This window comes from Triticum urartu, chromosome 3 (genome assembly GCF_003073215.2).
Source record: "Triticum urartu cultivar G1812 chromosome 3, Tu2.1, whole genome shotgun sequence".
Taxonomy (NCBI): domain Eukaryota; kingdom Viridiplantae; phylum Streptophyta; class Magnoliopsida; order Poales; family Poaceae; genus Triticum; species Triticum urartu.
In genome coordinates, this window is record NC_053024.1 from 510,110,991 (window position 1) to 510,183,079 (window position 72,089).

At 47.1% G+C, this 72,089-nt stretch overlaps 1 pseudogene; it reads right to left on the bottom strand.

Annotated features, from left to right (window-relative positions):
- Positions 1-35,174: 35,174 nt before the first annotated feature.
- LOC125546912 lies at positions 35,175-36,056 on the bottom strand (annotated as a pseudogene).
- Positions 36,057-72,089: the final 36,033 nt, after the last annotated feature.

Consider the following 72,089-nt stretch of genomic DNA (forward strand, 5'->3'; position numbering starts at 1 on the left):
GGTCGGTATGGCACGCCGCTCTCCGAATGGAACGCGCGTCATATTGCGTTTGCACACACATGTGGGACCGCAATTGAGAACCGACCATAGGCACACTCCCCGGCCCCGCAAGTCGAGTGACTTAATAGAAGAGAGAGACGGGCGATAGTACTACTAGAGAAGTGTTGTAGGAGTACATACGTTGGTACCTGGACGATCCCTGCAAGACACGGAAGATCAGTTCATCCATGCATGTGACCAGACTCTAGTAGACACGCCTGGATTGGCTATCGTCTACATATCATGCAGGCTGTGTTGTACAGGGCTGTAGTTCTGGTGAGAAATCTAAAAAAAAGGTTTCTTGTCATCTTGCAAAATTAGGTGTCATGTGCTTCGGATCACTGTGAGGGTTAAACAACGACAACTGAGTTGGGCTAGTCATTGCGGGCACATGCACGAAGACTACTCAGCTGCCATCTAGGTCAAGCTGGCTATGTTAATTAGGACATCTATCAACGGACCCCTTTTCTACGAGTTTATCTTTAATTTGAGCTTTGATCCTCGTCTAGTTTGTCCGTCGGGATTCATCTTGTCTCCTTTGGGCAGTGAGGTTATGATTTCTTGTCATGTGGCATTTTTTTCGTGTTATATGTTATAATCCGGTGCTTCGGATCAAAATGATCACAAGTACGCCTCCGGGGCACGTGCATGAAGACTTCTCGACAGTCATTGCCGAGGTCAAGCCGGCTCTGGCCGGTAGACAAAAGAAAACTAGTACTCCACTATATAGGCAGGAGCCTCCATGCTTGCTTGCTAGTGTTGCACTCTTCACACTATCTCGTCCTCTCTAGATCTAAACACGACAGCGGTGGCCATACTCTCTCTCTCTCTACTCACCGCTGGCAACAGATCCAGTCGGATCCTCTCCGCCGGGGAAGGTGAGAAGGTGCTACGTTCACGCGGTCGTCCTTGGCGACGGCTCTTACCCACTGCTGGCGCGTCCCAATCAGCGTGCCTTGTCGTTCTCTCCCAAGCATCGCTGGCGAGGGAGGGCCTCCCACACCTACTTCCTCGTTGTCGTAGTGTGGGCAGATCTAGCCTCCCGTCGCCCACCTAGCGACATCCCGGCGACACTCAGGTATAACTTCCTTCAAAACCGGCCTTGCTCTACTTCCCGAGCTCCTGACGTCGCTGCATTTGTATCTTTTACTATTTCTCAGGCCCCCTCGTAGATAGGATCGATCGGCTGTTCGAAAACCACCTATTTTTTTACTATTAAGAGGTAAAACTAGTTCATGCACTTGAATCTAGTACTACTTGGTTCAAACAAGGAAGAAAGGGGGTGGGGTGGGGGAAGATTTGTTACCTGAATCTAGGACTTGGTCGAAAGAGGAAATAATGGGGGTGAAAAGTAGGAGAGACTGGCTATCCAACTGGTCTCTAGGTCTAATAGGGAAATAAAGGGAACACAGTACAAACTCAATTTAAACCCGATCTATTGGTTGAAAAAGGAAAGAAAGTGGGGGACTGGGGGACAAGTCAACAGAGTAAGTCCAGCACTAGATTTGCTAGCCTCACAAAATATAAGGTGGCTATATACCGAACAAAAATGGGACCAACCCAGATATCCTCTTCTAATGTTTGTTGCCCCGAGCCGCTCTTATGTAATGCCACTTGTAAAATGTAGCAGTCGCACTGTTAAAAGTAAGGACATGTTAAACCAATGTTGTTTTCAATGTAATGCCTCCAGTAATATGAATCAATGGCACTTTTTCATGTCCTGCTAAATTTCCCATTAAGATAAGTTGCTTCTTTTCATTAGAGATGCAACTGTCCTGGTCCGCCTACTCTCCCATGCCCAAATACCGACTCTGGAGAAACTATTAATGTAATGTTGCTGGTAAAATGAATCAATGGCATCATTAAAGTAATGTCGTATTTAATGGATGTGATAGTTAATCCTAATGCCCACACTAATATCTAGCAATGCTGCTAGAAATTGCTACTGTCCTTGTACGATTGCCATTCAGATAAGGAACATACTTTTTTCATTTGATGCATGTTTCATCACTTGTTAGTCACCCTCCATTCCACCTTTTTGTGCAAACAGAGATATACATTTCACGCTTGATCTTAGTTGAACTGCACAAATGATATCCAAATTATAGTTGAACATTCCAGGAGCTTCACAACCAACCTTGATGTTGCTCAATTTTATTGCAACTAATGAAGAAGAAGCTCTGTGGTTTTTGTTTTCTGATGGAAATTGAACCGGGGCTGGAGCCCTTTTCTTAAATAAAGAAGAAGAAGCTGCTAGCTCATGGGACATTGCTTCATTTTAGGTGAACTGCACCAAAAGGTCCCATGAATTGATTCATCCATGTTGGTGACTGGCGTCATCCCTTCTACGATGACGTTGACTGCATATATGGTTCCCATCACGAGGTATGTTCCTTTTTGGTCTGACTGTTTGCCAAAGATCATGCATGTTGATCCTGCTCTTGTGCTACTATTTTGGCACTGCCATGATAAAGCAGTAATGTTATTATTTTGCACCTTAATCTAGTGGCACTATTAATTTGAGGCAATGTTTTGGCACCACTAGTGCCACTGTTTTTTTATATATCGAAATAGGGGGTTCCCTCTGATTTCATTAAAGAAACCCAACCATAGAGAACCATTATCCGACAACATCTCAGTGTAAATGGGCAGTTATGCAACTACTACTAGAACAGACTGAGTACTAGCAGGAGACAAGTTCGCTACATAAGCTAGGCAGGTAGGGGGACGCAGCACCAGCTCGACCAAGTTTGGATTACAACCCAAATGCTACCACAGAAACTTCAGGGGAAGATAGAGACTGAAAGAGCCAGCTTCAGCATCCCAGTCTAAGCACCCCCGGCCTTCATCCTTGCGACGCACGGTACACCTCGTTTGCCACCTGCTCGACCCTAGTGTCACTGATAAAATGAAGTAATAATATAGTTAAAATAGAGCGAGTGTCCTCTCTATCATTTCATTTCGAATGTAGATAAAGAAAGTGCTTCTCTTTGTTAATGTATGTTTCATCAACTAGTCCCATTGTTAATGTTTAAGCGTTTCTGCAAACTGGGGTGCTTAATTTTAGTTGATCTTCACAAAAATAGAGATTTGAATGTCTCAAAGCCCCTCCTTGTACTACCGATGTGCACTGATGTTCATCACTGGTAGAAGGTGTATCGAGGAGACTTGGGATGATTTCCAGTATGAGGCGTGGTGTACCGTATGAGGCGTCGCAGGGCCCATCTCGTCCTCGCGGCATGGCATACTATGATACTATCGCAATATTTTGTGTGTTTCATCAACTAGTGCCACTATAATGTAATCACGCTTTTTCATTATCTGTGCAAACAGGGTTATTCAGCTGCATTTTGGTGGAACTGCACAAATGTACGGATGGAACCGGCATATATGCAGAGTGCGAGGTGTGCCAAGTAAAAATTACCGACACCAACCATGCTCCATGCACGCATTGGCATCCACCACCACCAGTGGGATGTGTGGCGCTCTCTGTGGACGGATCTTTCTCGGCAGCAAATCCTCTAACCAAATACTAGTAGCTTATATTGGCAGTTTTCTAGGGAGTACTCTTTTCTGAAAGAAGCACCAATCTATTATTCTTTATTTATACCCAGCGTCACAACTTTGACCCAAAGGTCCAGAGCTATTTAAGGGTGATTGGTGTACTACTCGGAGACTGATTGTAAGCATGATTATCATTAGCTGTCACACTAATTGTAAGCATGAGCAGGTGGAAGATTAGGTTAGTGCGAAGCTTACCTTAAACACTACCGCCGCCGTTGAAACGAGGCGAGCGTCAAGGGAACCATGGAGAACGGCGGGGAAGTGACATCGTGCCATCCGGCCTCCTCTTGCGGTGGGAGAACGAATACTCCTGTGGCTCCGGCTGGCTCTGCGCCCTCACGAACGGCACACCGTACTCGATCGATTCGTTATCCTCTGGGTGCTCGACCTTCGACCTATACGCCCACCACCTCCGCCTGACTTTCACCTCGGGCGAATCTGTCTGCTCCATCGCCCAAAGGAGATACTCGATGAAGTCGAAGGACTGCGGCGTGACTGCCGCCGAGGAGTACATGTACATCGCCGTCCTCATCGTCGTCGTCTCGCTCTTTTGCATACATTGCCACATGGCCCTCACCATCCTCGAAATATCCCACTCATTTTCAAACCAAGTAAGTATCTCCTTCAACCTGGCTAACTTTGCATGGTCGCCGCCGGCGATCTGCCTGATTCGCTGCTGCATCCTCTCCATAAATGTCCTTCTGAGTGGTCCGGTGCTAGCTTTGGAAGATGGGAGGAGAGACGGTGGTCTTGCAATAGAGAAGAGGGATAGGCGAGATGGTGGTTTTGGAATAGAAATGATGGAGAGGAGAGGAGGTGGTTTTTCAATGGAGAAGAGGGAGAGGCGACACGGTGGTTTTGGAATGGAGATGATGGAGAGGAGAGGAGGTGGTTTTGCAATGGAGAAGAGGGAGAGGCGAGATGGTGGTTTTTGAATGGAGATGATGGAGAGGAGAGGAGGTGGTTATGCAATGGAGAAGAGGGAGAGGAGCGTGCGGCAGCGATTTAGGATTGGACGAGAGGGCCGGCGCGCTGTGACTGGATCAATCAAATTCAATTTACCCTTCAATTAAGAAAGTGACCCCACATTAACTAGTCTCCCTTTTATTCTGGGTCATAATTGACCATGATTTTCGCAAATAAAATATATGTTATATGTTGCAAAAATAATATAATTTGAAAGTACATTCAGATACGAACCAAACGATACATTTTTTGGTGACATGCATTCACATTTTGCTTGTCAAATACAGTATGTGGTCAAACTTTGACCCAAAATACGCAAAACAAAGAAATACTTCCAAGAATAGCGCCGCTCTTCTCCTCTTAAACCACCGCCGCTCCTCTCCTGTTCCAATCTAAATCCAGCGCCGCTCCTCTCCTCTACCATTTCAAAACCACCACCCCTCCTCTGTTGTTCCAATCCAAAACCAGCGTCGCTCCTCTCCCATTCGAATCCAAGACCAGCACTGCTCCTCTCATCTTCCATTCAAAATCCACTGCCGGCGAGTGAAGGTGTTGTGGAGAAGTATATCGATGGAGGAGTACAACCGATACGTGAGGATCGCAGACGGCGACCCTGTGAAGCTAGCTAGGATGTTGGAGATACAGTCTTGGTTTGACAACAAGGACCAACTAGCGGCGACGGCGACATCCATGGCCAAATATCTGCAGCAGAGCGAAAAGGCGATGATACTCCCAAAGGGAGTCGCGCGGGAGTACATAGAGCTGCTCCTCTGGGCCATGGAGCAAACAGATTCACCGAATCCGATCGTGAGGGGGCGGTGGTGGGAGTATCGATCCCAGATGGAGCATCCACCAAAGATTGAAGGATCGAGCATCTACAGGGTGCCATTTGTGAGGGTGTCGTGCCAGAGCGAGCTGGTGGAGTCTTCGTCGACCGAACCCAACTGCAAGAGGAGAAAAACAGTTGGCCCGACGACGCCTCGCCGTTCACATCGTCTCACGGGGCGGTTGTCTGCCGCCGAGGAATAGGAGGGACTGCCCCCCCGCCAGCCCAATAGTCTGGCAGGTTGTGAATTGCCAGTAGGAGCTTAGGGTTGTCAGTATTTGCAGGTTGTGAATTGTGTTTTGTCTTGTGTATTTTGAGAGTACTTTCAGATATGAATGTTTTTTGAATTTCAGATTTGCAGTACTGAGCATATGAAGTATTTTACGAATTCTAGAGATCTTTTTTAGCACTTAAAAAATGTAGTTTCATAGAAGTATAAAAGTGCACACAATGTGATTCTCAGAGAAGAAACTGCAAGTTTCAGTTTCAGTCTTCAGATAAGAAACTCCAAGTTCAGTTTCAGATAAGAAACTGCAACTTTCAGAGGCAGAGCATTTATATTAACATGGCCTTTTCAAATAGTGGTAACATCATGCTGGAAGTTTTATTCATGGTCGAAACTGGAACTACCAGCCAGTTAACATCATGTTGATCAACATTCATGCATAGCACATCTTCATATGATGCACAGTCAAAAAGATATGCTATTTTCAAAATGCCCACACAATGTCGAGTGTGCGAAAAACAGAGAAAACGAGGGATGATGTTTTGGCAAGTGTTGGACGTGGTGTGCGTAGATGACAATTGGGACCCACATGTCAATAAAGGCAGAGGCAAAAAATTTGGAGATATTTTCTCTGCAAAGGTGGAATCGAACCCGAGCGGAACAGTTGTTCGGTAGTGTCACTTGGCCACTAGGCTAGTTTAGTTGTTTAGTTACTAATAAGGCACTTCCTCGGGTGGTCAGATCTCCTCCTGCGCCTTTGTGCGCTCGCCGCGACGCTGTTGTCTGCCGTTGTGAACATGCTGAAAAAAAAGAGGAATCTAGAGAGGATTGTACGTGGAGAGACGGACAGTCGGGACCCACCAGGTCTATGGCCATACGCAAGTAAGTGCCTCATCCAAAAAAATACTTCCTCCTAATGCTATATAGACATTGGGGCCCACAGGTTTGTCAACATAGTTACATTTTTTTAGGTGCTTCAACTTAGTTACTATAGGAGATAAATTCACAACGAAGCTGGGGAGCTGGCATGTATCATTTATTATTACTGGGGCAGCAAGTATCAGCTGGGTTTTGGGCTGCCCCGTCTAGGCTTTCTTTTTTAACATGCGTAGCCCACGACCTCGGATGGGAGGTCCATAGGCCTGTTTGTATTTTCTTGAGGGCCTTCATGTATCGACCGACCTATGGACCTCCCATCCGAGGTTTTGTTTTTCCTGAAACATCAGCAGCCCAATTTATGTATTTTTTGAAGAAAACGCAAAGGTCTGTTCTATTTTTCTATATAAGAATAGGAACGCCTGGTCCAACTTATGTTTCCCTTCTAACTATATTATATATATTTAAATTATTTTATATGTTATTATATATTATTGTTATTGTCATCATATATTTAACAGATACTTACATATGTAAGAAAACAATATCCCACATCTTATTAACTTCTAAAAATAATTTCTTAACAATAAAATCCTGGATTTTTTTGGCAATGAAAATCCTGGTGATTGTGTACAAAAGCTTGGTAAGATTTAAGGACCAATGTAATAATAAATCACTTATTATTTAAATATATATATAACAAAATGCGCAGCCCCTGTTTATTTTTTGATAACATTGCTACGCCCACCCCAACATTATAATTAGAATCAGCCCAGCAAAATCGTGTATTTCAAGAAAGTCCAAATGACCTGTAATTTTTTAGGAAAAACATAAATGGGTCGCATGGACGCTACATTATTTGTTCACCCAGCCCAGCTAATGGACTGTAATTCAAAAAAAAGATCAAATTGACTGTAAATTCTACCCCACAAAAAAACTATAAATTCTGGAAAAAAATGGGTTGAATACGTGCCACATTTTTGGAGGCTGAAATGTTGGCCAATAGGTCGAAGCCAATGCAAGTCGTTGTTAACTTAGTCAACAAATGATTCTGACATCGTTAGCCGTTGGATTTACATCCAACGACCGACGTCCATCTTCAATCTCTCGTCTTCTTCCTACAGCGCCGCCGGGACCACCTGCTCCCGCCTCCTGCTGCTAGCAGCTCTGCTTAGCACGCTTCGCTGTGAAGCGCTACAACACCGTTGGCCAGGCCATCCCTCCACCCCTCCACACCTCCTGTTCTTCTCCACCGATTGCCGAACCACACCGCACCAGAACCAGTTAACCCTCGTACACCTCTCCGTCTGCGACTCTACTCCCGCATCTTCCCATCTCCGGCTCATTACTGTCCGGGGCCTCGCCTCGTCCACCACCTTGGATGCGCTCGGCGCGGATTGGTCAACGTGGTCAGCGTACGACACCATCGGAAGTAGACTGTGCGTGGAGAGGCTGACAGCTGGGTCCATGGCCACACGCGAGGAAATGCCTCCTTATTATGCGCAAAATAATGATTCCTCCACCTGACTTGTGGGCCAACTAAGTTGACGGGGATGGAGGGCTTTGTCAACTTAGTCAATATGAACGATTCTAGCTCCAGTGACCGTTCGATGTCCATCCAACGGCCGTAGTGCTTCTTCAACCTCTGGTCTTCTTACTCCAGCCGCCCAAACCAGTGTCGGTCGTGCCTCGTGCTCCTGGCTCCCATGGCCGTCTGCGATGCCCCGGAGGCCTCACCGCCCCCTACTACTCCCACCGCTGACCAGGCCATCCCTCTACTCACCCACACCCCCTATTATTCTGTGGCGACGTCAGCCTCACACCGCAGCGAACCAGTGAACCCTCATACTCCTCTACGTGTGGGCATCCACTGCCGCGTCTTCCCCGGCTCTGCGTCGTCCCCTTCCTAGGCCTCGCCGTCGTCCACCACCCTGGTGCTCTCGGCGCGGCGTGGTAAACATGGTCAAGGAACGGCTTCCATCAAATGTGGAATGTACGTGGAGAGGCTGACAGCTGGGTCCACGGCCGCAGCAAGGAAGTGCCTTCTTATTACGCTGAAAATAATGATTCCTCCACCTCACAGCAGGGACCAACAGGACGGGCAACTGTATTTTGTGAAAAAAAATATTTCCCCCTGACTGCTGGGACCTACCAGCGATATCTTCGCACGCAAGAAAGTGCGTCCGGGCAAAAAAACGATTCGCCCCCCTGACTATTGGGACCCACCAGCTACATCTTCGCACATAAGGAACTGACTGACAGTCGGGACCCACCAGGTCGAAGCGTACATAGCATTGTCACTTTGGTCGCGAACGTGTACGTACATACTGGTCGATGTAGAGGCGCGCACGTGTCGTAGTAGAGGCGCGCACGTATCATGTACACGTACGTACAGCAGCCAGTGTGCAAGAAAGAAAATACGGCCACGTACGTACATATGGGCGGGGTCTCGAAGGCCTACTCGCACATACATACGGCCATGGCTTTGATACGTCTCCAACGTATCTATAATTCTTGATTGCTCCATGCTATATTATCTACTGTTTTGGACATTATTGGGCTTTATTATCCACTTTAATATTATTTTTGGGACTAACCTATTAACCGGAGGCCCAGCCCAGAATTGATGTTTTTTGCCTGTTTTAGGGTTTCGAAGAAAAGGAATATCAAACGGAGTCCAAACGGAATGAAACCTTCGGAAACGTGATTTTCTCATCGAATACAACTCAAGAGACCTGGACCCTATGTCAAGACACGTAACAGGAGGCCACAAGGTAGGGGGCGCCTACCCCCCCCCCCCCGGCGCGCCCTCCACCCTCGTGGGCCCCCTGTTGCTCCACCGACGTACTTCTTCCTCCTATATATACCCACGTACCCCCAAACGATCAGATACGGAGCCAAAACCCTAATTCCACCGTCGTAACTTTCTGTATCCATGAGATCCCATCTTGGGGCCTGTTCCGGAGCTCCACCGGAAGGGGCATCGATCACGGAGGGCTTCTTCATCAACACAATAGCCCCTCCGATGAAGTGTGAGTAGTTTACCTAAGACCTACGGGTCCATAGTTAGTAGCTAGATGGCTTCTTCTCTCTTTTTGGATCTCAATACAATGTTCTCCCCCTCTCTTGTGGAGATCTATTCGATGTAATCTTCTTTTTGCGGCGTGTTTGTTGAGACCAATGAATTGTGGGTTTATGATCAAGTCTATCTATGAATAATATTTGAATCTTCTCTGAATTCTTTTATGTATGATTGGTTATCTTTGCAAGTCTCTTTGAATTATCAGTTTGGTTTGGCCTACTAGATTGATCTTTCTTGCAATGGGAGGAGTGCTTAGCTTTGGGTTCAATCTTGCGGTGTCCTTTCCCGGTGACAGTAAGGGCAGCAAGGCACGTATTGTATTGTTGCCATCGAGGATAACAAGATGGGGTTTTCTTCATATTGCATGAGTCTATCCCTCTACATCATGTCATCTTGCTTAAGGCGTTACTCTGTTTTTAACTTAATACTCTAGATGCATCCTGGACAGCGGTCGATGAGTGGAGTAATAGTAGTAGATGCAGGCAGGAGTCAGTCTACTTGTCTCGGACGTGATGCCTATATACATGATCATACCTAGATATTCTCATAACTATGCTCAATTTTGTCAATTGCTCAACAATAATTAGTTCACCCACCGTAGAATACTTATGCTCTCGAGAGGAGCCACTAGTGAAACCTATGGCCCCCGGGTCTATCTTCATCATATTAATCTCCTACTACTTAGTTATTTACTTTGCCATTTACTTTGCCTTTATTTTACTTTGCATCTTTATCATAAAAATACCAAAAATATTATCTTATCATATCTATCAGATCTCACTCTCGTAAGTGGCCCTATAGGGATTGACAACCCCTATTTGCGTTGGTTGCGAGGATTTATTTGTTTTGTGCAGGTGCGAGGGACTCGCGCGTAGCCTCCTACTGGATTGATACCTTGGTTCTCAAAAACTGAGGGAAATACTTACGCTACTTTGCTGCATCATCCCTTCCTCTTCGGGGAAAACCAACGCAGTGCTAAAAGAGGTAGCAGGCTCATGTACATGGCTGGGTCGGAACGGAGAAATAGCATCGTCGTCGCCCGCAAAAAAAACAACAGCATCGTCGTCGTGTTCATGGGGAGGCAACGGAATGCGTCGTGTTCATCAAAAGGCAACGAAATGCGTTGGAGCCAACCGGCTTGGACGAAATAGCTGACAGAAACGAGGCTTGGCGTACCGTAGAATGGAGGAAGCGGCCTTGTTTTCGACCGGCCATGTTCAAAACGGGATCCTGTTCATCGGGAGGGGTCTGGCATACCGCAAAACGGAGGAAATGGACCTCCTATAGTTGAAACGGGGTCATGTTGATTGGGAGGGGTGTGGCGTACCGCAAAATGAAGGAAACGGACTTGTGTTGGAGCGCTACGGTCGAAACGAGGGTCCTGTTCATCGGGAGGGATGTGGCGTACCGCAAAACGGTACTCCACGGGATACTGTTCATCTCCACCGTCGACCCCCTCCAGCCTCCACGGGCTACTGTTCATCCACCGTCGACCTCCTCCAGCCTCCACCTACGACTGTTCATCCACGGGCTCCTGTTCATCCAGCCTCCACCGCATGCTACTCCACCGGCTACTGTTCAACCAGCCCTCTCCACGGGCTCCTGTTCAACCACCCCTCCACGGGCTACTGTTCATCCAGCCCTCCACCATATACTATTCATCCATCCCTCCACGGGGTCGTCCTGTTCATCCAGCCCTCCACAGGGTCTTGTTCATCCAGCCCCAACCGGATCGATCGATCGGGGTCCTATTCATCCAGAGGCAACACCACGGTGTCCTGTTCATCCACCCCCACCGGGAACAGTTCATCCAACCCCCCCCCCCCCCCCCCCCCCCCCAGCAACGCTCACTGTTCATCCAGAGGCAACATCGATCGGCTTTAGTTAGCAGCAGTAGCGAAGGAATCGCTCGATCGGGTTCAGTTAACAGCCATTGATCGATCGCTCGGTTTCAGTAACGCGTGGGCTGCAGTGCAATCGCTCGGGTTCAGTAGACAAATGCCTCGCTTGGGTTCAGTTAGAGCCCAACGCCTCGCACCCACACGCGTGCGTGCACGAGAGAAACGCGCAAACCTCCATGCATCGCTCCATCCCGAACACCCACTGTAACCGGGAACACCTCGATATTTTCCTCGCCCTCGCTTCTACCATCGTTTTTTCCGTCATGGATGGCCCAAAGAATGTCATGCAGCTACATCTCCGGCCCGCCTAGGATGAAAAGTCCATTTTTTGTCATGATTTTTTGTCATAGAAGTAGGAGCCCACTACATCTATGATTATACCGGGTTTTGTCACAATTATCCTCATAGAAGTGTCATAAGTATGACAAAAAAATTCGTTCGGCCCAAAATGTCATGGATCTGTGTTTTTTGTAGTGTATTTACTGATGATTACCTTGCAAACTACATGACCGGAGTGGAGGCAACTGAGCTAAAAGTATATAATTCATGCTACCATGATAATGCTCTAGAAGTCTTCCTGAAGGCGGTGAAGGATGGGCAGGCGATCGTCACAAGGGGTTGGACAAAAGTGGTTCATGCCTATGGCATGCAGGAAGGCACATTATGGGCATTCCGCTTCTTCAACACTGTCGGGAGTCAAAATGATTTACACTTGTCTCTTCACCTTTACCATCTTTAGATATTGTGGTTCATCATAGTTAATTGCTGCCTAATCCTGTAATTACTAAACATATTGTACTGGCAACTTTATTTATGGATTCGTTGTTGAACCATTGTGCTGAGAATTTGAATTGCATGTTTCGTATTTCAAAATTTCCAATTAGAATAATAAATTACAAGCAAAAATTAAAAGAGAACAGACGGTCATGGAACTTTGCAAACTGTTCTGGCAGTAAAAGCACTTGTGATGGATAACCCAATGCCACACAATTTTCTACATCAAATCATGTGTGATGTAGTTAATGAAAGCAAACAGTTAACCAAGGCAGACCGTGTGTGATAGTTACACCTTTCACACACGAGTGTATACATAAAACCGTGTGGGATGTACATCCGAACGGAAATGTTTTCCCTGGATTGACTGTGTGGGATGTACATAAGAACGAAAACGTATTCCTTGGATTTATTGTGTGTGATATACATACGAACGGAAATGATTTTCTGGGATTCACTGTGTGGGATGTACATACCTACGGAAATGATTTTCTCGGATTACCGTGTGGGATGTACATACCTACGGAAATGATTGGGTTTCAATGCCTCTCCCGATAGCACACGGCCCCGGCCTGGGTCCTAGGAGGGCCTATCCCCGACGATTTCTGGGTCGTGTGGGAAGGACACCCTATCGCACACAATCACTTGGCGACGGTTCCAAATGTCATCGCAAAAAGGGGTTAAAACCCATTTGTTTAGGACCAACGCGCACCAGTGCAATATGAGCATCTAGGTTCCGCTATTGGTTATTGACCGGAGATGTGTCTCAGTCATGTCTACATAGTTCTCGAATCCGTAGGGTCTGCATACTTAACGTTCGATGACAATTTGTATTATGAGTTTATGTGATTTGATGACCGAATGTTGCTCAGAGTCCCGAATGAGATCACATATGTGATGAGGAGTCTCGAAATGGTCAATACATAAAGATTCATATATTGGAAGGTTACATTCGGACTCCGGAAGTGTTCCGGGTAGTTTCGGATAAAACCAAAGTGCCGGAGGGGTTACCGGAACCCCTCGAGGAAGTAATGGGCTTTAGTGGGCCTTAGGGGAGAGAGAGGGAAGCAGCCAGGAGGTGGCGCCCCCCCAAGGGGCATCCGAATAGGACTAGGGAAGGGGGCGCAACCCCTCTTTCCCTCTCCCTCTCCTTCCTTCTTCTCCTACTTGGACTTGGAAAGGGGGGACTGATTCCTACTTGGGGTAGGATTCCCCCCCCCCCCGTTGGGCGCGCCCCTTAGGGCCGACCGGCCTCCTCCTTCCCTCCTTTATATACGGTGGAGGGGGAACCCCATAGAGACACAAGTTGATCTTTAGCCATGTGCGGTGCCCCCTCCACAGTTTTCCACCTCGGTCATATTGTCGTGGTGCTTAGGCAAAGCCCTGCATCGGTAACTTCATCATCACCGTCACCACGCCGTTGTGCTGATGAAACTCTCCCTCGGCCTCAACTGGATCAAGAGTTCGAGGGACATCACCGAGCTGAACATGTGCAGATGGCGGAGGTGTCGTGCATTCGGTACTTGGATAGGTTGGATCGCGAAGACGTTTGACTACATCAACCACGTTACTAAACGCTTCCTCTTTCGGTCTACGAGGGTATGCGGACACACTCTCCCCGCTCGTTGCTATGCTTCTCCTAGATAGGTCTTGCGTGATCGTAGGCAATTTTTTTTTGAAATACTACGTTTCCCAACAGATTATTGACTCTAGTGCAAGTCGGAGACTGAAGGAAATATGCCCTAGAGGCAATAATAAAGTTGTTATTTATATTTCCTTATATCGTGATAAATATTTATTATTCGTGCTATAATTATATTAACCGGAAACTTGATAGATGTGTGGATACATAGACAAAACACTGTGTCCCTAGTAAGCCTGTACTAGACTAGCTCGTTGATCAAAGATGGTTAAGTTTCCTAACCATAGACATGTGTTGTCATTTGATGAACGGGATCACATCATTAGGAGAATGATGTGATGGACAAGACACATCCGTTAGCTTAGCATATTGATCGCTCAGTTTTATTGCTATTGCTTTCTTCATGTCATATACATATTCCTTTGACTATGAGATTATGCAACTCCCGGATACCGGAGGAATATCTTGTGTGCTATCAAAGTCACAATGTAACTGGGTGATTATAAAGATCCTCTACAGGTATCTCCGAAGGTGTTTGTTGGGTTGGCATAGATCAAGATTAGAATTTGTCACTCCGAGTATCGGAGAGGTATCTCTGGGCCCTCTCGGTAATACACATCATAAGCTTGCAAGCAAACGACTAAGGAGTTAGTCACGAGGTGATGTATTACGGAACAAGTAAAGAGACTTGCCGGTGATGATATTGAACTAGGTATGAAGATACCTACGATCGAATCTCGGGCAAGTAACATACCAATGAACAAAGGGAATTACGTATGTTGTCATAAGGTTCAACTGATAAAGATCTTCGTAGAATATGTAGGAGCCAATATGGGCATCCAGGTTCCGCTATTGGTTATTGACCGGAGAGGTGTCTCGGTCATGTCTATATAGTTCTCGAATCCGTAGGGTCCGCACGCTTAACGTTCGTTGACGATATAGTACTGTATGAGTTATGTATGTTGGTGACCGAATGTTGTTCGGAGTCCTGTATGAGATCACGGATAGGACGAGGAGCTCCGGAATGGTCCGAAGGTAAATATTGATATATATAGGATGATATGGTTCGGCCAAGGGGTGAAGCCCACGAGGCTTTAGGTCGGTGCAAAAGGAGTTTTGCGGAGGCCGGGGGGCCAAACGCCGGAGACCTTGGTGTCTGGCCCTGGGCTAGACGCCGAGGCCCACGGCATCTGGGCCAGACGCCAAGGACTGTGGCGTCTGGTCCTGGAAGTCCAAGAAGTACTCTTCCTTGCGGGCAAAACCGACTTTGAGGAGGCTTTTACTCCAAGTTTCGACCCCAGGGCTCAACATATAAATAGAGGGGTAGGGCTAGCACCTGGAAGACATCAAGAAACACCAAGCCGTGCGCTGGCAACCCCGTCCCTCTAGTTTATCCTCCGTCATAGTTTTTGTTGTGCTTGGCGAAGCCCTGCGGAGATTATTCTTCACCAATACCACCACCACGCCGTCGTGCTGTCGGAACTCATCTACTACTTCGCCCCTCTTGCTGGATCAAGAAGGCGAGGACGTCATCGAGCTGAATGTGTGCTGAACGTGGGGGTGCCGTACTTTCGATACTTGATCGGGACGGATTGTGAATGTGTACGACTATATCAACCGCGTTGATAAACGCTTCCGCTTTGCGATCTTCAAGGGTATGAAGATGCTCTCCCACTCTTGTTGCTATGCATCTCCTAGATAGATCTTGCATGAGCGTAGGAATTTTTTTGAAATTGCATGCTACGTTTCCCAACATTGGCCCCTTCAGCCACTACCTGCTCCAAAACAATGCCCACAAGAGGGAGAATGACACCGAAGTCCCCATCATCGTCTGATCCGGCAAACCCGGATCAAGGGTTTCCCCTGGTGCAGATGATGTTGGTGTCAAAACCAGCGGATCTCGGGTAGGGGGTCCCGAACTGTGCGTCCAAGGTTGATGGTAACAGGAGGCGGGGGACACAATGTTTACCCAGGTTCGGGCCCTCTCGTTCGAGGTAATACCCTACTTCCTGCTTGATTGATCTTGATGATATGAGTATTACAAGAGTTGATCTACCACGAGATCATAGAGGCTAAACCCTAGAAGCTAGGCTATGATTATGATTGTTATTGTCCTACGGACTAAACCCTCCAGTTTATATAGACACCGGAGGAGGCTAGGGTTATACAGAGTCGGTTACAAGGGAGGAGATCTACATATCCGAATTGCCAAGCTTGCCTTCCACGCAAAAGAGAGTCCCACCTGGACACGGGACGAAGTTTTCAATCTTGTATCTTCATAGTCCAACAGTCCGGCCAAAGTATATAATCCGGTTATCCGAGGACCCCCTAATCCAGGACTCCCTCAGATGCCACTGAAGGTAGAAGGGCACACCATCTGCAGCTACCAATGAGCCCACACGGTGCCCACCACCACAATGCTATCACAGTGTTGCCTTCAAGAAGGACACGATGCCCAGAGCACCATCATCGCCCACCGTAGTTAAGATTTTCACCCGAGTAGCAGTGAGGTGGGAAGAGGTAGGGCAGACCGACCGACCAACGTCTCTAAGAAGAAAACCAGTGCCCTCAGGCGTCGTTACCGCTGCGCCCGGCCATAGCCGACCATGGAGTTATCCCGATCTAAACCCCCACCACCTACTCCACCCATAGCCCTGTGACCGGTTAAGATAGGACCGGGGTGGAGCACACCACGTACGGACAAGATGCAGCTGCCAGATCTGGTGTCGTCGGTCGCTCGGGCAACAAAGCTCCGGCCCCAACCTGCAGGTTAGCCGTTGGTCGGCCGATTCGGTGACCTGCAACCCACCAGCCCCTCCTCTCCATAGGAGAGGGTGGCCTCATCAGAGGGCCGCTGCCACCCAATCTGAGCTCTTTGCCCTAGATCGGGAGGAGCAACGCAAGCCCAGCCGCCACAGTCCCTGGCTGCATCGCAGGCTTGGCCAACGTCAGCCTCATGTGGTGGTGAGAAGGGAGGGAGGAGATCCGGAATACCGGCTGGCGACACGCTAGGTTCCCCCGAGTAGCTCGCCTAAGCGACGCTGGGGTCGAGCGTTTACTTACTCCAACAATGAAGCCTCATGAATGGCTTGTCCTCGTTCTTGTTGTACAAAGCCTCCAAGGCCGAGTTAGCAAAGCGATAAAATCATAGATCAAAATGGTGCAACATAGAGCATAAAAATCACATTATCAACAGATAGAGCAACATGAAGCAAAACTTACGAGCTCACGGAATCCTACACCACTTGGCCACCGGTTTTTTTGTTTGTGTATATGTCCTGCAAAACTTGTTGACAGTCTCTTGAATGATAAATACCATATATGACTTAGTATTCACTCATTTTGATCATTGATTTTTTCTTTGTTATATGGATCATGGTGCAAAGCGAAGACCAACTCGCTGCACCCATCACCGCCACCGCGCAGATCTGGGTGCAAACCTTAAATCCTAAACCCTGGACCAGGCCAAGAAACTGTCGCACCCCCTTGCAACTTGTTTTCTCATGTATCTTCACATTACCTCCACCCGAAATAGCTTGTTGCACTAGTAGAAAAAGGGTCAAACGTGAAGCACATTAGTGCTGGTTTGAATTTGAGCCGGCACTAATGTGTGCATTAGTACCGGTTCCAACGGCTAGCCGGCCGCTCTCATTAGTACCGGTTCGTGGCGAACCTTTAGCACCGGTTCGTGCCACGAACCGGTACTAAAGTGAGTGGTAGCAGGATGTTGTCAGTCCGGGGCCCCTCCAGCACCTTTAGTACCGGGTCGTATCACGAACCGGTACTAAAGGTTGTCCCACATAGACCCTTCGTCCACCCGAGCTCGCTCTGTTCTTTCCCTTGCCCCTCTCCTCTCTGCTCTTTTCCCTCTTCCTCTCAAGCTCATCACACGTTTTGCCCAAAATTTGTCAAGATTTGAAGGCCCCCATCCATTCAAATGATCACAAAGGTTAGCAACTTTGTCTTTTCATCTCTCATTGCTAGATTAGCTTGTGTAATGCTTTATATAGTGATTGATTTTTGAGTTTAGTAATTTGGGAGGAATTATATATATGTGCTAGTATTTGATTTATATGCTATTTGAGGTCAAAAATAACACTTAGTTTGCATATGTAGGTGTGGTTTACTTAGTACCTTCTAAATCTCCATCGTAACCACCGTCGATCGCTCGCAACGTCCCATCGCCGGCACCACCTTGTGGTGAGCCTCTTGTTCATGAAGTTTTATATAAAAAATTGTTGTTTGTGTGATTTGGATATATAGTTACTCGTATAATTATCTTACCCATACGTTGTTTGTTATACATAGTGCCATGGTTTTGATATCCGTCCCCGTCGGCCCTCGTCCGGGTTATGATTCGGATGTGGTATATTCTCTTTTAAAACTATTCATTGCATTCCGTGTTTATGACAAATTATGCCCATCAAGTTGACATAGATATTTGTATGTAGGAGGTAGTTGAACCGGAAATTCCAACCGACCCTATTGTCGAGAGGTTAAATTTAGTTGAAAGAGAAAACGAGGATTTGAAGGAAAAATTGAAAAGAATTGAGGGGGAGAAGATGGAATTGGAGTTGCATGTTGCCGATGTCGTCGATGGTCACAAGATTAAGATGGAGAAAATGCGCTTGAAGATTAGAAAGATTAGAAAATATGCCATTCATAGTGAGGCTTGGTATCATTATGCTGTTGGATCAATTGTTACCTTAGTTGCAATCTTGATCGCATTTGTTGTTGCATTTAAATTCTTTAGCTAGAGAGTTATTTGTTTGTTGCATTTAAGTGTTGTATGATCTTTATGTATGAACTTTATGTATTGTATTAATTTGGTGTTTTCGGTGCTGTCTATTGAAGATGAGCCGGCAATGGATGTACGATGACCGATGCTCTCCCGAGTTCATTAATGGCGTGCGTACTTTTCTACTTGCGGCTGAGGCAAACAAGTGGGCGGATGGTTTTATGCCTTGTCCATGTGCTGGCTGTAAGAATGGTCACAATTACTCTACGTCAAGAACCATTCACATCCACCTGTTTGAGTCCGGTTTCATGCCCCACTATAATGTTTGTACCAAGCATGGAGAAAGAGGGGTTATGATGGAAGACAATGAAGAAGAAGAGGACGACGACAGCTATCCTGGCCATGGGTTCCCTGAATACGATGATAGAACAATGAGGGAAGAAGCTGAGCCGGTAATGCGGGAAGAAGCTGAGCCGGCAATGCGGGAAGAAGCTGAAGAAGAGGCATCGGATGAGCCCGTTGATGATCTAGGTCGGGCCATTGCCGATGCAAAGAGAAACTGCGCAAGTGATTTGGAGAAGAAGAAGTTGCAGCGCATGTTAGAGGATCACAAAAAATTGTTGTACCCGAATTGCGTAGGTGACAAGAAAAAGCTGGGCACCACACTGGAATTGCTACAATGGAAGGCAGAGAATGGTGTATCTGACAAGGGATTTGGAAAGTTGCTGGTAATGATAAAGAATATGCTTCCAAAGGACAACGAATTGCCCGAGAGTACATACGAAGCAAAGAAGGTTTTCTGCCCTCTAGGGTTAGAGGTGTAGAAGATACATGCATGCCCTAATGATTGCATCCTCTACCGCGGTGAGTACGAGGATTTGAACGCTTGCCCAGTATGCGGTGCATTGCGCTATAAGATCAGCCGCGATGACCCTGGTGATGTCGAGGGCGAGCGCCCTAGGAAGAAGATTCCTGCCAAGGTGATGTGGTATGCTCCTATAATACCACGGTTGAAACGTTTGTTCCAAAACAAAGAGCATGCCAAGGCGTGGCACAGAGAAGACCGTAAGAAAGACGGAAAGTTGAGAGTACCCACTGACGGGTCGCACTGGAGAAAAATCGAAAGAAAGTACGGGAAGGAGTTTGCAGATGACGCAAGGAACGTATGGTTTGGTCTAAGCGCAGATGGCATTAATCCTTTTGGGGAGCAGAGCAGCAACCATAGCACCTGGCCTGTGACTCTATGTTTGTATAACCTTCCTCCTTGGTTGTGCATGAAGCGGAAGTTCATTATGATGCCAGTGCTCATCCAAGGCCCTAAGCAACCCGGCAACGACATTGATGTGTACCTAAGGCCATTAGTTGAAGAACTCTTACAACTGTGGAATGGAACATGTGTACGTGCGTGGGATGAGCACATGGTGGAAGAATTTGACCTAAAGGCGTTGTTGTTCGTGACCATCAATGATTGGCCTGCTCTCAGTAACCTTTCAGGACAGACAAACAAGGGATACCGCGCATGCACGCACTGTTTTGGACGATACCGACAGTATATATTTGGCTAATTGTAAGAAGAATGTGTACCTGGGACATCGTCGATTTCTTCCGAGCAGGCATCCCGTAAGAAAGAAAGGCAAGCATTTCAAAGGTGAGGCGGATCATCGGACGAAGCCTCGCCACCGTACTGGTGCTGATGTACATGATATGGTCAAGGATTTGAAGGTGGTCTTTGGAAAGGGTCCTGGTGGACAACCTGTTCCGAATGACGCTGACGGACGCGCACCCATGTGGAAGAAGAAATCTATATTTTGGGACCTGCCCTATTGGAAAGACCTAGAGGTCCTCTCCGCAATCGACGTGATGCACGTGACGAAGAATCTTTGTGTGACCCTGCTTGGCTTCTTGGGCGTGTATGGGAAGACAAAAGATACACCTGAGGCACGGGAGGACCAGCAACGTATGCACGGAAAAGACGGCATGCATCAGGGTCATGCAAGCTACGCTCTTACCAAATAAGAGAAGGAAATCTTCTTTGAATGCCTGCTTAGTATTAAGGTACCGTCTGGTTTCTCGTCGAATATAAAGGGAATAATAAACATGGCAGAGAAAAAGTTCCAGAACCTAAAGTCTCATGACCGCCACGTGATTATGACGCAACTGCTTCCGGTTGCATTGAGGGGGCTTCTACCGGAAAATGTTCGATTAGCCATTGTGAAGCTATGTGCATTCCTTAATGCAATCTCTCAGAAGGTAATCAATCTAGAAATCATACCAAGGTTAGAGAATGATTTGTTGCAATGTCTTGTCAGTTTCGAGTTGGTGTTCCCACCATCCTTCTTCAACATCATGATGCACGTCCTAGTTCACCTATGTGAAGAGATTAACGTTTTGGGTCCTGTATTTCTACACAATATGTTCCCCTTTGAGAGGTTCATGGGAGTCTTAAAGAAATATGTTCATAACCGTGCTAGGCCAGAAGGAAGCATCTCCAAGGGCCATGAAAATGAGGGGGTCATTGAGTTTTATATTGACTTTATTCCTGACCTTAAGCCGATTGGTGTTCCTGAATCGTAGCATAAGGGCAGACTGGATGGAAAAGGCACGCTAGAAGGGGAACAAATAATATGTATGGATGGACATTCTCTCACTGAAGCACACTACACAGTTCTATAGAATTCCGCCTTGGTGGCTCCGTATATGGATGAACACAAGAATTTGCTACGCTCCAAACACCCGGAGCGGTCTGATGACTGGATTACACATGAACAAACTAGGAGTTTCGCCAGCTGGTTGTAGACACGTACCATGCATGATGCCTCTATTGAAGATGACCTGTACTTGCTGTCCTAGTTACCATCTTCGAATATAATGACTTTCAAAGGGTACGAGATAAATGGTAATACATTTTACACGATCGCCCAAGATAAGAAGAGCACCAACCAAAAAAGTGGTGTCTGCTTTGATGCAGAAACCAAGATGGGAAAGAAAACATATTATGGTTATATACAGGACATATGGGAACTTGACTATCGACGTGGTTTGAAGGTCCCTTTGTTTCGGTGCAAATGGGTCAATATGACACGAGGCGGGGTAACGGAAGACCCGGAGTACGGAATGACAACAGTGGATCTCAAAAATCTTGCATATGCAGATGAACCATTTGTCCTAGCCAATGATGTGGCACAGGTTTTCTATGTGAAGGACATGTCTACCAAGCCGAGACAAAGAAAAGATAAGGAAGCGAATGCATCGTACGATGAGCCAAAGCGGCACATAGTTCTTTCTGGGAAGAGAAACATCGTGGGAGTGGATGACAAGATAGACATGTCAGGAGATTATGAGAAGTTTGATGAAATTGCTCCATTCACAGTGAATATTGACCCGAGCATCCAGTTAAATGATGAAGATTTTCCATGGCTACGGCACAAAGGGACACACGCGAAGAAAAAGTTTCACACCCAAAGATCTGGGATGTGATCGGCTTCACTATCATCACTTTCTTATGTGTTTCACACCTAGGAGGGAATCTCTGTAATAGTTAGGGTAGCTAGTTATGTGTTTTGGCATTTGAAACGCGAAGAAATTTTATGTGCAAGCAAATTCTTTCATGCATTTACTGATTTTTTTCAGCTAAATGACCCTGAAATTGAAAAGCATTTCAAATGAACTCAGAAAAGGTTGAAATTTGGCATGGTATCATAATTTCACCCACATAGCATGTGCAAAAAAGTAGAGAGGGTTACCGCAAACACTGGATGCACTTCGTGTACAAAATGGACAATCTCTTTCAAAGTATCAGGGTTTCGGACGAAAACTCATCCGTTACAAAAGGCATTTCATTTTTTAAATAACCTAAGCATTACCAAATTGAATATAATGATAAAACACACTAATATTAAACATAAGAAAAAAGAATCACTGAAAAATCTATTTTCAAAGTTAAGTTATTCACAAACTAGGATTCACACAAAATTTCAAATAATTCAAAATTTAAACTATTCAAATTTGTAAACTACCGGTACTAACAGAAAGTTTGTAATTTTTTGTACCTAAAGCAAAAATATTCACAAAGAAACTCTAAATACAGCAAAAAACAACTCAAAAATAAATAGAACAAAAATAAATAAAGCAAAAAAATAAGAAAACAAGCCCACCTATTGGGCCACAGCGGCCTGCATACGACTAGAAACCCAAATTCTAGTTCGGCCAGGATGCAGGCCTGCTAGCCCAGCAGGCCCAACAGGGCATCGCAGAAGAGGTAGGCCCAGAAGGCCTGCTTAAGAGAGGAGCTCGAGACAGCAGCGACGGCGGGGCTTATAAGCAGGTGCGAGTGCCCCACGGCTAGCGAGGTGGGACTAAACTTTTGTGCCCCTCGCCTGGCAGCGCACACCCTTTAGTACCGGGTCGTGGCTCCAACCGGTACTAAAGGGGGTCCTTTAGTACCGGTTGGCGCCACGACTCGGTACTAAAGGGGGTGCGGTTCCCGCCGCTTCGCCTGGCCAAAACAGACTTTTAGTACCGGTTGGTGGCTCCAACCGGTACTAAAGGTGGGTTCTATATAAGAAAACACTTCAAAAAAATTGTCAGTTTCTCATCTCTCCCTGCTTCTTTCTCCTCTGCCCCGTCGCCGCCGCCCCTCGTCGCCGCCCCCGTCGCTGTCCGTCGCCGTCCCCGTCGCCGTCCGTCGACGTCCCCGTCCCCGTCCCCGTCATCGCGCCCCTCCACGTCCTCCCGTCGTCCCCACCCGGCCCGTCCTCCCGTCGTCCCCGCCCGGCCCGTCCCCGTCCCCGTCGTCGCCGCCCCGTCTCCGTCTCCGTCCCCGTCCCCGTCGCCGCCCACCGTCGTCGCGCCTCGCCGGCGAGCTCCTGCCCCGGCCGCCAACCACACACACACACACACACACGCACACACACACATTGTTATAGAATTGTTAGCAATCTTTCTGTTTTTTAGTTATAGAATTATTAGAAATGTTAGTTTTAGTTATAGAAATGTTAGTTATATAGAAATGTTAGTTATATAGCAATATTAGAAATGTTAGTTATATAGAAATGTTAGTTATATTAGAAATGTTTGTTATATAGAAATGTTAGTTATATAGAAATGTTTTTTAGTTATAGAAATATTAGAAATGTTAGTTTTAGTTATAGAAATATTAGAAATGTTAGTTTTAGTTATAAAATTTAGAATTTGCATATATGAAATCACAATCCATCATTTAAAAAATGTTACTTTACTTTTGCGACATATAGTATTTGTTGTCGATGATGCCCGGCCCGCATCCTCGCCGTCGACCCGTTCGCAACGACGTCCTGCTTCAGAGGACCCATGTCCGGGACTGGGCTCCGCCGGGCTGGCACTGGGAGATGCTACCTTCAGGGACATGACGCTTGGTGAGGAACCCGGCCCCGGTCCCGTCGTCGACCCTCATCTCCTTTGGTGGCATTCGCGTGGGCCACTTTCGGTGCGGAGGGAGCCGGCCCCGCCGGAGGTGGTACGTCGTCGTGTCAGGGAGGAGGACGAGCACGTCCATCGCTACATGGCTGCTATGGACGTCAGGTTCTCCAATACCTAGCAGGTTCTTTTGGGAGATCACCCGAGCTATGATCCAGTGATGGTTCCTTCTCTTTGGGTGTCCACCGCCCGCACCTCAGGAACCGCGAGTGGCCTAGATTAGTTTGTAGTATTCGATCTTTATTAGCTTGCTAGCTAGCTAGCTAGTGATGTATTCGATATTATATCTATTATTCGAGACGATGTATTCGAGATTATATCTATTATTCGAGGCGATGTATTCGAGATTATATCTATTATTCGAGACGACGTATTCGAGATTATATCTATTATTCGAGACGACATATTCGAGATTATATTCGATGATGCTTATTATGTACTATGATTGATTCAGTTTTTCCTTATTAATTGATTGCATCCATGCATTGTAATTTGAATATATTTCTTTTGGATTAGTTAAAAAAACCTATGGCGGACAATACCGGCAGAGAGGGAGAAGAGGCCCTATTCAATATCATACGCAATCCTCGCAGGCCAGATGATGATCAGAATGAAGAAGATTATGACGGCTCCGAATATCTAAACAACACCGGGGAGGGTGATATGATATTCGATCGCGACGACCGAATTGATGAAGTCATGAACTATGAACATGACGAAGAAAATGTTGATCTTGAAACAACAAAGACCGGCGAGGTATATATATTTATATAAGCAGGCATCTGGTGATCATCACATGTTTTAAATGACTTGAAGATATATTAATGAATCGATCTTTATTCTTTCAGCCATCCGGATCGAGCAAATCTTCAGGCAACAGGAAACGAGGCCCGAACAAAAAGTTGAAGGAGGGCGTAAAGTACAATATCGAGGCCATCAAACCTAATGGCGAACCAGTAGCGCCTAAGAAGATTGCGGACAAGTTCATTCGTCAGTGGGGAGTTCTTGTGAAGGACCAACTCCCGATCTCCCTTCAAGAATGGAGAGAGCCAGCAAAGCCACGTCCAGGAGTTACTTTTGTCGACGACAGACAAAAACTTCTGCTTTGGGAAACGCTCATGGAACATTTCACCCTACCAGATCATTTCACAGATGCAGATGTGGAGAAAGTCAAGGACGCTGCTCTTAGGAAGATGGTGGTTGCATTCAAGAACCACAAGATTCATGAATGGGCCAAGTACGTCAAGGGAGGAAGGAAGACTCCAGTATTCGAGGGAACACTAGAGAAGCAAAGTGCTCATTGGGACAATTTCGTGAAATTCAAGGATTTGGAATTATCTAAGGAACGGTCGAGAATAAATAAGGCTAATGCCGCAAAAAAGGATAAGTTCCATAAGCTGGGGCCAGGTGGCTATGCGGTGGGAATGCCTAAGTGGGATAAGTCTGAGAAAGAGATGCTGGATGCAGGTGTCACTCCAGAAACATTGAGCTGGCCCCCCAGGTGCAGGACTTGGTTCTATGCGCATGGGGGGGAGTTGGACCCGAAGACAGGCAAAGTTTCGAAGAAGGCATGTCTGGACGGAGCCGAAGATAAGCTACTTGTTGCAATAGAAGAGGCTCGATCGGGGGTGTTCGAGCCCAACAAAGAGAACGACAAGCTTACGCGTGCCCTGGGAAATCCTGAACACCCGGGAAGAACACGAGGCATGGGTGCTATTCCGTGGTATGAGGGGTTTTCGGACTGGAACGCCGACTACAGAACCCGTGCGAGAAAGAATATTGCAGAGGAGAAGAAGAGGAAGATGGAGGAGGAGCAGAGGAAGCTAGACTATGAATGCCTTCAAGGCCTAGAATCAGCGCACGCGGACTTGGCAGTCAAATTCCAGCGGCAGCAGGAGCAGATCGACTCACTTAGCCAGCAAAGGGGGTCTCAGCAGCTAGCGGATGATCCACCATTGGATAGCACCGTCCCATCCATGCCGAGAAGCAGCGTGGGTTCCGCCCCGGGCGACGCATTGCTGGATAGCTACCCAGTGGATGACATCATGGAGAACACTAACTGCGAGCTACACTTCAAAATGAAGAACATATCCATGAAGGTGGCAGACGCCCTTGCTTTTACAAATCCCCCCGAGGCAACCTTCCATTGCAACCCGATTCCAGCGGGCTATGCTCGTGTCTTGGTTGATGAGGTGGTGGACCAATTTTTGGGGCTAGAGCTTGACATTCCTGGAGGTGACGATGAGCACACACTGGGAGAGGCCAACCATCGTATCATCCTATGGAGAAAGGATTGCATCATCTTTCGAAGGCCACCGACACCGCGTCATCCGACTCCTCGTCGAAGTCCGTCACCGAGTCAGCAGACTCCCGCTCCTCCAAGTCCACCAACGTGTTAGGCCACTCCTCCTTCAAGTCCGGCATAGCTTCAGGCCACTCCTCCTCCAAGTCCGGCAAAGCGTCAGGCCACTCCTCCTCCAAGTCCGGCACAACTTCAGGCCACTCCTCCTCCAAGTCCGGCACAGCTTCAGGCCACTCCTCCTCCAACTCAGCCACGTTAGTCGTCTTCGCCGCCTCAGCAATCACGGAAGAGAGCCGCCTCAGCTATGGTGCGTAGCGGTACAAGTCTAGGTAGTACTGGAGGTACAGGCGGAGGCAAGCGATTTCAATATGGTCCAAGCCTCGCGCCTCTTCCACAGAGGCCTTACGACAAGTCCGAGGAGGAAAACGTAGCCATATCGAAGGCCGAGGTGGAAGCCCATTTTGCACCGAAACCGCCACCGCCGCCAAGGGAGAAAGTGCCTGTGGAAAAGATTGACCACTTCATTCGTATGGCTAGAGCACCAGCTCCCAAGCCAGTTGACACAGACTATGAGCGCCACATCAAGAAGTTAAATCGAGCACGTCTACAGAAAGAGGCGAGCTCAAGCTCAAGCAAATTAGCTGGCAAAAGGAGCGGTAAAACCGTTCCCCAGCTGGGAGAACAGGCGGCGCAATCAATCCCCCACTTGTTGTGCCAACAACACATGAGAGTAGGTGCGCCCAATATTATTGTGGGCAAACCGTTAACGTTCCCGGGGTGGGCGATGTGGTAATAACAGAGGAGCATATTGCGTAGGCTGAAACGATCGGGATCACTGTTGGACAACTCCTCGATATCGAGCCCATGTCTCCGACTAGAGAGGAGGAAATAAAACGGAAATATGTTCAGGGCCAACCTTTGGTCGAGCCAGACGAGGTCAATAAGCTCCCAACGAGAATGCATGAATTGCATCAATGGTACATGGACATTACCAAGATTTCCAATCGAGAGTCCCTCATGGTGAATGTCAAGAAGGAGCATTACTACCATGAGAAAGCTGTGACCGTTGAGTATTCAGAACTATTTCAGCTATACAATCAAGACGCACTCGACAAATCTATCGTCAGTTGCTATTGTCTGTAAGTGATTTCTTTCTATAATTTAAGTCTCAAGCTAGCTGTAGTGATCATTTTGATCAATCATTACCTATAATTATCCTCACTATATTCTTTTCTGTGATATTATGCAGGATGAAGATTTATGAAATGAAAAAAGGTGGACGCTATGGCATTGGGTTCGTTGACCCAAATACCATTAATAAATACACATGGAAAATAGATTCATATTACGAAAAAAGTGTAGAGGAAAGTATGCTAGAGTTCTTCAAGCACCTCAAATACAATGAAAATATACTACTTCCTTACAACTTCGAGTGAGTCACACTGTCTTGTACTACAAATCATGTTTTTGCCTACTAGCTAGCTACATGTTTTTGCTTACATATGCCCGCTTAATTAAGACATGCAAACGTGTGTGCATGCAGATTTCACTGGATCTTGTTAATCATTAAAGTTGATGAAGGAACAGTTGAAGTACTAGACTCACTACTTAAGAAAGCAAGTGACTACACCATCGTGAAGGGGATAGTCAACAGGTAATTTCAATCATTATTAGCTATATCTCGGCCTATTTAATTAGTTCGTCATTTCCTGATAACAATTATTTCATAACCCATTTATTCATTTTCTTTGTCGGCGGGCAGGGCTTGGGCAAAGTTCATCAGGGTCACTCCAGGCCCATGGAAACAAAATCTGAAATGGTATCGACCCCAGGTAAGTAATTAAGTAGTACTAGTTAGCTGCCATCTCTTTAATTATCATGCTTGATTAATTATTATCTGATCAAATTACATTCTCGTAAAGGCCCTGAAGCAGGCGCGGGGAATAATCTGTGTGCATACTGCGTTTGCGAGAACATTCACATGATGGCGTCCGAAAGGAGCAAATCTCAAAGACAGGAGTGGGTACGTTTGTCAGAACACTATTCACAATTTTTACATCATTATCGATATCTAGTCACACAACTAATATACATGCATATTGATCTCCTTCTTAACAGTTTAAAGAGGTGCGGGAGAAGCTCCTAACAGAGGAGCGCATAGAAGCAATTCAAGAGAAAATAGCGGGATTTTTGCTCGACCAGGTCATAGATCCCAAAGGAGAATACTATTACCCGCTACCGCCCCATGAACCACTTCCAATTGTTATCGTGCTCGAAGGCACCAATTAGGCTAACTAGTCGTCCACCCGTGCAGTCGCACGGGCTAGCAATATTAAAAGGAGCATGATGATTGTTTCAAATAAACATTCTAAATTGATGCTGTTCTGAATCTTTTTTTATATACATATGATTTCCGATCGTGGCATAGTCTTATATAGGTGTAAAACCATGTGGAGTATAGTAATTAAAAATCAAATGAACATTCACTATATAATTAAAAATTGAATGCTGATTTCTGGTCTAATTCTACCAGAGAATATTCAAATGAAATGCGTGAGTAGAATAGACAGTAAATAAAATCAAATACTCGTGATAAAATCAGTCGTACAATAGAAACTAAATCAGAATATAATTCCATACCTATATTGCAAAGAAAGCATACAACCCCAAAGTATTCATTGTGCCCTTATATTCCGGCGCCAACACCAGCACCAATAGAGCAAGAACAATACCATACAGAAAAGGAGATGCCACATACGAATTAATTTATTGAAATAAGAAGTTTTATGCAAATACCACCTAGAAAAGTGCGTGATGTAGGAAAGTAATCTACCTCTCAGGATCAAGAACTGTACCACTTAGCGCTAGTTTCTAAACATGGTACATCAGCGATCAGTGAAGTTAAAATGAAATACATGAACTTACTATGACAGACCCCCACATCCATGGCCGCGTGTGAGTCAAGAACTAACTATAAGCGTGATGTGTGTATTAATTTTGTATAGACATATGATGTTCCAGTTTTATCATAGTGTTATATAGGTGATTTTCATGCAAATTAACATTTCTCGTATCACTAAAAATTGAATGTGAATTTTTGATCTAATTCAACCGGATAAAATGAACAGATATACTCCCTCCGGTCATTTTTACTCTGCATATTAGGTTTGTCCGAAGTCAATCTTATTCAACTTTGACCAAGTTTATATAAAAAATTATAAACATTCACATAACAACACCAATATCTTTAGATTCATCTTGAAATATATTTTCATATTATATTTATTAGATATTATAGATGCTAATAATTTTTAATATAAATTTGGTCAAACTTAGCAAAGTTTAACTTTCGGTAAAACCAATGTGCAGAGTAAAAAGGACCGGAGGGAGTACATCCATGGCAGAATCATACTGCGCCGGTAGAAAATGTATGACAAAACCAGTCGTATACAATAGAAAATAAATCACAATACAATGTCGTATCTATATTGTAAATAATGCATGCAACTGCAAAGTCATGATGCCCTGCAATACCCCCGCGTCAATAGAGCAAGAACAATATCAGAGAGAAAAGGGCACGTTACAGTTGAATACATTTAGTGAAATAAGTTCTAAGAAAAGACAACTGGAAAAAATGTGACCCTGAAGATAGAATAGTGCCACATGGGGCTAGTTTGTAAACCTGATACAACAACAATTACATAAAGGCTAACATCAACTTTTTAATCACTTAGTATAGCAACCTTAAAATAAATTGTATAGGGCTTGAAATCAGCTGGCAACAAAAATCTAGCTAATTACTGTGTTCAAAATGAGAAAAATATGATACCTCACATTGTGCTACAGAAACATATCTAACGACCGGGAGGTTAGAATACAGTAATTTGTTTTGTTAGGCCCCCACATGCATGGCCACGATTAAGACAAAGAACTAACTATAAGCCAATGCAGCATCAAAACAACATGAGCGTTCGTTTTTCCTGGTCCTGCATTCTCAAGAAAAAATAAAATTAAAGTGACAGAAATACACCATACATGCTCGTGAAAATTAGCTAATTATATACATATTTTTTTCTTTGGTACAAAAGGGATTCGCATTAGTACATATCACAATAAACACCTTGTGCCTTTCATAAAATATAGATAACATACCGAGTGCTGATGATAGATCAAACAGACCATAGTTTAAAAAATATGGTCATACCAAAGGTTAGATTCATTCATATAAGACAGATTTTTTCTAGTCCATATGGCAACTCCATTTATCATGAGGAAACGTAATATAATTTATATGTCTAATTTTCTTTGTTGCAAGCTACGTCACAACTTATTAGATCCTATATGTGCTTTGCAGTTGTTTTTGAGTCACATACAGAGTCTGGACTCTGCACACGCCAAAACAAAAAAATTGACTGAACCATCATCATGGCCGAACTGTATTAAGTAGAAAGGAGAAGTTTTCCTAGAACTTGCACTTGGCGACATGGGCAGACGGCTAGACGGCAACACAACCCCCCCAGAGTTTATACAGCGGAAAAATTGATCAATGTTAGCATGTTGGAAGGAACTACTTGTCCATCTTCATGGTCTTTTCCTGCAGCACTTCGAGGCCATAATGCACAATAGCTAGATGGTCGTGAAACACCTCCGATAACCTTTATTGATGCTCCAATACCTTGGGCGGCCAGCACCTTTTCCTGCAAGTTGCAACTAATTTAATGACATGAAAGATCGACAACCTGAATTTCAATCATCCTGAACATCCTAAAAATTATATTGCAAATATTCCTCAGTGTGCTAGACTGTGGTAGATTTGTCTTTAATTCTTAAACGGTTGCCAAATTTACCATGAACAAAATAAGCGGCAAGGCTGTCAACGACATGTGGCAGCAGCTACAATCAAACATAAACCTACCGCATTAGTCGAGTCTATCCCTACCTGCGTACTCACTTGAGATCATATAGAGTTGTCTCTGATTCATGATTTCACCATAGAGCACTTGAATCATCTGCCAAGCCACCTTGGATGGGTATGGCGAATTGACGATGGCGTACATCGCTGCTGCTCCCGTCCATGACGGCACCATGACAGCCAACGACACCAGCATGGAGTACTGGATCGATCTCCCGCCATGTACTTGTAGACATACACAATCCTGCGCGAATTGGCGTTGGAGTCCGTCACTGCTACACCTATCCATGACGGCATCACGGAAGTGAATGATGCCGAAGTGGAGTACTGGATCGATCTCCCGCCTTGTACGTGTAGTCATGTACGAACCTGCTCGTGTTCGCATAGGAGAGCGAGTAGGCTTTAAGAGGAGAAGAACGCCAATAACCATGATTAGATCTTCACCTTGCGTCGGCATAGAACGAATCAATCGGAGGCACGCCTGATAATAGGATATCTGTTTCGTGTGTTATTTTTACCACAGGATATCTGTTTCGTGTTTATTCTTAGGGAATAGAAAGAGAGAAGGAGCAGCTTCAAAAAAAAGAAAGAGAGAGGGAGCCGTACCTAATAGTAGGAATCGTGCCACACGTGGGTTCTATATATTTTTTGCCCACGGTATGGTAGTTTATGAGAGGAAGAGACGTGCAGAGCAGGTAGATATTTAGGGGTGTCCATGGCTTGTACGTGAAGACTGCTGAAAAAAAATTGCTTGACTTGTGCATGGCTTATATTTCTACAACCGTGAAAGGATGTGGGCCTTTCAAGTAATTGTTTTTTTATTTCAGCTAAGGATTACATGGGGCGATCTACACCGTAATAATCCGGTCCCATCAAATTAACGGTTGCTAATTTCTAATTAACGTGGTAATTTCTGAGGAGTGCATAATTAGTATAGGTATAGATAGATAGATAGATAGATAGATAGATAGATAGATAGATATAGATAGATATAGATAGATAGATAGATAGATAGATAGATAGATAGATAGATGTCACTGGCTCCGAAGGCACCAATTAGGAGAAAAATTGTGTATATCTATACCTACTAATAAAGCAAGGTGTGTTTCTCCAATTTTTTCATCCGTTCATCATCAAAATATTTTTTTTCTATCCGAGGTGGTATTAAACTTTTATACGTCCGTCTATTAGCAAAAGAAAAAGATTTGTCCAGATCTACGTCCATGGGCCATGCGCTATGGCCCATTAAAGTCCGCCGATTTTTTCCTGCCCACGCGACAACAAACAAAATCCTATTTCCCGCACAAAGCGGTAAATAGTTCAACGTACGCACAGGGCGCCATGACTGGGCCACTCATTTTATATTCTGTGTTTTGTTTCTATTTTACTTCTTATGTTTCTTCCCTTTTTATTTTCTGTTATTTTGGTATTTTTACCGTTCCAAGTCTATATTTTTTCTTATTTCGAAAATTCAAAATTTTCAGAAAATGTTTCGAATTTCATTTAAATTATTTCTAATTTTTATATGTGTATATTTTTAAAAAATTCTCAATATTTAATAAAATTCATTTAACCAATTTTCAACATTTGAAAATATACATGTTTATTTTTTCCTTCCCACGCAGAAACACAAAATCCTATTTCCTGTACAGAGCGGTAAATAGTTCAACATACGCACAGGGCGCCAAGACTGGCCCACTCATTTTTTTCTGTGGTTTGTTTCTATTTTTCTTCTTCTCTTTCTTTCTGTTTATTTTTTATTTTTACCGTTCCAAGTCAATTTTTTCCTTTTTTCTTAAATTAGGAATTTTCAAAAAAAAATCGAATTTCATTTTTTATTCAAATTTTCGTAAAAAGTTACAAATTCCAAAAGGCTGTTCCAATTTTAGAAAATGTTTGGAAATTTTTTTGTCGCTCCAAAGTTTGTTCAAAATGTTAATAATTATTCCCATTTTTAAAAATGTTTGTATTTTGAAATATTGATCAATAATTAATAAAATGCATTTGAAAAATGTTCCATGTTTGAAAATATTAATGTTTTACCGATATGTTCAAAAATTAGAAATAACGTTTCCATTAAAGAAACACATTTTCTTAAATTCTTCTGAATGTTCAAAATATGTTTCTATTTTCAAAATTTGTTCACAACTTAAAAAAATCATATTTTTAAAAAGGTTCATGTTTTTATGAAATGTATGTGAATTTCATGAAATGCTCCGTTGAAACTTTTTGTTCTTATTTTTCCCAAAATTGTATGGAATTTTAAAAAAAAAGTGATCGTAATTTGGAAAATTGTTCAAGTTCCCAAGTATATTCCGTAGTTCCTGTTACGAATTCTGAAATTGTGTTCCTATTTCAAAAATTTGTGCAATTTTTAAATTTACTCATTCCAAATTTTGTTTCAAAAATGGAAAATTATTTCCCATTTTTTGAAAAATTGTTTGGGTTTCTCCAAATTTGTTCAAGATTTAAAATTGCATTTAACAAATGTTAGAAATTTGATAAATACTCGTGTTTTAGTGAGATGTTCAAAAATTGAAAATAAGTTTTGCAGTGAAAAGACATTTTCTACTCAAAAGATTTTTCCATTTCCTAAAAATTTTCACAAATTTAAAAAACTTCGTATTTTTACAATAGATTCATCTTTTTAAGAAATGTCGTTTAATTTCAAAAAAATGTTTCGTTCAAATTTTTTGCACGTGTTCTTTTAAATGTATGGTTTTGAAAAAAATTGTTTGGAATTTGGAAAATTATTCATGTTGCCAAGTATATTTAGCAATTCATAGTTATGAATTTTTTTGAAAAGTATAAGAAAGGAAAAAAGAAATGTTTTGAATCTGACATTGTAGTATATCCTTAAATATTCACGCTAAATATTGGTTAGCAGGACGGGTTTGTTTGACTGGCTACTAACATGTGGGATTGCTCATACTGGGCCTTTGAGGTCGTGAGTTCGATCACTCCCATATTGGGCCTGCTCCGCATCAAACATATCGAGCTAAGTCGGCTTGTTGAGAATAAGGGACACCATAAATATTGACGATTGACTAAAAAATAAAAATAAATTATTAACGGTGGTAGCTTCCATGTGCAAATAAAAGAGAACATGCAGGTTAATTATAATTGAAGAAAATTGTGAGCACATGTCAATAAAAGAGAATATAACGGGTTGGCTCTAATTAAAGGATATCGTGTTGAACTAGATAATACGGACATGTGGGGTCTTGATCCATTCTTATATTGAGTCAGATGCATGTAGTTTTATTATCCCATTGCAACGCACAGGCATGTGTGCTATATTATTTATATATATGCATAACGTGTACAATATGTAGTATCGTAAAATACCAGCAAACGAAAAAGACTTAAATGGAAAACACAAAATTAAATAAAAAAGAAATCATAAACTCAAAATCTTCCAATTTTTTAATATCGGTTGGTGACACCAACCGGTACTAAAGGGCTCCCTGCCCCTGAAGCTGGCTCGTGCCACGTGGTTGCCCTTTAGCACCGGTTCATGCTGAACCGGTACTAAAGGGGGGGCCTTTAGTGCCTACACTTTAGCGTCGGTTACCAAACCGGCACTAAAGGGCCTTACGAACCGGTGCTATTGCCCGGTTCTGCACTAGTGTTGTGTTAGATTCATCTGTATTTAGACAAATTTAAGACAATTTTTTTTGGATGCAGTCAGTACAAAAGACACATAGTTTGTGTGTTTTTTAAAAAAGGGACACCATTAGCTGATTGCCACGTCATTTTGTGCATACTGATTAAGTGGTGTTGCTCAGTTTGAAAATTCCACTACAGAGTACACATGTTGAACAAGGTGAACACGATTACAGGAAGAAGGCTAAAAAAACATAGTCAACGATTCAATCGAATATCGAAATCTTCAGATTATCCACAAAGTCAACAAATGTTGCCACCGAAGATCCACCGCTTTCCAGCGCATTGGCAGCAATCTCTTGTGCCATCGTCATCTGTTCCCTGATCTCCTCCCCTTACTCGGAATCCATGATCAGTCTCACCTTCCCCTCTACCTCATCCGCTTTAACTATCCCCTCGTCATAGCCGCTCATGGCCACCCCGAGTTTCATCTCCTCCACGACGAACACCTTGTTCATCCTCTGCTCCGCGTACATGGGCCAGCACAGCATCGGCACCCCGGCTACAACAGCCTCTAGTGTCGAGTTCCAACCGCAATGCGTCACGAACGCGCCGGTCGCCGGGTGCCGGAGCACCTCCACTTGCGGCGCCCAGGAGGAAACCACCATCCCGCGTCCCCTTGTCCTATCCAAGAATCCCTCCGGCAGCAGCGGCTCCACCGCCGCCTCGGCCCGCCCCTCGAACCGCTTTGTCGCGTCGGCGTTCGGCGCAACGGGCGCTCGCACGGCCCATAAGAACGCGTGCCCGCTCTTCTCCAGTCCCACGGCGATCTCCTTTAACTGCTCTGCGGGCTCCGAGCTCACGCTCCCGAAGCAGAGGAATACCATGCTCCGCGCTGGCTGCTTGTCTAGCCATCTCAGGCATTCGTGCTTCACGGTGCTTCCCCTCTCCTCGCCGACCAATGGACCGACAACGAACAGTTTCGGTACTGACTAGCCGGGATGGGGAGTCCCGTCTTTTATCGCCTTGACGGCGCGGGGCTCCAGCCACTCGAACGTGTTCGAGAGAATGCCCTTAGATCTTGGCAGCTGCTCCATAAGGCTAAGGATTGCCTTGTGCTGGCTGTCGCAACCTGCGCTTTGGCACATGGCTAAGGTAGCAACATGCGCTTTGGGTAACTTTTGGTTGGGCGCTCGGGTTCGTATTCCTCGGCTGCAAGGACCTTGGTCCATCTATCCGCTAGCAGATCTTGATCAGCTTGAAGCTGCTGCTGCTTTTTCTTCAGGCTTTTTGCTGTGGCTATAAGTCGGCGCTTGAAGCGCTCCTGCTCGACGAGATCCTCAGGCACGATGAATTCTTCATCACCGAGGCTCACCTCGTCTTCGGAGAGGGGCATGTAATTGTCATCCCCTAATTCTCCGTCTGTCGCATGTTCCTTAGGGCTCGCTTGCCCATCCTCCCGCTCGAAGCCTGGCTGGATGGGATTGACTTCGTCTTCGGCACTGTCCGTGGCGTTATTGTTTCTTGTGCCGGTATCGCTGCTTTTGCTATGGCGGGGCTTAGAGCGGCGTCGATGACGCTGGTGCTTAGATTGCTTCTCGAGGGGGTTATCCTCCGTTGCCTTATTGCCATTGCTTTCTTAGGGGATGTCCACCATGTATATATCATATGATGAGGTGGCTGTCCAGCGCCCTATGGGAGGTGGTTCCTGTTCTTCTCCTGCATCGTCGTCCATACCGTCGATGTCTTCAGAGCCGAAATCAAGCATGTCGGTTAAGTCGTCGATAGTGGCTATTAAGTGGGTGGTGGGTGGGGAATGAATTTCATCATCCGCTTCCCACTCAAGCCGGACATAGTTCGGCCAAGGGTCTCCTGACAAGGAGAGAGACCTCAATGAATTTAGCACGTCGCCCAAGGGCGAGTGCTGAAAGATATCCGCGGAGGTAAACTACATGATCAGTGCCCAGTCAGATTCGATAGGAACGGACGCAAGCGGTTCGGAGCCTGTGGCCGGGGACGAATCCAAGGGTCCGGTAACACAGGTCTCATAGGAGGTGCAGTCAGTATTTGGCTCTATCGCCGCTGAGTGTGCTTCTTCCATGGCGGGGTCCAACCACCCATCCTCGGACGGCACGATCTGCTCCGGATTAAGGGCCGGAGCAGCCATAGGTGTGATCTCCCGAACACCGTCCGACGGCAGAGCTAAGTCATGTTTGTCGTGACTGTGCAGCACACCTGACATGGGCTCAAATCCGTCGAAGATCAAGTCTCCGCGGATGTCGGCAGTATAGTTCAAGCTTCCAAACCTGACCTGATGGCCAGGGGCGTAGCTCTCCATCTGCTCCAGAATGCCAAGCGAGTTGGCCCGCGGTATGAAGCCGCCGAATACGAAGATCTGTCCGGGTAGAAAAACCTCACCCTGGATCGCATCGTTGCCGATGATCGAAGGAGCCATCAAGCCTTTATCATGACGGCATAGTGGAACTCTCAATGAAAGCACCAATGTCGGTGTCAAAACCGGCGGATCTCGGGTAGGGGGTCCCGAACTGTGCATCCAAGACTGATGGTAACAGGAGGCGGGGGACACAACGTTTACCCAGGTTCGGGCCCTCTTGTTGGAGGTAATACCCTACTTCCTGCTTGATTGATCTTGATGATATGAGTATTACAAGAGTTGATCTACCATGAGATCGTAGAGGCTAAACCCTAGAAGCTAGCTGAAAGATCGTCGATGTCGCCTAGAGGGGGGGATGAATAGGCATTTTAAAATAATTACGATTTAGGCTTTAACAAATGCGGAATAAACCTAGCACTTAATTTGTCAAGCACAAAACCTAAAACAACTAGGCTCACCTATGTGCACCAACAACTTATGCTAAGCAAGATAAGCAACTATGTGATAGCAAGATATATGACAAGAAACAATATGGCTATCACGAAGTAAAGTGCATAAGTAAAGGGGCTCGGGTAAGAGATAATCGAGGCACGCGGAGACGACGATGTATCCTGAAGTTCACACCCTTGCGGATGCTAATCTCCGTTTGGAGCGGTGTGGAGGCACAATGCTCCCCAAGAAGCCACTAGGGCCACCGTAATCTCCTCACGCCCTCGCACAATGCAAGATGCCGTGATTCCACTAAGGGACCCTTGAGGGCGGTCACCGAACCCGTACAAATGGCAACCCTTGGGGGCATTCACCGAACCCGTACACTTTGGTAACCCTTGGGGGCGGTCACCGATACCCGTCAAATTGCTCGGGGCGATCTCCACAACCTAATTGGAGACCCCTACGCTTGCCAGAAGCTTTACACCACAATGATTGAGCTCCGAACAACACCAACCGTCTAGGGCGCCAAGGCACCCAAGAGGAACAAGCTCTAGGGTGCCCAAACACCCAAGAGTAATAAGCTTCTCAAACTTCACTTCCACGTATCACCGTGGAGAACTCAAACCGATGCACCAAATGCAATGGCAAGGGCACACGGAGTGCCCAAGTCCTTCTCTCTCAAATCCCACCGAAGCAACTAATGCTAGGGAGGAAAATGAGAGGAAGAACAAGAAGGAGAACACCAAGAACTTCAAGATCTAGATCCAAGGGGTTCCCCTCACATAGAGGAGAAAGTGATTGGTGGAAATGTGGATCTAGATCTCGTCTCTCTTTTCCCTCAAAAACTAGCAAGAATCCATGGAGGGACTGAGAGTTAGCAAGCTCTAAGAAGCTCAACAATGGGGGAAGAACGCGAGCTCAAAGGATGAGGTTGAATGGGGAAGAAGACCCCCTTTTATAGGAGCTCTGGAATTCAACCGTTATGTGCTCAGTCCGTGCACGAGCGGTACTACCGCTCAGGGGAGCGGTACTACCGCCCGGGAGGTAGAACACGGAGAGCGGAGCGAAACAGAGTGCGTGGCGGAGCCGTATGAGCGGCACTACCGCTGGAGCCAGCGGTACTACCGTTGGCCGCAGCGGTACTACCGCTTGGGACAGCGGTACTACCACTTGTGGCGATAAGCAGTACTACCGCTCCAGCCCGGCGGTACTACCGCTGGGATCGCGCACAACACCTACCACGAGCACAGGGAGAAGGAACAGAGAGGAGGGCCATTGAGCGGCACTAGGGGTGGTGGTAGCCGCGGTACTACTGCACATGAGCGGTACTACCGCTCCTACTGCAGCTGAACCCGACACGAGAAAACCACGTCTCGAGTCGAGGCGGTACCAGCGCGGAACCGGAGCCGTACTATCGCTTATGGCCATGGGCGGTACTACCACTGTGGGACAGCGGTACTACCGCTTGTGGCGATAAGCGGTACTGCCGCTCCGGCCCAGCGGTACTACCGCTGGCGCCATCCTTAAGCCACTTCCACAAAAGCAAGTAAAGTCCACGGAAAACCAGAACTGCCATAACTTCTGCATATGAGCTCCGAATTGAGCAAACTCAAGCTTGTTGGATACAAGACGACGAGTAGCATCAAAACAGCAAAGAGAAACCTCCAACATCGAAAACATCATAGAAGATAGGGAAGCCAACAAATAGAGGAGAGAAACCTCCAACCGAGAAGAACCGGCAAAAACCTCCAACATCGAAAACATCATAGAAGATGCGAGTGGACTCCGTTTTCGATGAACTCGAGCTTGTCACTAAGATGACCATAAGCTCCAAAACTCACAACGAGAAGAACCAAACAAGAACCAATAAAGATGATGCAAGGATGCAATGGTTTGAGCTCTCTACGAACGATACGATCAACCTACTCATAGAGAGCCCCCCTTGATAGTACGGCAATCGATCCTATAACCCGGTCTCCCAACTACCATCATGAGACCGGTAAAATAGAAAACCTACCAAGGGCAAACCTTTGCCTTGCACATGGTCCACTTGAGCTAGATGATGGCGATCTTGACTCCCTCAAGTTGGACCACTGAGGGAGTCCTGGATTAGGGGGTCTCCAGACAGCCAGACTGTCTCCATTGGCCGGACTGTTAGACTATGAAGATACAAGATTGAAGACTTCGTCTCATGTCCGGATGGGACTCTACTTGGCGTGGAAGGCAAGCTAGGCAATACGTATATGGATATCTCCTCCTTTGTAACTGACCTTGTGTAACCCTAACCCTCTCCGGTGTCTATATAAACCGAAGGGTTTTAGTCCGTAGGATAACAATCACAACATACAATCATACCATAGGCTAGCTTCTAGGGTTTAGCCTCTCCGATCTCGTGGTAGATCTACTCTTGTACTACCCATATCAGCAATATTAATCAAGCAGGACCTAGGGTTTTACCTCCATCAAGAGGGCCCGAACCTGGGTAAAACTTCGTGTCCCTTGCCTCCTGTTACCATCCGACCTAGACGCACAGTTCGGGACCCCCTACCCGAGATCCGCCGGTTTTGACACCGACATTGGTGCTTTCATTGAGAGTTCCTCTGTGTCGTCGCCGTTAGGCTTGATGGCTCCTATTATCATCGATAGTGATGCGGTCCAGGGTGAGACTTTTCTCCCCGGACAGATCTTCGTATTCAGCGGCTTTGCACTGCGGGCTAATTCGCTTGGCCATCTGGAGCAGATTGAAAGCTACGCCCCTGGCCATCAGGTCAGATTTGGAAGTTTGAACTACACGGCCGACATCCGCGGAGACTTGATCTTCGACGGATTCGAGCCACAGTCGGGCACGCCGCACTGTCGCGATGGGTATGACCTAGCTCTGCCGCCGAACAGTACCCCAGAGGCCGCGCCCGCATCAGCTCCGACCCTTAGCTTGGAACAAACTGTGCCAATCGAGGACGTGTGGCTAGACACCGCCTCAAGGGCTGCAGTCTCGACGGTGATCGAGCCAAACACCAGCATAATCCTCTGCGCAGCCCGTGACTCCAAGGGGCCGGATTCTTTCCCGGACTCTGAACCATCCGCGCCCCTGCCAATCAAATCCGATTGGGCACCGATCATGGAATTCACCGCCACGGATATCTTTCAGCACTCGCCCTTCGGCGACATTCTGAATTCACTAAGGACTCTCCCTTTGTCAGGAGAGCCCTGGCCGGATTATGGCCAACATGATTGGGATGCGGAAGACGAAGAAATTCGACACCCACCCACCACCCACTTCGTAGCCACTGTCGATGATTTAACCGACATGCTCGACTTCGACTCTGAAGACATCGACGGTATGGACGACGATGTAGGAGACGAACACGAACCAGCGCCTATAGGGCACTGGAAAGCCACCTCGTCATATGACATATACATGGTGGATACACCCAACGAAGACAATGGCGACGAGATAGCGGAGGATGACCCCTCCAAGAAGCAACCCAAGCGCCGACGTCAGTGGCGCCGCTCTAAGTCCCGCCAAAGCAAAAGTGGTGATACCGGCACAGGAGATAATAACACTCCGGATAGCGTCGAAGACAACAACAATCCCCTCCAGCAAGATTTAGAGCAGGAGGATGAAGGAGCCAGCTCTCCTGAGAGAGTAGCTGACAAAGAGGAGGATGACAATCACATGCCCCCCTCCGAAGACGAGGCAAGCCTCGGCGATGATGAGTTCGCCGTCCCAGAGGATCCCGTCGAACAAAAGCGCTTCAAGCGTCGGCTTATGGCCACGACAAATAGCCTGAAGAGAAAGCATCAGCAGCTTCAAGCTGATCAAGATCTGCTAGCTGACAAATGGAGTGAAGTCTTCGCAGCCGAGGAATATAAACTCGAGTGCCCCTCCAAGAGTTACCCAAGGCGCAGGTTACTACCCCGACTGGAGGAAGAAGCGTATGATACGGCTGATTGGCCACCTCGTGGCGGCGATAGAGAGGCATTCCAGCCAAAAGCTCAGCCTCCACCCCAAGGCCATTCAAATAAAAAGGCATGGGGAGATATGCCAGACCTGCGAGACATACTGGAGGACAAGGCAAAGCATTCAAGATCGATCTACGGATCACGAGGGCGCACCACTCTGCGAGACGACAAACGTCACGCTGGATACAGTAAAAGCAAATCCGGTCGGGCCGAACACAATGGGCAAGACCCATTCAAGCTGCGTCTCGATATAGCCCAATACAGAGGCGCCGCACACCCCTTATGCTTCATAGACGAAGTAATGGAACATCAATTCCCAAAAGGTTTCAAACCTGTAAATATTGAATCATACGACGGCACAACAGATCCCGCGGTATGGATTGAGGACTTCCTCCTCCACATCCACATGGCCCGCGGCGATGACTTACACGCCATCAAATACCTCCCGTTAAAGCTCAAAGGACCAGCGCAGCATTGGCTTAACAGCTTGCCAGCGGACTCCATTAGCTGTTGGGAAGATCTGGAAGCCGCATTCCTCGACAACTTTCAGGGCACTTATGTGCGACCACCAGACGCCGATGACTTGAGCCACATAATTCAGCAGACAGAAGAATCGGTCAGGCAATTCTGGACTCGGTTCCTTACAAAGAAAAATCAAATCGTCGACTGTATGGATGCGGAGGCCTTAGCAGCTTTCAAGCACAACATCCGAGACGAGTGGCTAGCCCGGCACCTTGGTCAGGAAAAGCCGAAATCTATGGCAGCCCTCACGACGCTCATTACCCGCTTTTGTGCGGGAGAGGACAGCTGGCTGGCTCGCAGTAATAACATATCAAAGAACCATGGTACCTCAGATACCAAGGACGGTAATAGCAGGTCACGTCGCAACAAGCATAAGCGTCGCATTAACAGTGAAAATACTGAGGATACGACAGTTAATGCCGGATTCAAAGGCTCTAAACCCGGTCAGTGGAAAAATCCGTTCAAACAAAGTACGTCGGGTCCGTCCAGCTTGGACCATATCCTCGATCGCTCGTGTCAAATACACGGCACCCCAGAAAAGCCATCCAGTCACACCAACAGGGATTGTTGGGTGTTCAAGCAGGCCGGCAAGTTAATTACCGAAAACAAGGACAAGGGGCCGCATAGCGATGACGAGGAGGAACCCCGGCAGCCACACACTGGATGACAGAAGAGGTTTGCCCCACAAGTGCGGACGGTGAACATGATATACGCAACCTACATCCCCAAGAGGGAGCGGAAGCGTGCGCTCAGGGACGTATATGCGTTGGAGCCAGTCGCCCCAAAGTTCAACCCTTGGTCCTCCTGTCCGATCACCTTCGATCGCAGGGACCACCCCACTAGTATCCGTCATGGCGGATTCATCGCACTGGTCCTAGACCCAATCATCGACGGAATTCACCTCACTCGAGTCCTTATGGACGGCGGCAGAAGCCTGAACCTGCTTTATCAGGACACAGTGCACAAAATGGGTATAGACCCCTCAAGGATCAAACCCACAAAAACGACCTTTAAGGGCGTCAATCCAGGTGTAGAGGCCCATTGCACAGGCTCAATTACACTGGAAGTGGTCTTCGGATCCCCGAATAACTTCCGAAGCGAAGAGTTAATCTTCGATATAGTCCCGTTCCGCAGTGGTTATCACGCGCTGCTCGGGCGAACCGCATTTGCTAGATTCAATGCGGTACCGCATTATGCATACCTCAAGCTCAAGATGCCATGACCTCGCGGAGTTATTACAGTCAATGGAAACACAGAGCGCTCTCTCCGAACAGAGGAGCACACCGCGGCCCTCGCAGCAGAAGCGCAAAGCAGCCTCTCAAGGCAATCTACCAGTTTGGCGTTTCAAAGCCCGGACACCTTCAAGCGCGCTCGGGGCAATCGGAAAATAGACCGCCTGGCGCGATCTGAGCTCGCTAGCAATACGGCGGCCACCCCAATCCCAGCCCAACAGCGATATTCGTGACGCGCGTACATAATTACGCATTAAAAATACCATGGGCATAGGTGGGGAGGGGGGGCACAACTGCGGCACGCCCCAAAACGCGGCCTAAACCACACTAGGGGCTTCCCGTTTGGTTATTTTTCTTTTTCTTTCAGGACCTTAATCTCTGGAAACACTGTCCGGCAGCTCTATTGCCGAACACATGATACAGCAACCAAGGAGGCAGACAGCTACATTATACAACGGAATTCCCAGGTTGATTACAGATTTCATATCATTCCTCACCTCGCCCTTGGAAGGGACATAGTCCTACTCTTTTGCTTATCGCACTATCTGTATCACTCTGCTTTAACGCAATTTTTCAATAAACAATGCATGACATTACGACTATTTTTCGCATTCTTGTTATATATATATCTATGTGTTCATTAATGACGCCTTGCAACCGTACACTCTAGTACGGCCAATACACCAGGGGCTTACGTACCCCAGAATGCGGTGTGAAAAGTCCGAACACTTTCACAAGTGCGGCACCCCAAACTTATAGCATTATATGCATCAGCTCCGAATCATGTCTTTGGTCAAATGTTGGGTTTGCCCGGCTCCTATGTTTTGGTACCTTACGTTCCGCTCTATCGGCTAAGGTAGCGCTAGCAGAACTACTGCGATTGTGCCCCGGTTCTGCCGGGCTGAGCACCTCAGTAGAGAAAGCTAAAACTGACTATCATGATAAGGCGAGAGACTAGTCGCTGTTCGGCGAGGTTTTTCGAGTCCCTAAAGACTTATGCCGCTTAGGGCGAGGGGCCGGCTCTGTCCGGCTTACAGGCGTGTATCGCGCCCCGAATTCGGCCTTCCGAATACCAGGGGCTTCGCCGAAATTTAAAATTATAGAATGCTAAGTGAGAGTAATAAAGCATTATTAGTCGGGTTGCCTTGTTCGTTGTGCTAAGCACCTCCCTCGAAGGACCCAAACATGGGAACAAGAGTGCTCAGGTTTATCCCGAACACCCTAGCACTCGTGGCATGGGGGCAGAAGCCGAGGACTAGCCATATCTCACATTGGATAAACGGCCAAACAGAAGGTAATATTTTAAATTCTAACAAGCGTTGCATAGCGAATATGAAACAAGTTTTCATACATACAGGACAAAACGAGCAAGTCTCATTCAAATATTACATTTTTTGAACACTCATCCGCGATAAGACGGGCACCCGGCAGAACACCCTCGTAGTACATCTCGGGGTGGCGGTGCTCCTTGCCCTCCGGCGGCCCCTCCTTGATCAGCTTCACGGTGTCTAGCTTGACCCACTGCATTTTTACATGGGCAAAAGCCCAGCGTGCACCCTCAATGCAAACGGATCGCTTGACGACCTCCAGCCGTGGGCAGGCATCCACAAGCCGCCTCACCAGGCCGAAGAAGCTGTTCGGAAGGGCGTCGCCAGGCCACAACCGGACTATGAAGCCCTTCATGGCCTGATCGGCCGCCTTATGTAGCTCGACCATCTGCTTCAGCTGGTCGCTCATTGGCACCGGATGTTCGGCCTCAGTATACTGAGACCAGAGCAGCTTCTCCATCGAGCTTCCGTCCTTGGCCTAGTAAAATTGTGCGGCATCGGACACACTGCGGGGCAAATCTGCGAATGCTCCTGAAGAGCTTCGGATTCAGGTAAGTAATTGGTAATTCACTTTTACATGCTTGATTTGCATATAGAAAGCCTTACCCGCCGCTATCTTCTTCATCGCGTCGATCTCCTGAAGGGCCTTCTGGGCCTCGGCCTTGGCACTCATTGCGCTCTCACGAGCCGCGGCAAGCTCAGACTCTCGCGTCTTCAAGTCAAGCTCCAACGCCTCGTGCTTTGTCACGAGAGCCTGGAGCCCTTGCTGCACCTCTCCCACCCGAGCCTCGTGCTTCTCTCGCTCGGTGCGCTCCTTGGCCGCTGTATCTTCGGCCTTGGTCAGCGCTTGCTTCAGGGTCGCCACCTCAGTCGTGGCCCCTGGCAAACATACAATGATCCTGTCATTTTGCAAATCGCGTCCTTATATATATACATATCTATAGACGGGGTATTACTTACCCTTGTTCTCCTCGAGCTGCCTCTTGGCAAGGCCGAGCTCTTTCTTGGACCCCTCGAGGTCCTCCTTCAGTACGGCGACCTCCGCAGTTAGTGTGGCGGATGCCAGCAGCGAAGCCTGCATATGCATATTGACATACTTATATTAGACTCCTACGATATTATTTGATCCTCTATTCGGCTTTTCTTTGTGAACACCGAACAAAGCATCAGGGGCTACTGTCTATGCGGTAATACTTCTACTACATTTTAAAACACTTACCTCGAAGCCTGTTAGAAGGCTGGCACAGGCTTCAGTCAATCCGCTCTTGGCCGACTAAACCTTCTGGATCACCGCACTCATGATGGTGCGGTGCTCCTCGTCGATGGAAGCGCTGCGAAGCGCTTCCAGCAGATTGTCCGGTGCCTCTGGATGGACAGAGGTCATCGGCACAGGCGTCTGGCCCCTCTTAGAAGGAGATCACCTGCCCGAGCCCGGAACCGCTGGAGGGTCCGGCACGGTGTTCGGCTGAGGGCCGAACTTGGAGCTCTCGGGGCCCCCGTCCCCTCGGCTCCTGGAGTCCGAAAGGTCTCCTTGAGGTGCCTCCGGGACTGTCTCCCCTCGATCCGGTGCCTCTTGAGACAACACCTCGGCATCGTCGGCAGGATGAGAGGAGGTGGCGGTCGAGACTGGATCGCTATCCATGTTCGACGAGCCCAGGGAGACGTCCAAGGATACCTCGATATTGGCTCGTGGCGGCCTGCGTAATTATGTTCGGCGATTAGGGAAAGCAGTGCGACAAAGGAATCCTATGGGTTACTTTGGTATCCGAATACTTACGATCTCCACGGGGGCTTGGCCCTGGGCAACCACTCGTCTTCGCCTTCGTCGGCGGCGGTAGAGCTGTCCGGAAGGAGAGTCCTTCCCTTCTTGGACCCTTCGCCCCCCCAGTTGGGGCGGCCTTCCTTTTTCTGTCTCCCCCAGTCGGTGGGGGAGCATCTTCTTCTTCTTCTTCCTCGTCTTCGGGGGAAGAGTGCGCCGCAGAGTCATCAGACGGTGAGTCCGACGACGCCTGGCGTCGGGAACTCTTTCGAGCTCCCTTGGCCTTCTTGGTCTTCTCCGGCACCTTATAAGGGGCCGGAGTCAACATCTTTGCCAGAAGAGCGTCTGCAGGGCCTTCGGGCAAAGGAGTCGGACAGTCGATCTGTTCGGCCATCTTCTACCAGTCCTGTCAAAGGTACGGGAGTTTAGATCCCGCATAGAGTCAATCTATATAAAAATGAATATCATGTGAAAGGTTAAGCAGCTTACGGCACTGGCTTGGCGCTTCGTGCTGTATCCGCGATCCTCGGTAATAGGGGGAGGGACCTCGGCACTTTTGAACAGCACCCTCCAGGCGTCTTCATGAGTCGTGTCGAAGAGCCTGTTCAGAATCCGGTGCTGCGCCGGATTGAACTCCCACAAGGTGAACTCCCGTTGTTCGCACGGGAGTATCCGGCGGATGAGCATAACCTAGACTATGTTGACAAGCTTGAGCTTCTTGTCCACCATGTTTTGAATACATGTTTGGAGTCCGGTCAGCTCTTTCGAACTACCCCAAGACAGGCCCTTCTCTTTCCAGGAGGTGAGCCGCTTGGGGAAGCCAGATCGAAACTCGGGGGCCGCTACCCATGCGGTATCGCGCGGCTCGGTGATATAGAACCACCACGATTGCCACCCCTTTATGGTTTCCACAAAGGAGCCCTTGAGCCATGTTATGTTGGGCATCTTGCCCACCATGGCGCCTCCGCACTCCGCCTGGCGGCCACCCACCTCCTTCGGCTTGACATTGAAGGTCTTCAGCCATAAGCCGAAGTGGGGCTTGATGCGGAGGAAGGCCTCGCTCACGACGATAAATGTCAAGATGTTGAGGACGAAGTTCGGGGACAGATCGTGGAAATCCAGGCCGGAATAGAACATGACCCCTGGACGAATGGATGGAGAGGGAAACCCAGTCCATGGAGGAAATGGGTGAGGAATACTACCCTCTCATGGGGCCTGGGGGTGGGGATGAGCTGCCCCTCATCCGGGAGCCGGTGCGCGATGTCGTCGGGCAGGTATCCGGCTCTCCCCAGTTTCTTGATGTCTCCCTCCGTGACGGAGGAGACCATCCACTTGCCTCCCGCTCCGGACATGGTTGGAGAAGGTTGAGGTGGAAGTGCGGACTTGGGCGCTGGAGCTCGAGTGTGCGAAAACGGATGAGCAGAGGAGGAAGAAGGCATGGATAGAAAGGTGAATCCTTATCCCTTTATATGGGCGGATGAAACTAAGCGTCCCCACTCGCCTGGTAAAACTCACTTATCCCCCAAGCGCCGCAATTGATGGCGCGGTTGGGTTACCCACGCCCGTATTGATGAGAATCTCGTAATAAGGGGACATGATCTCTGCTTTGACAAGACGTGTCGAAAAACTGCCTCGCGTTATGTGTGGGGCTGGTTAAAAGAAACGGTTCGAATAATCACCGGGCCATGACATAACGTCATGCTGCCAAAACAAGCCAGCAAATTAGTTCTGCAAAAATATTATTCTCTTTGCGGTGGAATGTGGAACTTATTTTGCAGGGTCGGACACTATCCTCGTATTCAAATTCTTCTGTGATGTATTCGGAGAAGGAACCCGCCTTGCAATGCCGAAGACAATATTGTGCGCCGGACTCATCATCATTGAAGCCTGGTTCAGGGGCTACTGAGGGAGTCCTGGATTAGGGGGTCTCTGAACAGCCGGACTATCTCCATTAGCCGGACTGTTAGACTATGAAGATACAAGATTGAAGACTTCGTCTCGTGTCCGGATGGGACTCTACTTGGCGTGGAAGGCAAGCTAGGCAATACGTATATGGATATCTCCTCCTTTGTAACCGACCTTGTGTAACCCTAACCCTCTCCGGTGTCTATATAAACCGAAGGGTTTTAGTCCGTAGGACAACAATCACAACATACAATCATACCATAGGCTAGCTTCTAGGGTTTAGCCTCTCTGATCCCGTGGTAGATCTACTCTTGTACTACCCATATCATCAATATTAATCAAGTAGGACGTAGGGTTTTACCTCCATCAAGAGGGCCCGAACCTGGGTAAAATTTCGTGTCCCTTGCCTCCTGTTACCATCCGGCCTAGACGCACAGTTCGGGACCCCCTACCCGAGATCCGCCAGTTTTGACACCGACAACCACCTTTCTTGATTGGGTTGACTCGATGAAGACTAGTTGATTGCTCCCCCATACTCCACTATGGGTGAGCCACTCTTCCGCACATCTTCACAAGTCCATTGTCACCACAAAGGACGGCAAGCTTCAAGCATTTGATCTCTTCGTGGTGCTCCACTTGAACTTGCACACCGCAACCTTTCTTGATTGTGTTGACTTGATGAAGCCTAGTTGATTGCTCCCCCATACTCCACTATGGGTGAGCCACTCTTCCGCACATCTTCACAAGTCCAATGCCACCACAAAGGACGGCAAGCTTCAACCATTTGATCTCTTCGTGATGCTCCACTTGAACTTGCACACCGCAACCTAACCCCACAAAGAACCCTCACGAAGACCATGGGTTAGTACACAAAGCGTAATTGACAATGCTTACCATACCATGGGATCACTTGATCCCTCTCGGTACATCTTCTACGCTTTGTGGGTTGATCAACTTGATTCACTCTTTGACTTAGTCTTGATCAACCTCTCACAAGACCAATCTTTAGGTAATTCCTTGAATAGCACCTTGGTCGACACAAACTCTCCTTGAAACCAACACATGTACTCCAAGAAAAGCCTATGGACAAAACCTTCAAATATAACTCAAGGCAACCATTAGTCCATAGAGATTGTCATCAATTACCAAAACCAAACATGGGGGCACCGCATGTTCTTTCACTAGCCTATGATTATGATTGTTGTTGTCCTACGAACTAAACCCTCCGGTTTATATAGACACCGAAGGGGGCTAGGGTTACATAGAGTCGATTACAAGGGAGGAGATCTCCATATCTGAATTGCCAAGCTTGCCTTCCACGCAAAAGAGAGTCCCACCTGGACATGGGACGAAGTCTTCAATCTTGTATCTTCATAGTCCAACAGTCTAGCCAAAGTATATAGTCCGGCTGTCCAAGGACCCCCTAATCTAGGACTCCCTTAGTAGCCCCTGAACCAGGCTTTAATGACGATGAGTCCAGCGCGCAGATTGTCTTCGACATTGCAAGGCGGGTTCCTTCTCCGAATACTCCATAGAAGATTTTGAACACAACGATCGTGTCCGGCTCTGCAAAATAAATTCCACATACCACCGTAGAGAGCATATTATTCCACAAATCTAATCTGCCGACAACTTTTTATAACGTGACGTCCTACCGTGGTTTGGTCATTACGAACCATTTTTCCCTGCCTGCCACTACACGTGTTGCAAGGCGGTTTTATTGGCACGTCTTGTCGAAGCAGAGATCGTGTTCCCCTTATCACGGGATTCTCATCAATACGGATATGGGTAACCCAATCGCGCCATCAATCGCGACGCTTGGGGAATAAATGATTTTATGGGGCAAGTAGGGAGGCGCACAGTTTCTACTGACTTTATAAAGGGACAAGTACTCCTCTTTTTCACCCACACCTTGTTCTTCCTCTACCCATCCATTCTCGCACACTCGAGCTCCAGCGCCCAAGTTCTCATTTTCTCCGCAAAGCCATTCCAAGCATGTCCGGAGCGGGAGGCAAGTGGATGGTCTCCTCCGTTACGGAGGAGAACATTACGAAGCTCCGGGAAGCCGGATACCTGGCCGCAAACATCGCGCACCGGCTCCTAGACGCGGGGCAGATCGTCCCTACACCAGCACCCCTTGAGAGGGTTGTATTCCTCACCCACTTCGTCTGCGGGCTGGGATTTCCCCTCCACCCATTTGTCCGCGGGCTCATGTTCTACTACGGGTTGGACTTCCATGATCTGGCCCCCAATTTCATCCTCAACATCTCGGCGTTTATCGTCGTGTGCGAGGCCTTCCTCCGCATCAAGCCCCACTTTGGCCTGTGGCTGAAGACCTTCAACGTGAAACCGAAGGTGGTGGTCAGCCAGCAAGCGGAGTGCGGAGGCGCCATGGTGGGCAAAATGCCCAACGTCACCTGGCTCGAAGGCTGCTATGTGGAGACCGTGAAGAGGTGGCAATCGGGGTGGTTCTACATCACCGAGCCACGCGACACCAACTGGGTGGCGGCCCCCGAATTTTGATCCGGCATCCCCATGCGGCTCACCTCCTGGAAAGAGAAGGGCCTATCCTGGGGTTCATCGGTGGAGCTGACCGGACTTCAGAACTGTGTTAAAAATTTGATAAGCAAGAAAATCAAGCTTGTCAATGTGGTCCAGGTCATGCTCTTCCACCAGATCCTTCTGTGTCAAAGACGGGCATTCAATATGTGGGAGTTCGACCCGGCCAAGCACCAGACGCTGTGAGAGCTTTTCGACATGACGCATCAAGACGTCTGGAGGGTGCTGTTGAAGGCCGCCGAGGTACCTCCTCCCCTTACCGAGGATCGCGGACTCAGCGCAAAGCGCCCTGCCAATCCGGTAAGCTCTTTATATCTCATAAGTTGTTCCTTTCCCCAGTATAATCAAGTGAGGGATCTGAGCCTCCATGCCATTTTAACAGGACTGGGTAGCGACAGCGGAGCAGATCGATTGTCCGGCCCCACTGCCCGAAGATCCAGCAAGGGCTCTCTTAACGGAGATGCTGGTTCCCGTGCCCTATGAGGCACCGGAGAAGAAGGCCAAGAAGAAGGCCGTGGGGACTAGAAAAGGTCTTCGGCGCAACGTCGTATCAAACTCATCGTCCGAAAACACCGAGGCGCACTCCTCCCACAAAAACGAGGAGGAGGAAGAGGAAAGTTCTCCCCCCCCCCAGCCGGGGGAGACAAGAAAAGGAAGGCCGCCCCATCTGGGGAGGCCAAAGGGTCCAAGAAGGGAAGGACCCTCCTTCCGGAGTGCTCCACAACAGCCGCTCACAGCGACGAGGAGTGGTTGCCCAGGGACAAGCCCCTGGCGAAGTCGTAAGTATCCGGATACTATAATAGTTCATGTATGTTTTGTTTTATTACCTCTTATCATGTCAAACATGATCATGCAGTCCATCCAAAGCCCATATTGACGTATCCTCTTCGGATGAGTCTTTGGGCCAATCAGCGATGAACAGCGATTCACTCCCGACAGCCACCTCCCCCGGCCTACGGACAACATTGAGGTGTTTTCTCAAAGGGCACCGACTGGGCGCATGGGGGGAAGACTCCCGTGGGCTCTAATATCGGGGGCCGCAGCAAGTTTGGCCCCCAGCCGGATACTGCGCCAGAACCTCCAGTGGTTCCGGATTTTGTTAGGCGACCCCTCGCTAGGGGGGCGAGCCGTCTGTGCCGATGGCCTTTGTCCATCCAGAGGCATCAGACAACTTTCTGGAAGCACTTCGCTGTGCTTCCATTGATGAAGAGCACCACACTATCATGAGTGCGGTGGTCGAGAAGGTTCAGTCCGCCAAAAGCGGACTGACCGAAGCCTGTGCAAGCCTCCTAACAGGCTTTGAGGTAAGTAAACAAATTATGAGAAAATATCATAGCATAGATAGTAGCCCCTGATGCTCTGTTTGGTGTTCGCAAAGAAAGGCCGAACAGAGGATCAAATAATAATAACATGAGTCTAATCAGAATATGTCTATGTGAATAATCAGGCTTCGCTGCTGGCCGCTGCCGCTCGTACTGCGGAGGTCTCCGGACTGAAGCGGGACCTTGAGCGGTCCGAGGAAGAGCTCAGCCTTACCAAGAGGCAGCTCGAAGAGAACAAAGGTAAGTGATACCCCGTCTGTATATTGATAAAGAAAAAATAAAGTGGTTACTAGATCATGGGATCATCATGAATTTTGCTAGGGGCCACGACTGAAGTGGCGGCCCTGAAGAAGGCGCTGTCCGAGGCCGAAGACAGAGCGGCCCAGGAGCGCATCGAGCGCGAAAAGCAAGAGGCCCGAGTTGGCGAGGTTCAGCAAGAGCTCCAAGATTTCGCCAAAAAATACGAGTCCTTGGAGCGTGACTCTAAGACGCAGGGGTCCGAGCTTGCGAAGGCCCTCGAGAGCGCACAAAATGCCAAGGCTGAAGCTCAAAAGGCCCTCCAGGAGTTTCAGGCGGTCAAGAAGATAGCGGCGGGTAAGGCATTCATTATGCAAAGCAAGCATGTGAAGGAAACTTTCCTTTTACTTACCCGAATTCGGAGCTCTCCAGGAGTGTTCACAGATCTACCCAGCAGCATATCGAATGCCGCGGAGTTCTACCGGGCCGAGGAAGGGAGCTCGACGGAAAAGTTGTTCTGGTCTCAATATACTGGGACCGAACATCCGATGCCCTTGAGCGACCAGCTGAAGCAACTGGTCGAGCTTCACAAGGCGGCCGAACTGGCCATGAAGGGTCTCATAGTCCAGATGTGGCCTGGCGAGCCCCTGCCCGGCAGCTACTTCGGCCTGGTAAAGCGGCTTGTGAATGCCTGCCCACGGCTTGAAGTAATAAAGCGGTCCGTCTGCATTGAAGGTGCGCGCAGCGCCTTTGCCTGTGCGAAAGTGCACTGGGCGAAGATGGACGCCGAAAAGCTGGTGAAGGAGGGGCCACCAGAGGGCAAGGAGCATCGCCACCCCGAAAAGTATTATGATAGTGTCCTAAAGGGTGCCCGCCTTGTGGCGGAGGAATGTGCTAAGGATGTAATATTTGAATGAATGTACTCGTGTGATCCTGTAATATGAAAACGAGTTCATGTGCGCTATATAACGCTTGTCGATTTAAAATATTACCTTATGTGCGGCCGTTTATAAAATCTGAGAGTTGGCCAGTCGTCGGCTTCTGCCCGCATGTAACTAGTACTGGGGTGTTTGGGATAAATCTTAAACACTCTTTATCCAAAAAAAATTGGTCCTTTAAGGAGGTGTTTAGCGCAGCGAACAAGGCAATCGGACTATACAGCTTTATCACTCTCATTTAGCCATAGAAGTCTACAATTTTAAATTTTGGCAAAGCCCCTAGTATTTGGAAGGCCGAACTTGGGGCGCTATATACACCTAAATCGGACAAGGCCGATTCCTCGCCCGAAGCGGAAAAAATCATTAAGGATTTGAGACCTCTCGAACAGCGACCAGCTCTCGGCGCATCATGACACTCATTTTTCGGCTTTCTCTACTGAGGTGTTCGTCCGGAAGAACCGGGACACAATCGCAGTAGTTCTCCCAGTGCTACATTAGCCGATATAGCGGAACGTAAGGTACCAAAACATGGGAGCCGGGAAAACCCAACTATGACCCAAGACATGATTCGGAGCTGATGCATATAATGTTATAAGTTCGGGGTGCCGCACTGTCAAAAGTGTTCGGACTTTTGTTTCCGTGTTATGGGGTACACTGAAGCCCCTGGCGCACTGGACATACCAGAATGTACGGTTGCAAATTTTCATAAATGAGCAGACAGGAAAAAAGCAATAATAAGCTAACGCTATGCATTGTTATTTAAATGATACATCAAAGCGTATGTATACAAGTAGTGCAATAAGTAAAAATAGGACTATTTGACATGTCCTATCCAAGGGCAGGCTGCGTGTGGGTATGTAAAATAGGTATAGCGATCGGTATCAGAGTCCACCTGGGGATTCCCTTATACGTCAAAGCTTCTTGCTTCCTTGGTGTTTCCTTCCCGTGATGGGTCCGATAATCAGGGTATCGGAGAGGGCCTTGAGAGAATAGGGTCCTGAAAGGAAGAAAATGGTAAAGATATACAGGTCCTGAGGCGATTGAGCCGCATTGTGGGACGTGCCATAGCCATGCCTCCGCCTATGCCCATGGTATCTTGAGTGCGTAATTATGGACGCGCGGCGTAAATTTCACCGCTTGACTGGGACTAGGACGGAGGCCGAATTGCTAGGCGAGCTCAGAACGTGCCGGGCGATCCTGTTGCAGGGTACTCCGGACTCGCTTGAAGGTGTCTGGGGGCTTTATCGCCGAATTGGCAGTTTGCCTCAGAAGGCTGCTCTATACTTCTGCTGCAAGGGCCGCAGTGTGCTCCTCCGTACGGAGCGAGCGTCTGTGTTTCCATTAACTGTTATAACCCCGCGAGGTCCTGGCATTTTGAGCTTGAGGTATGCATAATGCGGTACCGCATTGAATCTGGCGAATGCGGTTCGTCCGAGCAGTGCGTGATAGCCACTGTGGAAGGGGACGATATCGAAGATCAACTCCTCGCTTGGGAAGTTGTCTGGGGATCCGAAGACCACTTCTAGTGTGATTGAGCCCGTGCAACAGGCCTCTACACCTGGTATGACACCTTTAAAGGTGGTTTTTGTGGGTTTGATCCTTGAGGGGTCGATACCCATTTTGCGCATTGTATCCTGGTAGAGCAGGTTCAGGCTGCTGCCCCCGTCCATAAGGACTCGAGTGAGGTGAAATCCGTCGATGATGGGGTCCAGGACCAATGCGGCAGAACCGCCATGACGGATACTGGTAGGGTGGTCCCTGCGATCGAAAGTGATTGGACAAGAAGACCATGGGTTGAACTTTGGGGCGACTGGCTCCATCGCATAGATGTCCCTTAGTGCACGCTTCCGTTCCCGCTTGGTAATATGGGTTGCGTATATCATGTTCACTGTTTTCACTTGGGGAGGAAATTTCTTCTGTCGTCCTGTGTTCGGCGGCCGGGGCTCCTCCTCGTGGTCGCTATGTAGCCCATTTTCCTTGTTTTCGGCATTCAACTTGCCGGCATGTTTGAACACCCAGCATTCTCTGTTGGTGTGGTTGGCTGGTTTATCGAGGGTGCCGTGAATTTGGCACGAGCGATCGAGTATGCGGTCCAAAATGGACGGGCCCAGATTGCTTCTTTTGAACGGCTTTTTCCGCTGACCGGATTTAGAGCAACTGAATCCGGCATTGACTGCCATGTCTTCGGCGTTATCACCGTTGTTGCGGCATTTGTGTCTGTTGCGACATGGCTTGCCGTTGCTATCTCGGCATCTGAATTGCCAGGATTTCTTGATGTGTTGTTGCTGCGATGTAACACCCGGGGTGTAACTTACCCAATATGTACTCCAACTCTTGCCGTTTCCGGCGTTAAGTTATTTTATTTTCTCGGGTTCGTGTTTTTGTCTCCGTGTGTTGTTATCGTTGTCATGTATCTCATATCATGTCATCATGTGCATTGCATTTGCATACGTGTTCGTCTCATGCATCCGAGCATTTTCCCTGTTGTCCGTTTTGCATTCTGGCGCTCCGTTCTCCTCCGGTGGTCATTTCTACCTTCTTTTCGTGTGTGGGGATTAAACATTTCCGGATTGGGCCGAGACTTGCCAAGCGGCCTTGGTTTACTACCGGTAGACCGCCTATCAAGTTTCGTACCATTTGGACTTCGTTTGATGCTCCAACGGTTAACCGAGGGACCGAAAAGGCCTCGTGTGTGTTGCAGCCCAACACCCCTCCAATTTGGCCCAAAACCCACCAAAACCTCTCCATCATCTAGAGCGTTCGATCACGATCGCGTGGCCGAAAACCGCACCTCATTTGGACTCTCCTAGCTCCCTCTATGCCTCTATATAGCTCCTTCCTGAAAAATTCGGATCTCTCCCCCGAAACCCTAGCCCTCTTCTTCCTCCGTGCGCCGGACAACGTCCGCCGGTGCCGGACGTGTCCACTGCGTCCGCCGCCGCCACATGGCGCCTTCCCATTCGCCGCCGCCACCGCGCCCACTTCGCCGCCACGCCGAGGCTCGCCGCGGGCCCGAAGCCTCCGCCCGAGCCGCTCCAGATCTGCCCGCGCCCGCGCCTCTCCTCCATGTCCGCGTCGCCGCCCGCCTTCAACTCTGGCCGCCGCGTGCCATTGGCGGCCTAGCGAGCTTCGGCGACCACCGCCCGCTCTGGCAGCCGCCGCAGCCCACGCCGCGCCGCCCAGGCTCCCTCGTCGCCGGTGCCGCCTCCTCCCGAAGCCCGGCCACTGACGTCCCGTCCTCGAGCTCCAAGTCCGGCCGACGAACCTCGGTTTCCGCGCATGAACAGTAACTCCGGCGAGATCCCGATCTGGATCTGAGATCCGAAATCTCGGGGTTGACTTTTTCGTCCCTAACCCTAATTATTTTGCCATGTTCATCATGCCGTAACTTTGCATCCGTGGATCCGTTTTGGGCATATAGCATATCAAAATGTTTGTCTCAGAGAGCACATCATTTCATCTCATTGCATCATTTTCATTTGAGTTCATCTTGATGCCCGAAATGCTGTTGGAAGAGTGCTATTTGAGTTAATTGTCAGATCTGCTGCTCCAATAGCTATTTGTCATTTTTGCCATGATTATTGTGTGCATGATATGCCCCTGAGCTCTACATATGTTTTGTTATATGCTTTGTCATCTTTCCAGAGGTGCCATCCATGTATTTTTGTGATGTGTGTGGTGACTAGCACAAGCTTGCAAAGTGGTGCGTTTGTTAATGCTGATTTCAGGGACTTAGCAATTCCACCAAGTCCTTGGACTGTTTTTACCAATATGCCATATGTTCATGTTGTTTCCTAGTGATCTGTGCCTCTTTTAAGGATGATCAGTAAGGATGTTCTGTTAATATTGTAGTGCTCTATCCATCCATGTCCTCGTTTGCATTTATGGAGCACCTAGCTTGAGTCAATCGAGCTCTACTTTTGCTATTTCGTAAATCTGGGCAGATTGTCTACTTGTTAACGATTTTGCCGAGGATGTTGTAGTTGATATGTGCATGCTATGTTATTGTTCTTGCCATGTCTAGCTTGTATAATGTGTATTCTTGATGGGGGTATGCTTAGATTATCATGACATGCTCTGTAGTGAGTGCATCGAGCTCGTAAACATGCCTACTTGATATCTGATTTGCATGATCCAGTTTTTCACTAAGTCTGTGATCTGCTTATGTTTTTGCCATGTTCACATGCTTGCAATTGTATTTTATGATACCCTTTGGCTCAAGGTCACTAAGGGACTTTTGTTAAGCTCTTTGAGTAGCTCCATGCCATGCCTTACTTTTCCATGTTAAGTTCCTGTAGCATATAGTTTTCATGCTCCAAAGTGTGCTACTTGATCTGAAATTCCAGACAAGTGTTAATTTCACCAAGTCTGAAATCTGTTTACCAATTGCACTTTTGCCATGCATGTTTGAACCTGTTAATGGATGAATTGGCCGTAGCTCAGTGTTCATCTTTTGTTAAGCATTATGAATGGATCCCTTCCATGTATTTTGTTGCCATGTTTGGGTGCTGTAGCATCTTTGCCTTGTTGCATTTAGATGGCTACTTGCTGTTTATCACAGACCGGTGCCATATTTGAATTGCTTGCCATTTCCAAACCGTGTCTCCGATTCCGGTGTTCTTTATATCGATTTAAAGTGAAATAACCTCAACTTTCCAGTGGCACACTTGGATTTCCAAGTTGAGGCCAGGTTCATTCATTCCTTGTCAAGTCCTGCATATGCATCACATATCGCATCCTGCATAGCATACCATGTTTGCATCATGTTGTTTGAGCTTTGCACGTGGTTGATTGTGTCTTTTTTGCTTGTTTGTCTTGTTTGGGTAGAGCCGGGAGACGAGTTCGCTAATAAGGAGCCCGTTGAGTTTGCTTTCGAGGATCCAGTCAACTCTGACAACTTTGCAGGCAAGATGATCATACCCTCGAAATCACTTCTATCTTTGCTTTGCTAGATGCTCGCTCTTTTTCTATGCCTATGCTACGATGCCTACCACTTGCTTATCATGACTCCCAAATTGCCATGTCAAACCTCTAACCCACCCTGTCCTAGCAAACCGTTGATTGGCTATGTTACCGCTTTGCTCAGCCCCTCTTATAGCGTTGCTAGTTGCAGGTGAAGATTGGAGACCGTTCCTTGTTGGAACATTATTTTCTTGTTGGGATATCATTATGTTATCTTGTTATCTTAATGCATCTATATACTTGGTAAAGGGTGGAAGGCTCGGCCTCTCGCCTAGTGTTTTGTTCCACTCTTGCCGCCCTAGTTTCCGTCATATCGGTGTTATGTTCCCGGATTTTGCGTTCCTTACGCGGTTGGGTGATAATGGGAACCCCTTGACAGTCCGCCTTGAATAAAACTCCTCCAGCAATTCCCAACCTTGGTTTTACCATTTTCCACCTAACCTTTTTCCCTTGGGTTTCGCGGACTCAAGGGTCATCTTTATTTTAAACCCCCGGGCCAGTGCTCCTCTGAGCGTTGGTCCAACCTAGAGCACCGTGCGGGGCCGTCCCTTGGCAACTTGGGTTACGTTGGCTCCCGTACGCTTAGCTTATACGGTGTGCCCTGAGAACGAGATATGTGCAGCTCCTATCGGGATTTGTCGGCACAGCGGGTGGTGTTGCTGGACTTGTTTTACCATTGTCGGAGTTGTCTTGTAGAACCGGGATGCCGAGTCTGATCGGAATGTCTCGGGAGAAGGTGTATCCTTCGTTCACCGTGAGAGCTTGTCATGGGCTAAGTTGGGACTCCCCTGCAGGGATTTGAACTTTCGAAAGCCGTGCCCGCGGTTATGGGCAGATGGAAATTTGTTAATGTCCGGTTGTAGATAACTTGAACCCTAACTTAATTAAAATGAATCAACCATGTGAGTTACCATGATGGTCTCTTCTCGGCGGAGTCCGGGAAGTGAACACGGTGTTGGAGTAATGCTTGCCGCAGGTTGTTCTCTAGTTATGCGTTCGCGCTTTGCCTTCTCTTCTCGCTCTCTTTTGCGAACAGGTTAGGCACCATATAAGCTAGTCGCTTGCTGCAGCTCCACATATTTACCTTGCCTTACCTATAAGGTTAAATAGTCTTGATCGCGAGGGTGCGAGATTGCTGAGTCCCTGTGGCTCACAGATTACTTCCAAACCAGATGCAGGGCCCGATGACTCCGTTCCAGATGATGCGCTTAAGCTCAAGTGGGAGTTCGATGAAGCTTCACGCCGTTACTACGTGTCTTTCCCTGATGATTAGTAGTGGTGCCCAGTTGGAGATATAGCCGCATCGAGGGCATTACATGCGAGCCAGCCAGCTGTCCTCGCCCGCACAAAAGCGGGTCATGAGTGTCGTGAGGGCTGCCATGGACTTCGGCTTCTCTTGGCCGAGGTGTCGGGCGAGCCACTCGTCACGAATGTTATGCTTAAATGCCGCTAAGGCCTCGGCATCCGGACAGCCGACAATTTGGTTCTTTTTAGTTAGGAACCGAGTCCAGAATTTCCTGGCTGACTCCCCGGACTGTTGGGTTATGTGACTCAAGTCATCAGCATCCGGTGGTCGCACATAAGTTCTCCCAACTGCCAATGGAGTTTGCCGACAGGCTATTCGGCCAATGCCGAGCTGGTCCTTTGAGTTTTAGTGGGCGGTACTTGATGGCATGTAGATCGTCACCGCGGGCCATGTGGATGTGGAGGAGGAAATATTCAATCCATCCCGCGGGGTCTATTCTACCATCATATGATTCAATGTCTACGGGTTTAAACCGTTCTGGGAATTCGTGATCCATTACTTCGTCGGTGAAGCATAGGGGGTGTGCGGTGCCTCTGTGCGGGGCTATATCATGACGCAGTTCGTACGAGTCTTGTCTGCTGTATTCGGCCCGGCCGGATTTGCTTTTAGTATATCCGGCATGACGGTCGTCGTCACGCGTTGGGGCGCGCCCCCGTGATATGTAGATCGATCTTGTATGTCCTGCTTTGTTTTCCAATACGTCTCGCAGGTCCTGCCTGTAGCCCCGGGCTTTGGTGTTTTTGTTTGACTGGCGACGGGGTGCGGGCTGGACTTCGGGCTGATATGCCGCTTTGTCTAGGCTACGAGGTGGCCGGTCAGCCGCATCATACGCTGGTAGTGTAGGTTTTAATGCTTCCTCCTCGAGTTGGGGTAGCAACCTATGCTTTGGGTAACTTTTGGTTGGGCGCTCGGGTTCGTATTCCTCGGCTGCCAGGACCTCGGTCCATCTATCCGCTAGAAGATCTTGATCATCTTGAAGCTACTGCTGCTTTTTCTTCAGGCTTTTTGCTGTGGCTATAAGCCGGTGCTTGAAGCGCTCCTGCTCGACGGGATCCTTAGGCACGATGAATTCTTTGTCGCCGAGGCTCACCTCGTCTTCGGAGAGGGGCATGTAATTGTCATCCCCTCATTCTCCATTTGTTGCATGTTCCTTAGGGCTCGCTTGCCCATCCTCCCGCTCGAAGCGTGGCTGGAGGTGATTGTCTTCGTCTTCGGCACTGTCTGCAATGTTATTGTCTCTTGTGTCGGTATCACTGCTTTTGCTATGGCGGGGCTTAGAGCTGCGTCGATGACGCCGGTGCTTAGATTGCTTCTCGAGGGGGTTATCCTCCATTGCCTTATTGCCATTGCTTTCTTTGGGGGTATCCACCATGTATATATCATATCATGAGGTGGCTGTCCAGCGCCCTGTGGGCGGTGGTTCCTGTTCTCCTGCATCGTCGTCCATACCGTCAATGTCTTCAGAGCCGAAATCAAGCATGTCGGTTAAGTCATCGACAGTGGCTATTAAGTGGGTGGTGGGTGGGGAATGAATTTCGTCGTCCGCTTCCCACTCGAGCCGGACATAGTTCGGCCAAGGGTCTCCTGATAAGGAGAGAGACCTCAATGAATTTAGCACGTCACCCAAGGGCGAGTGCTGAAAGATATCCGCAGAGGTAAACTCCATGATCGGTGCCCAGTCAGATTCGATAGGCACGGACGCAAGCGGTTCGGAGCCTGTGGCTGGGGACGAATCCAAGGGTCCGGTAACACAGGTCTCATAGGAGGTGAAGTCGGTATTCGGCTCTATCGCCGCTGAGTGTGCGGCTTCTGTGGAGGGGTCCAACCACCCGTCCTCGGACGGCATGATCTGCTCCGGATTGAGGGCCGGAGCAGCCACGGGTGTGATCTCCCGAACGCCGTCCGACGGCAGAGCTAAGTCATGTTCGTCGTGACTGTGCGGCGCACCTGACATGGGCCCGAATCCGTCGAAGATCAAGTCTCCGCGGATGTCGGCAGTATAGTTCAAGTTTCCAAACCTGACCTGATGGCCAGGGGCGTAGCTCTCGATCTGCTCCAGATGCCCAAGCGAGTTGGCCCGTAGTATGAAGCCGCCAAATACGAAGATCTGCCTGTTGGAAATATGCCCTAGAGGCAATAATAAATTAGTTATTATTATATTTCCTTGTTCATGATAATCGTTTATTATCCATGCTAGAATTGTATTAATAGGAAACTCAAATACATGTGTGGATACATAGACAACACCATGTCCCTACTAAGCCTCTAGTTGACTAGCTCGTTGATCAATAGATGGTTACAGTTTCCTAACCATGGACATTGGATGTCATTGATAACGGGATCACATCATTAGGAGAATGATGTGATGGATAAAGACCCAATCCTAAGCCTAGCACAAGATCATGTAGTTCGTATGCTAAAGCTTTTCTAATGTCAAGTATCATTTCCTTAGACCATGAGATTGTGCAACTCCCGGATACCGTAGGAGTGCTTTGGGTGTGCCAAACGTCACAACGTAACTGGGTGGCTATAAAGGTACACTACAGGTATCTCCGAAAGTGTCTGTTGGGTTGGCACAAATCGAGACTGGGATTTGTCACTCCGTGTAAACGGAGAGGTATCTCTGGGCCCGCTCGGTACGACATCATCATAATGTGCACAATGTGATCAAGGAGTTGATCACGGGATGATGTGTTACGAAACGAGTAAAGAGACTTGCCGGTAACGAGATTGAACAAGGTATCGGGATACCGACGATCGAATCTCGGGCAAGTGTCGTACCGATAGACAAAGGGAATTGTATACGGGATTGATTAAGTCCTTGACATCGTGGTTCATCCGATGAGATCATCGTGGAACATGTGGGAGCCAACATGGGTATCCAGATCCCGCTATTGGTTATTGACCGGAGAGTCATCTCGGTCATGTCTGCATGTCTCCCGAACCCGTAGGAGGGTCTACACACTTAAGGTTCGATGGCACTAGGGTTATAAGAGATATTAGTATGCGGTAACCCGAAAGTTGTTCGGAGTCCCGGATGAGATCCCGGACGTCACGAGGAGTTCCGGAATGGTCCGGAGGTAAAGAATTATATATAGGAAGTGCTATTTCGGCCATCGGGACAAGTTTCGGGGTCACTGGTATTGTACCGGGACCACCGGAAGGGTCCCGGGGGTCCACCGGGTGGGGCCACCTGCCCCGGGGGGCCACATGGGCTGTAGGGGGTGCGCCTTGGCCTATATGGGCCAAGGGCACCAGCCCCAAGAGGCCCATGCGCAAGACAAGGGGAAAGGAAGAGTCCTAAAGGGGGAAGGCACCTCCGAGGTGCCTTGGGGAGGAGGGACTCCTCCCTGGCCGCACCCTTCCTTGGAGGAAGGGCCAAGGCTGCGCCTCCCCCCTCTCCCTTGGCCCTATATATAGTGGGGGGAAGGGAGGGCAGCCCAACCTAAGCCCTGGCGCCTCCCTCTCCCTCCCATGACACATCTCCCTCCTCCCGCAGCGCTTGGCGAAGCCCTGTTGGAATCCCGCTACTTCCACCACCACGCCGTCGTGCTGCTGGATCTCCATCAACCTCTCTCCCCCTTGCTGGATCAAGAAGGAGGAGACGTCGCTGCTCCGTACGTGTGTTGAACGCGGAGGTGCCATCCGTTCGGCGCTAGAATCATCGGTGATTTGGATCACGACGAGTACGACTCCATCAACCCCGTTCTCTTGAACGCTTCCGCGCGCGATCTACAAGGGTATGTAGATCCACTCCTCCTCGTTGCTAGATGACTCCATAGATAGATCTTGGTGACACGTAGGAAAATTTTGAATTATTTATGCTACGTTTCCCAACACTGCCCGGGGAGAAAAACCTCACCCTGGATCGCATCGTTGCCGATGATCGAAGGAGCCATCAATCCTTTATCATGACGGCACAGTGGAACTCTCAATGAAAGCACCAATGTTGGTGTCAAAACTGGCGGATCTCGGGTAGGGGGTCCCAAACTATGCGTCCAAGGCTGATGGTAACAGGAGGCGGGGGACATAATGTTTACCCAGGTTCGGGCCCTCTCGTTGGAGGTAATATCCTACATCCTGCTTGATTGATCTTGATGATATGAGTATTACAAGAGTTGATATACAACGAGATCGTAGAGGCTAAACCCTAGAAGCTAGCCTATGATTATGATTGTTGTTGTCCTACGGACTAAACCCTCTGGTTTATATAGACATCGGAGGGGGCTAGGGTTACACAGAATCGGGAAGAGATCTACATATCTGAATTTCCAAGCTTGCCTTCCACGCAAAAGAGAGTCCCACCTGGACACGGGACGAAGTCTTCAATCTTGTATCTTCATAGTCCAACAGTCCAACCAAAGTATATAGTCCGGCTGTCCGAGGACCCCCTAATCCAGGACTCCCTCAGATGCCACTGAAGGTAGAAGGGCACACCATCTGGAGCTACCAACGAGCCCACACGGTGCCCACCACCACAATGCTCTCACAGTGTTGCCTTCAAGAAGGACACGATGCCCAGAGCACCGTCGCCGCCCACCGTAGTTAAGATTTTCACCCGGGTAGCAGTGAGGTGGGAAGAGGTAGGGCAGACCGACCGACCAATGTCTCTAAGAAGAAAACCAGTGCCCTCAAACGTCGTTACCACCACGCCCGGCCATAGCCGACCATGGAGTTATCCCGATCTAGACCCCCACCACCTACTCCACCCATAGCCTTGTGACCGGTTAAGATAGGACCGGGGTGGAGCGCACCATGTAGGGACAAGATGCAGCTGCCAGATCTGGTGTCGTCAGCCGCTGGGGCAACAAAGCTCCGGCCCCAACCTGCAGGTTAGCCGTTGGTCGGCCGATTTGGCGACCTGCAACCCACCAGCCCCTCCTCGCCACAGGAGAGGGTGGCCTCATCAAAGGGCCGCTACCACCCAATCCGAGCTCTCTGCTCTAGATCAGGAGGAGCAGCGCAAGCCCAGCCGCCATAGTCCCTGGCTACGTCGCGGGCTTAGCCGACGTCAGCCTCATGTGGTGGTGAGGAGGGAGGGAGGAGATCCGGAATACCGGCCGGCGGCACGCTAGGTGATACGTCCATTTTGTATCATGCTTTTATATCGATATTTATTGCATTATGGGCTGTTATTACACATTATGTCACAACACTTATTCCTATTCTCTCTTATTTTACAAGGTTTACATAAAGAGGGAGAATGCCCGCAGCTGGGATTCTGGGCTGGAAAAGGAGCAAATATTAGAGACCTATTCTGCATAGCTCCAAAAGTCCTGAAACTTCACGGAAGTCATGTTCAGAATATATAAAAAATATTGAGCGCAAGAAGTTCACCAGGGGGGCCACACCCTGCCCACGAGGGTGGGGGCGCGCCCTACCCCCCTAGGCGCGCCCCCTACCTCGTGGGCCCCCTGGTGGCCCTCCGATGTCCATCTTCTGCTATGTGGAGTCTTTCGATGAGGAAAAAATCATAAGCCATCTTCCCGGCCGAGACTCTGCCGCCACGAGGCGGAACCAATCTAGGGCTCTGGCGGAGCTGTTCTTCCGGGGAAACTTCCCTCTGGGAGGGGGAAATCATCACCATCATCATCACCAACGATCCTCTCATCGGGAGGGGGTCAATCTCCATCAACATATTCACCAGCACCATCTCCTCTCAAACCCTAGTTCATCTCTTGTATCCAATTGTTGTCTCTAAGTCTGGGATTGGTACCTGTGGGTTGCTAGTAGTGTTAATTACTCCTTGTAGTTGATGCTAGTTGGTTTATTTGGTGGAAGATCATATGTTCAGATCCTATATGCATATTAATACCCCTCTGATTATGAACATGAATATGCTTTGTGAGTAGTTATGTTTGTTCCTGAGGACATGGGAGAAGTCTTGCTATTAGTAGTCATGTGAATTTGTTAATCGATCGATATTTTGATGAAATGTATGTTGTCTCTCCTCTAGTGGTGTTATGTGAACGTCGACTACACGACACTTCACCATTATTTGGGCCTAGAGGAAGGCATTGGGAAGTAATAAGTAGATGATGGGTTGCTAGAGTGATAGAAGCTTAAACCCTAGTTTATGCGTTGCTCCGTAAGGGGCTGATTTGGATCCATATGTTTCATGCTATGGTTAGGTTTACCTTAATACTTTTGTTGTAGTTGCGGATGCTTGCAATAGAGGTTAATTATAAGTGGGATGCTTGTCCAAGTAAGGGCAGCACCCAAGCATCGGTCCACCCACATACCAAATTATCAAAGTATTGAACGCGAATCATATGAACGTGATGAAAACTAGCTTGACGATATTCCCATGTGTCCTCGGGCGCGCTTTACATCATATAAGAGTTTGTCCAAGCTTGTCCATTGCTACAAAAAGGATTGGGCCATATTGCTGCACCTTATTAACTTTTGTTGCTTGTTGCTCGTTACAAATCATCTTATCACAAAACTATCTGTTACCACTTATTTCAGTACTTGCAGAGAATACCTTGCTGGAAACTGCTTATCATTTCCTTCTGCTCCTCGTTGGGTTCAACACTCTTACTTATCGAAAGGACTACGATAGATCCCCTATACTTGTGGGTCATCAAGACTCTTTTCTGGCGCCATTGCCGGGGAGTGAAATGCCTTTGGTAGGTGGAATTTGGTAAGGAAAAATTTATATAGTGTGCTGAAATTTACTGTCACTTGTTACCATGGAAAGTAATCCTCTGAGGGGCTTGTTCGGGGTATCTTCACCCCGACCAGTAGAGCAAAGAGTTGCTCCTCAACCTACTGAACCTACTGAAAATGAAAATGTCTGCTTTGAAATTCCTTCGGGTATGATAGAAAAACTGCAAGCTAATCCTTTTGTAGGAGACGGAACAACGCATCCTGATGAGCGCCTAATATATGTGGATGAAGTTTGTGGATTATTTAAGCTTGCAGGTGTACCCGGAGATGTTATTAAGAAGAAGGTCTTCCCTTTATCTTTGAAGGAAGATGCATTGACATGGTATAGTCAATGTGATGATACGGGGTCATGGAACTACAAACGATTGAAATTGGAATTTCATAAGAAGTTTTATCCTATGCATCTTGTTCATCGTGATCGCAATTATATATATAATTTTTGGCCTCGGGAAGGAGAAAGCATCGCCCAAGCTTGGGGGAGGCTTAAATCAATGTTATATTCATGCCCCAATCATGAGCTCTCAAGAGAAATGATTATTCAAGAGAAATGATCCTATTGTTCCTACTGCTTATGTTGAGAAACCACCTTTTCCTGTTAGGATAAAAGATCATGCTAAAGCTTCAACTGTGGTTCGTAAAAGCAATATTAGAACCTATACACCTCCTAAGCAAATTAAAGTTGAACCTAATATTGCTATTGTTAAAGATCTCTTGTCTGATAATATTGATGGGCAGGTTATTTATTTCTATGATGAAACTGCTAGAATTGCTAAACCTTGTGCTAAAGATAAACCTAGATCTTTGGTAGGCATGCCTGTTATTTCTGTTAAAATAGGAGATCATTGTTATCATGGCTTATGTGATATGGGTGCCAGTGCTAGTGCTATACCTCATGACTTATACAAAGAAATTATGCATGATATTGCACCTGCTGAGATAGAAGATATTGATGTCACAATTAAACTTGCCAATAGAGATACTATTTCACCAATTGGAATTGTTAGAGATGTTGAAGTCTTGTGTGGGAAAACTAAATATCCCGCTGATTTTCTTGTTCTTGGCTCCCCACAAGATAGTTTTTGCCCTATTATTTTTGGTAGACCCTTCTTGAACACAGTTAATGCTAAGATAGATTGCAAAAAGGATGTTGTTACTATTGGTTTAGGTGATATATCTCATGAATTTAATTTCTCTAAATTTTGTAGACAACACCGTGAAGAGGAATTGCCTAGTAAAGATGAAATTATTGGTCTTGCTTCTATTGTCGTGCCTCCTAATGATCCTTTAGAACAATATTTGCTAGACCATGAAAATGATATGTTTATGAATGAAAGAAGGGAAATAGATGAAGTATTCTTTAAACAGGAACCCATCCTGAAACACAATTTGCCTATTGAAATCCTAGGGGATCCTCCTCCACCCAAGGGTGATCCCGGTTTTGAGCTTAAGCCGTTACCTGATACTCTTAAATATGCTTATCTTGATGAGAAAAAGATATATCATGTTATTATTAGTGCTAACCTTTCAGAGCATGAAGAAGAGAGATTATTGAAAACTCTGAAGAAGCACCATGCTGCTATTGGATATACTCTTGATGATCTTAAGGGCATTAGTCCCACTCTGTGTCAACACAAAATAAATTTGGAGGAAGATGCCAAACCAGTTCGTGATCATCAACGATGGCTGAATCCTAAGATGAAGGAAGTGGTAAGAAAGGAAATACTAAAGCTTCTTGAGGCAGGTATAATTTATCCCGTTGCTGATAGTCAGTGGGTAAGTCATGTCCGTTGTGTCCCTAAGAAGGGAGGTATTACTGTCGTTCCTGATGATAAAGATGAGTTGATCCCGCAAAGAATTATTACAGGTTATAGGATGGTAATTGATTTCCGCAAATTAAATAAAGCTACTAAAAAAGATCATTACCCCTTACCTTTTATCGATCAAATGATAGAAAGATTATCGAAACATACACATTTTTTCTTTCTAGATGGTTATTCTGGTTTCTCTCAAATACCTGTGTCAGCCAATGATCAATCAAAGACTACTTTTACTTGCCCTTTTGGTACTTTTTCTTATAGATGTATGCCTTTTGGTTTATGTAATGCACCTTCTACATTTCAAAGATGCATGATGGCTATATTCTCTGACTTTTGTGAAAATATTTGTGAGGTTTTCATGGACGATTTTTCCATCTATGGATCCTCTTTTGATGATTGCTTGAGCAAGCATGATCAAGTTTTGCAGAGATGTGAAGAAACTAATCTTGTCTTGAATTGGGAAAAGTGCCACTTTATGGTTAATGAAGGTATTGTCTTGGGGCATAAAGTTTCTGAAAGAGGTATTGAGGTTGATAAAGGCAAGGTTGATGCTATTGAAAAGATGCCATGTCCCAAGGACATCAAAGGTATAAGAAGTTTCCTTGGTCATGCCGGTTTCTATAGGAGGTTCATTAAGGACTTCTCAAAAATTTCACAGCCTCTGACTAATATATTACAAAAAGATATGTCATTTGTTTTTTATGATGATTGTGTAGAAGCATTTGAAATACTTAAGAAAGCATTAAACTCTACACCTATTGTTCAACCACCTGATTGGAATTTACCTTTTGAAATTATGTGTGATGCTAGTGATTATGATGTAGGTGTTGTTCTAGGGCAAAGAGTTGATAAGAAATTAAATGTTATTCAATATGCTAGTAAAAATCTAGACAATGCTCGGAGAAATTATGCTACTACTGAAAAAGAATTCTTAGCAGTTGTACATGCTTGTGATAAGTTCAGACCTTATATTATTGGTTCTAAAGTAACTATTCACACTGATCATGCTGCCATTAAATATCTTATGGAAAAGAAAGATGCTAAACCTAGACTTATTAGATGGGTTCTCTTGCTACAAGAATTTGATTTGCATATTATTGATAGAAAGGGAGCTGAGAACCCCGTTGCAGACAACTTGTCTAGGTTAGAAAATGTTCTTGATGACCCACTACCTATTGATGATAGCTTTCCTGATTAACAATTAAATGTCATAAATGCTTCTCGCACTGCTCCATGGTATGTTGATTATGCTAATTACATTGTTGCTAAATTTATACCACCTAGTTTCACATACCAGCAAAAGAAAAAGTTCTTCTATGATTTGAAACATTACTTCTGGGATGACCCACATCTTTATAAAGAAGGAGTAGATGGTGTTATTAGACGTTGTGTACCTGAGCATGAACAGGAACAGATCCTACGCAAGTGTCACTCCGAAGCTTATGGAGGACACCATGCTGGAGATAGAACTACACACAAGGTATTGCAATCCGGTTTTATTGGCCTACTCTCTTCAAGGATGCCCGTAAGTTTGTCTTGTGATGAATGTCAAAGAATTGTTAATATTAGTAGACGTCAAGAAATGCCTATGATTTATTCACTTGTTATTGAACCATTTGATGTTTGGGGCTTTGATTATATGGGACCTTTTCCTGCCTCTAATGGATATACACACATTTTAGTTGTCGTTGATTACGTTACTAAGTGGGTAGAAGCTATTCCAACTAGTAGTGCTGATCATAACACTTCTATTAAGATGCTTAAAGAAGTTATTTTTCCAAGGTTTGGAGTCCCTAGATATTTAATGACTGATGGTGGTTCACATTTTATTCATGGTGCTTTCCGTAAAATGCTTGCTAAATATGATGTTAATCATAGGATTGCATCTCCTTATCACCCACAGTCTAGTGGTCAAGTAGAATTGAGCAATAGAGAGCTCAAATTAATTTTGCAAAAGACTGTTAATAGATCTAGAAAGAATTGGTCCAGGAAACTTGATGATGCATTATGGGCCTATAGAACTGCATATAAAAACCCTATGGGTATGTCTCCGTATAAAATGGTTTATGGAAAAGCATGTCACTTACCTCTCGAACTAGAACATAAGGCATATTGGGCTTTTAAAGAGCTCAATTATGATTTCAAACTTGCTGGTGAGAAGAGGTTATTTGACATTAGCTCACTTGATGAATGGAGAACCCAAGCCTATGAGAATGACAAAAGAATACAAAAGCGTGAGTTCAATGTAGGTGATTATGTATTGCTATACAACTCTCGTCTAAGATTTTTTGCAGGAAAACTTCTCTCTAAATGGGAAGGTCCTTACGTTATCGAGGAGGTCTATCGTGCCGGTGCCATAAAAATCAACAACTTCGAAGGCACAAATCCGAAGGTGGTGAACGATCAAAGAATTAAACACTATATCTCAGGTAATCCTATAAATGTTGAAACCAATGTTATTGAAACCATAACCCCGGAGGAATACATAAGGGACACTTTCCGGAACGTTTCAGACTCCGAAAAGGAATAGGTATGTGGTACCGTAAGTAAACCGACTCCAAAACAGTTTTTATGGCAATATTTCTCCGTTTTGGAATATTTAGAAAAATAGAAAAATAAGAAGCAGTCCGGGAAGGACACGAGGCCTCCACGAGGGTGGAGGGCGCGCCCCCTACATCGTGGGCACCTCGTGTGCTCTCCGGACTCCGTTTTCTTACACGACAAGTATTTTGGTCGGTAAAAATTCATTATATAACCCCGAAGGTTTTGACAACCGTATCACGCAAAAATCCTCTGTTCTTGTTTCGAGCTGTTTTCTGCCAGGGTTGTCAACACCAAGCATCATGTCGTCTCCCTCCTCCTCCAACAATGAGGGCAATGATACTTGGCTAATGAAGATAGAGCTGAAGAGAGAAGAGCCCATGGAGATCAACAAGGATGAAGGGATCAAGAAGGCTACGGAGGACCAAGTTCCGGCAACAGAAGACATCCTTCAACTTGATCACAATCTTCTTACCCCAACTGAGATCGAAGCTTTCAAGATGATTGAGTTAGCTCGTATACAAAATAAGTATCTCGCACGTGAAAATATTTTGTTGAAGGTGCATATCATCACACTCAAAGGCATTATCCGCAAGTTAGAAGACCTCCTACGCTCGATGTGTGACTATCCATCATCAACAACTCCACCTTCTTCACCAACAAAGAAGAACTGACCATCGGGTATGGGCACTCCCCTTGGCAACTGCCAAGCTTGGGGGAGTGCCCCGGTATCGTATCACCATCACTTTTATCTTTACCGTTTTTTCTTAGTTTGATCCTTTTGGTAATATCTTGATCTAGTAGTATAAAGTTTTTAGTATGATCTAGTTGTGAGTTTTGCTTTATGATCCTTCTATGTAATCAAGTCCATGAGCTATATAATAATGATTAGTGTTGAGTCAAGGGCTTGATTATTTTGCCATGATCCTGAGGGAATAAAATAAAAGAGAAAGAATAAAAAGAATAAAAGAGATCATATGGATCTTATGGAGAGTAATGAGCTCACATAGAAAGAGTATGATGAATAAAAGTTGTTGAGAGTTGACAAACATAGTTTTGGTCATCGTTGCAATTAATAGGAAGTAATAAAGAAAGAGAGGTCTTCACATATAAATATACTATCTTGGACATCTTTTATGATTGTGAGCACTCATTAAAATATGACATGCTAAAGAGTTGACGTTGGACAAGGAAGACAACGTAATGGGTTATGTTTTCTTACATCTGAGATAAATTATATTGTTATGGATCATCCAACATGGTTGAGCTTGCCTTCCCCCCTCATGCTAGCCAA